We start from the raw sequence: 72089 nt of genomic DNA on the forward strand, positions 1-72089 counted from the left end.
ACTCTTGACTAGTTCACACGGTGCTGACAAAGGAAGCCAAGTACGCACATGCATAATCAACGTACCAACTCTCAGCTGTACACCAATGTAACTCACACTGGCAAAACTTTGTAGCGGAGACATGGCCACAGTCTACACAAGGCAGTGCTAATATGAGGCATACTGCCACTCTCAAAGTACATATGCACTGCTTTGCTTGATCACACCACGTGGGGCTTGCATGCCCCCCTCCATCATTCATACCACAATCACTGCTCTGGCCAGCTGCTCCAACTAACTCTTCCACCATTCCATACATCTCAGCGAAGCAAGGACTGAATACAGATTCCCAGCTCAGGGAGGCAGCTACCATTGTGTGGGTAATACCTTAACTCTAAATTGCCTGGTTTTCACAACTTTGCATTAAAATACCTTAACCCTTCTGCCTGGTTTTGAGAAGTCTAAGTTTCGCTGAACTCAGTGTTCTAGAAGGACACAATTGGTCACTGGTCTTTTCCCCACTATCCAGCCCGCACAGGTTCGTAGACCGACTCTTGAGCTGAAGAAAGTATGCATTTATTGTTGCTTCAGTTAGTGACCAGTCATGAAATAGAGCATAGCAGAGGGTTAAATGCAAGTGCATCCGTTCCAGTGCTTTTACATACATTTACAAGCTATTCATATAGATTTGGAACCACTTTCTTGCCTAACACTATGATTAGTTTGCTAACTCCTTTTTTTCCTGATGCGGGTGGTCACCTGATCAGGTTGCTAGCTCAGCTTTTCACCTGGTGTTCTCTTTACTTGCCAGACAAGTTGGTATCTTTTCACATGTTCCAACATCTAAATATACATGCTACATATTACATAGCCTACAACAATATACTTTGGGACAACCTTAACTATATGTTAACCAAGTTTTTTGTCAGTATAAATATGTAATATTTCAGCTAACAGCCTGCCTCCATGCAATATTATCAAAACTGAAGAAGTCCATGGAAGTCTAGACAGCTTTAGAGAGATTCACTTATGATTAACTTTATGCTCTCTGGACAAATACTAGGGGAACAAAGACTGGAGGGGCAACACATGATATACAAATAAAGGTTCAAGGGAGATCATTCCTAGTTTGATGTCAGGATCTTTGCTGGACCGTGACTAATCTAGTTTACCAAATGGAATTGGAAAGGCTGTTGGCTCTCATGCTCACTTCCACCATACAATATATAAAGTGTAGAACATGAAATACCAGTGAACTCCCTTCTAAAACCCAGAATAATTGCTACACTCTGTAATCAGGGCCAGCTCTAGCAATTTCGCAGCCCCATGCACGGCGGCATGCCGTGGGGGGCGCTCTGCCGCTCGCCGGCGCGGCTCTGGTGGACCTCCGCAGGCGTGCCTGCGGATGCTCCATCGAAGCAGTGGGACCAGCAGACCCTCCTCAGTAACCCTGGGAGGTCCACGGAGCCGCCTCCCCCCCTGGCAACCGGCAGAGCACCCTCCGCGACATGCCGCCCCAAGCACGCACTTGGCGCGCTGTGGTCTGGAGCCGGCCCTGTCTGTAACTGAGCCTTTGGGAGCAACAACTATTTCCTGGCATGTGCATCTCTTGCCTTCTTTTCCTTTCAGCATGGAAAAAGATGTCTGGAAGTGGGAAGCTGCCACCTGGCCCTGTTGCTTTTCCTATTACAGGAAATGCACTGAGCTGAATACGAAGAATTTGCCCCCATCAATGATAACTCTATCCTCTCGGACAAATACACAGGGAACAAGGCTGGAGGGGCAAACACACATGATATGCAAATAAACGATTCAAGGGAGATCATTCCTAGTTGATATCAGGTCGCTTTTGCTGGATAATGACCAACCTAGTTTACCAATCAAACTGTGAGGCTGTTGGCTTGCATGCTCTGTTCCACCACCATATATAAGTGTGGAATCTGAAATACTAGTGAACTCCCTGCTAATACCCAGAATAATTGCTACACTCTGTAATGGAGCCTCTGGGAGCAACAACTATTTTCCTGGCAGTGTGCATCTCTTGCCTTCTTTTCCTTTCAGCATGGAAAAGATGTCTGGAAGTGGGAAGCTGCCACCTGGCCTGTTGCTTTTCCCATCATCGGAAATGCACTGCAGCTGAATATGAAGAACTTGTCCCAATCAATGTGTGAGGTAAAAATATTTGTTCTCATCTATTGTTCATTGTAGTTGGAGGTTAAGCAGCCTAGCTCAAGCAGAACTCCGTGAAATGTCTGGTGTATACACAGTGCAATCCCATGTCACTCAATCTTCATTTCAATCTTGATTCTTCCCTCACAAAATAATCAATCTTGAATGCTAGATATAAACTGTTCTTGTTAACCTATGCCTTTTAATATAGGTGTCTAAGTCACAGGTAATCCAGAATATACTGCTCAGTTTCACAGCAAGATGTGCAGACAATCACATTGTGGGTGGACTGGTCTAGTGGGTTCTGTCGAGAACGGCCAGTCAGACCTGGTTTTTATTCCTACCTCTGCAACAGACTCTGATTCCGTCTACATTTGGAGCTTGGTCTGATTCCCAGCTCACATGGACAGACTTATGCCATCAAGCTAGTGTGCTAAAAATAGTAATAGCTGCGGAAGCACGGGCTAACCACCCTAAGCATAACCTACTTGTACCCTTGGGTATGTTCGGGGCAGCTAGCCATGCCACTCTCTGTGCTACTCGGGCTATGCTACGGTTCTTAGTGGGCTAGCTCAATGAAGCTGGCATGAGTAGGTCTGCTCAAGTTGGGAATCAAACCCGTAGCCCCAAGTGCAGATGTAGCCCATGGGTGCATCCAATAAGTCACCTAAGCGCTCTCTGCCTCAATTTCCCCATTTGTAAAATTGCTGTAATGATATTGCCTGTTTCTCAAGGGGATGGTAAGGTGTCAGCTGTAGGTCAGCTTTGAAAAAATGGCTTTGTTCTGCTCCATGCTATTGTTTCACTATAATTATCATCTCAATACCATCATCTCACATGCGAATGGCAATCCACAGCCTGGGATCTGACAGCCAAGTTGGTTTCTTTCCTTCTGGCTCATCATTGCAAATAATAACAGTTAAACAGGAGAAACTCTGCCCCCAGTTACATCTGTTCACCCTCATTCTTATCAAATCCGACCATAAAGAGTTACAGATATGTAACCCCATTGTGGTTGATTTGCACAGGTGTAATGGATTGGAAATTAGGCAGTAAGTCTATTGGTAATGTAAAAGGGGAAACAGACTCTCACTCCACTCTCTCTCTGGCTCTGCAGGGCTGACAGGAATAAGGAAAAACTGTCTTGTCATTAAAGTCAGCAGATGTTACTATGAATAAATGGAGGCAGGAGTTCTGTGGTGTTAGAAGTATCATTTGTACACAGTCATTTTTCAGAATAGAACTGAATCGTCATTAGTTAAATAGTGCAAATGCTAGAGCTCACAATGAAAGGACCTGCATTAATTCCAACTGCTGCAGGATGAGAAATTAAATAACACAGATAGAATGATCCTTCTTTCATACTCACTCTTTCCCTAGGAAAAACACAGCATTAACAGAACATCAAGATTAGAAACTGAAGCATAAGTCAGGCAGTTCCCAAGTCTGACTAGTATTATCTTAGCCACATATGAGCTCTTTCATTAATTTGTAATTTGATCTGCTCACATTCTTATTCTTAATTAAGTGGATTTATGTTAAAACATGCTGGTTTTGTGTTAACTTTGACAGCTCAGGGAAAAGTACGGCCCGATTTTCACAATATATTTGGGCTCAGAGCGAGTTGTGGTGCTGTATGGACAGGAGACTGTGAAGGAAGCGCTGATTGATCAAGGGGACGAGTTCAGTGACAGAGGACATATGCCAGTATTTGAAAGGATGCCACAAAAAAGGTAAATTTCCAGTAACATCAGCATATAGAGCTGATATTCTCTGTATGTGGGGAACACAACTGAGATAACAAAAGGGGAAGTAGCTGGAGTTTCATTTAGAACAGTAGCAAAGATTGGTTCCATTCCCTGTTACTCCACTAGCTCCGTGACATGAATGGTCGTAACATCTCACTACAGGTGAGTGAGAGGCAGTGACTAGGCCATTGCACAGTAGAAGGGCGAGAATACAGCCAGGAGACCAGAGCTAGAGAGGCCAATCCCTTCTTCCCCTGCTCAGTGGTGTAACAAGGCCCAGAGGGCCCTGGTCCAAGAATAGATTAGGAGGCCCCTTTTTCCAATCACAGGCCATAGCCCACAACTTTCCTCTCCGGCAACATCCCAGCCTACAACTCACCTCACCCCCCAAATCCCCTATTTCCACCCACACCTCTCACAACTCACCCCACTTGCCCTCAATCCCTCACCCTGACGCTCACTGTTGCTCCCCACTCACCCTATAACACCTCAACAACTGGCCCTCCAGCCCTTCACCTACTTCACCTTCACCTCATCAGATTTCTTTTGGCCCAATCCTCTAATTTGTCTAGGTCCCTCTGCATCCTATCCCTACCCTCCAGTGTATCTACCACTCCTCCCAGTTTAGTGTTATCTGCAAACTTGCTGAGGGTGCAGTCCATGCCATCCTCCAGATTATACAGCTGGGAACCCTGATGTGCACAGTTGCAACACTCACACAATAGGAACTTCTATATTTACAAATATTGTTTATTAATATATTTAGCCCTGTCACAAAAACCCAGCCAGTCAGTAAGGTAGATATAGATACTACAGAATGTACATCTGCACATCCATATACTCACACCATCCCTTGTAGAATAACCTGAAATGTTAGCTATCATCTTCCTCCTCACCATCACCTCCCTCATCATCACCGGTGACCATCATTCTGGCACCTCCCAAGGGCTACATCTCTCTCTCTCCTGCCCCTAGGCTGGGATGCCACTTTTATAATATGTTACGCTGATGCCGCTATGTTTGATGCATATTCAATAGGGGATTTCTTCCCTTTTCCTTATTTGTATTTGCTCACCTTACTAATGTTGGGGTGACTTTTTCGTATAGCTTGGTACATCAATGATCTCAACTTATTATCATATACGTCCATTCATTACAATGCCTCTTGTGGTTAGGTATCACATTTGTTGTTTTTGTCCTAACTGGTTATTTTGGTTCTTTCCAAGTTCAAGTTGTGGGTATCTCTAAGTTTAAAAGACTCTGGGCTAAGGAAAGCCCCTTTGCCAACCTGCTTTAATGCATCCTCTATGTTAAGGTAAAGCCATACATGGACCTTATGCTTTGGCTCATCCATCTATCTAGGTGAAGATCCCAAACATATTATGATAACTTTGCCTTAGCTCAACATACAGGATGTGGCCTGCAGGTCCCTTGTGTACAGCCAAAATATACTCTAATATAAACCTATTATAATAAAACAAATAATCAAACCCATATAAAATGAGAAATGTATAAGAAAAGATATATAGGCAAGCAAGCAGGCTAGCCTTAGATGTATCTCATGTACCTGTTATGTATGCAGGTTAATTGCCAGGACTTCTGTGGTTGAATTATTTACCTGAGGTCAGAACTTCCCTTTAAACTCTATTTTCAACTCCAAATACTTCGGGTTTTCTGTTGGGCCGTTTATCTGTGCAAAGTTCACAGGCCTCAAACCTTATGTTAACTTGCTGAAGCTAATGTCGTACAGGATACAGGCCTGTAGGTTTTGCATTACTTGCATTTCAGGAATGTCGGGTTCCGTTCCAGTCTCTAAGGGGCGTGTTCTCTAGTAGTTACAGACCCTTCTGCTTGTTCTTCCCAAGCTTGACCACTTTTGCCCTGTCCCTTCCAGTCTATATCCCTGTCCCCAGTCCTTTCTCATCCCATCCCTGTCTCCTCTTCCCAGTCCCATTCTCCTTGCCTTCCTTACTCAGATTTCTCAGCCCAGCCCCGTCTCCTTGCCCAGATAATCCATTTCTCCCCTCTGGGCTCCCTGTCCAAGGCCCAGTCTCCCCCCTGCCCTAATTCTAACTCTGCCTCTTTCTCCCTACCCCCAGAGCCCATCTCCTTGCCCAGTCAGTCCCAATGTCCCCCTCTGGCTTCTCATCATTTCATCCATCCAGGTTCCTTCTCCTAGTCTCCCCCTTCGCTGACTCTTTTCCCAGTTTCTTTGCCAAGCCAGTCCCAGTTCTCCCCTGCACCCTGCCTCCTTCTCAGATAGGTTGCCCATCTCCCCTTTTCCCTCACACTGATTCATGGTCCCAGTCTCCTTGCACAGCACCTGCTCATCCCCCAGTTCCTCATCTGATCTGAGTGATTCTCCTTCCATCCCTGCCAACTGGGTCCCAATCCCTCCTGTTTCCCTGGCCATTTCCAGTCCCAGTCACTCCTTCCAGATCTCTGTCCCAGTCTCCTGGTTCAATCAGACCCAGGCTCCTCTCCCTTCGCCCGCTCTTAGTTACAGTCTCCTTGACTCCCCCCCCCAGCTGCAATTAGAGGGACAGTCTGGCTTTCCCTCTAGTCCTGGAATAGAGCACTCAGTTGCTTTGTGAACATGGCGCATGCATAGAATGGTCAACACAAGGAGCTGAGAAGACAAAATGTTATGTTATTTTAGCCACTAAACCAGATTGAAAGTCTTGACAGGCCGGATCTGGCCTGCGGGTCCTAGTTTGACCTCCCCGCACTAAACCCTAAGTCTCACTGAGTATGTCCAAACCTTAATGTTCTTTTAACAGTTTTTGGTGTGCAATTCTCTCGGTTTTTAAAATAGCAAATTGAAAAACCAGAATTTCCTTCATGGCATCATATTGACACCTGCATGGGTCACCAGCAGGGCTGGAACCTTTAGATCCACTGCAAAGACCTCTGCCACTTGCAGAGTTAATGGAGTAACTGATAACAGCGGTAGATTGTCATATTTATATGCGGCCCAGCACTAGGAGCTGAGTGGTGCTGGTGTATGTGAAGTGATGACAGTATCTTTGGAGACTTTAGCCACTAAATTCTAAGTCTCCACTGATAATGTGTGAAATTTGGTTTTTCAAGGGCTTATAGCTTAGTGACATTTGGGTAGATTTTCATGGGAATGGCAAAGTCACACATTGACACACAGGCCAGCCTCTAGCCAAATTTCAAATCCCAGCTCTGACAAATGGGAGTGCTAGAGTTTCTCAAAGAAAAGGTCCCAGCATTTTTTATCATGGGCAGAAAACATATTTTTCCCTAACCTTGTTTGTGGAAATGGCTGAACACTTTGGCTGAAATATTCAAAAAACGTTCAACTTGAGGCACAAAGATGAAATTTTTTAGCCCAAATGGTTACAATTTGGCAAACTAATGTGTTTCCCAGTTTACTTCTAATTTGTAGTTTGTGCCAGTACATACTTTGCTCTAATTACTGTGACTGGCAAGAATTCTCATTGCTATGATGGGCCAAGCTCTGTTAGAGAGAAACTACAGGTATTGGACATGTTAACTGTGGCAGGGTGCTGGCTAAGAAACTCTGAGCCAGGTCTCTGTCATATCCACTCCAATCAAGAAAGGGGAATTGGAACGGCTGAGTAAGCCCAGGCCTGGCTGGCCTCATTAGCTAAGGGCTGCATAAAGGCTGGCAGGAAGGAAGCCAAAGGGAGAAGGAAAGGGTAGGAGCCAGAGAATAGAGAGAGGGAGAACTCATCGCTGCTGGCTGCAAGACTGAAGCTGTTTGTAGCTACAAGGTGGTGGGAAAGTAAACTGTAAATAAAGAGCACCCGTGATTACACCAATGCAGAGGTCTCTGGCTGGTTTGTGGGCACAGCAGGAGCAGAAGCTAGAGGGGCCCAGCTGCACCTCATTACAGTAATGAATTATTTTTCTTCCTCATAATTGCTCTGAAACTGCGATGAGTTTAATGTAGGATATTGTGGTAAATAAACATATCAAACAGATTAAGTACAGAGTGATGACCGTGTAACAGTCTCCCAAGCAGAACACAGATACAAATAAAATTTGAGAACAGGATTATACGACAGGGTTGACTGCTATAGCAGGGGACTGGACTCAGTCCCTCCCAATCTTATGTTCCTATAAAACTTTGAATAAACAACATGGGTGGGTTTGAAAGTCTGGCCCCTCCCTCCTTTCTTTCCCATTCTCTTCCCTTTTTCAGGTATGGCTATGGCAGTGGGGAGCCATGGAAGCAGCTCCGACGATTTGCACTCACCACCCTGAGGGATTTTGGGATGGGGAAGAGGAGCATTGAAGAGCGAATCCAGGAGGAAGCTCACTTTCTGGTGGAAAGGCTCAAAAACACTCACGGTGAGGATCAACTTTGTCTGTTGGAAATTACAACTGAAGAGTCAAAGTCTTTCTGTTTTCATGCTATTGAATATTGAGCAGTGGCTCAGACACTGATATTGGTTCAAACATCTTCTAACTAAAGCTTTAGCTGCACATAAAACTAACTGTGTTAATATAATATAAAAGTAGGTGGGCAAAGGTCTAAAGATGACCTTTTCAGGCTGTTGTTCCCTACCCACTGATATATGGCCAGTGAGCAAATGGAAAAGGTTTGTCTAGGTTGGCAGAAGCTAAGACAGCGAACCGGGTAAGAGTGGATCCATTTATCTTCAGTCTGCTGCGTTAATGAGACACCCAAGCTTAGAGTGCTTATTCTCATTTTCATCTCTGCTACACGTCTGATACAAATTTGGCACCTTCCATAATGATGGGCTCCCACAGGAATGATTGGAAACCACCGTGTAAATGGACAATGCTTCATAAGTGACCCACTAATTATTACTATTTATATTGCAGTAGTGAGTACAGATCCCAAGACTGGGGCTTTATTGTGTGTGTGCTATAGTAACAGATAGGAAGGACTGATCTGTGCAGCAAGCAGCATACATCTGAAATAGACATGAAAAATAAAAAGTGGAGGAAGGAAGTGTGATGGATCTGCTAAGCAGAGGACTATATGGATGCCATTCTGGCAGACATGCAGGAAACATCTTGCCTGGTGTATTTTGATGGCATCATCACTGGGGGCATTTGAGAAGCACCAGCAGAATTTGGGAGCTGTGCTGGAGAGGCTACTCCAAGCCAACTTAAAGGTGAATTCAGCAAAATGCAATTTTTGTGTGTGACAAAGTAAATTACCTGGGGCATATGATCTCAAGGGATGTTGATGGTGAAGCTGTCCAATCCTGATCAGTGCCGAGTCCTGTCACTAAGGAGCAGCGTTTCATTGGTCTGGTTTCATACTACTGGAGAGTCATTATTTGTTTTGCCATAACTGCACAGCCACTGTTCAAGCTGGCAGAGATGAGATGGATGTTTGAGTGGATTAGCCCTGCCAAGAAGCCTTTCTGGAACTAAAGTGGAGGCTCATGTCTGTAACAACAGGCCTACTGAGATCCCCAGCTACCATCCATTCTAGATACAGATGCCAGTGAAGCTGGTATTGGTGCTGTTTTGACTCAGCCATATGGAGACAAGGAAAGAGTAGTTGCATATGTCAGCAGGATGCTGAACAAAGCAGAGCAGACCTATTCCGTGGCTAATGCAGAGTTGCTGGCAGTGGTGATCTTCACAAAATATGTTTGCCACTTCCTGCTGTGGAAAGGATTCCTGTGAAGAACAGATCATGGTTCCCTCAGGGGCTTCATAATTTCCATGATGCCCAAGGACAATTGTGCTGGTGGTTGGGACAGCTGGCTCATTCCAGTACCAGACAAGACACCGTCCAGGGTAACAGTACATGGATGCTGATGCTCTGTCCAGGAGACTGCGCCTGGAGGGCATTGAGAGGCGGTGCCACCCTGAGATAAGAACAAAAGCCAAAAGCAGGCTCACACCCAACAAACCAACCAACCAACCAAAGGGGGCCACCTGCAAGAAGAGGGTGCTGCCCGAAAAAAGATTGTGATCACAGGCATATTGGCCAGAGAAAAGGGGGCACTCGTGAGAAAATGGGCACTCCTGACCCCATTACAGGGACATTTGGGGATGGAGAAGCTTAGCCAAAGGGTTTGAAGTTGATGCTACTGGCCTGGATGGTGCAGGTCACTTAGGGACCACGGCGTCTTCTTATACCTATGGGGACATAAGACAGATCATCCTACACCTAGAGTATCCCTGGTTACCACTCAGACAAGCCACCCTCTGCAAATGGTAGCTATGGTTATTCTGGAGAGTCAGTCAGTACACCCTTGTGAGAGCAGGCTACTTCTCTGAGTAGGTAGAGGCTCATCAACTGCCTGATCGAGAAGCACAAATGGTTGCTAACCTCACTCCTTGCATACCAACCAATGGTGAAAATTTTGAATCATGCTTATTCTAAGGGTATGTGACCTCCTTGAGATAAATAAGACCTACTACACCTTACTACCCATGGTGAGACAGGCTGTTGGTGTCAGGAATCAGGGGCTGCAGCAGAGTCGGTCTCTGGGAAACCTAACAAGGGCAGCTGGCCTGTGATAGGCTGCCTGATTAGCTACACCACCTGCCTGGTGGGAAGAGACAGCAGACCAGTTCTTAAGCCCAGCTGCAGCAACAGTTTGGCGGCTGCTCAAAGCATTTGCCCATGATTGTGATAGCTCCTGCTCCTGCCTTGCCTCATTCCAAGTAACCTGATTCTGACCTTTGGCTCCAATTCTTGACTTTTGACTTTGGCTCTGGCACCTGGCCTCTGGGTATGACCCTGGTCTCCTGCTACTAATCCTGGCTACCAACTCCTGCTCTGAGCAGTAGGCATGAGCCACACCCAGGTTTCTGCCAGGTGGAGCGTCTGAACTGTACATTTGCAGCTATGTTGTAGATGCCAGTCAACAGAAGTGGGACAGTTTTCTTCCCTAGGTCATGATGGCCTACAGGACTAATGTGCAGTCGTCCCTGGGGTACACATCATATAATGTGATGTTTGGGCATGTGACCACCCTCTAGCAGAATTGCTGGATGGGGTAGCCAAGACAGATGAGTATACTAGTCCCAGAGTACCTAGCACTTGACAGGCATCCTCAGCACTGCTGCCCAAGCAGTAAAGCCTCACCAGGGCCACCTAGAGACAGAAGGAGCCCTGAGATTTAAGGGGGAGTGCCCAGATATACCAGGAGGGTGAACTGGTTTGGGTCCACAGAAGGGAAAGGAGTTTGAGTGCTAAGTTGCAGCAAAAGTACAGGTGTTCATACAGGGTGGTCGACCAGGCATCAGAGGGTTTTGTGCACAATCCACTGTCCTCAATGGAAACATTTTGTCCTCCATTACAACAGGCTAAAACCTACTTGGGTCCTTACCCAGCTGAAGATATGATCAACTTCCCACAGCAGGGCCAATAATAATTGAGAACCACAGTCAGCTAAGAGGTTGACTCCCAGACCAGTAGAGAGGACCAGATCAGGGTGAACATTAGCATGTGTCTCATTGAGTATTGGCAATCCATCATATGGCATAGCCAGGCGTGGCCTTATCAGAAGGAACTGAAATGGATGACAAAGAGAACCACCAACAGTGGGACGTGAACCTATAACAGAGATGGTAGAACCAGTACCGGGGAAGGAATTCTGTAATCTGGGCTGAGGCGAGCCAATGAGTGAGCAAAACACAAATGACCCAGCGATATAGAAGGACCTGAGGCCACAGGAAGAGCACAGAGCCCTCTGCTGGCACCAAGACTGCCACATGGACTAGCAGTATGTGTGAGAATGCATCCTTCCTCAGAGAGGGCAGTATGATGAGTCTGTTAAGCAGGAACTACAAGTCCCATTGACCACTTCCCAACTGCACTTGATACTTCCCTTTCCCCTGGTCAGGTAGGGGGAAAGATCCTGAACCAGGATGTGGCCTGGCTATGATGGAAAGCAGCAGCCACAATGCAAGAAAGGAGCTGTGGAGAGGTTGTATGCAGAGAGGAACCCCCAGCAACTGTGGACAGAGTTCCATATGGAACAAGTTGCCAGACATTACAGTTGGGGGCAGGTCACTGGTAGGATTGCCAGGCGTCCAGTTTTCAACCGGAATTCCTAGTCGAAAAGGGACCCTGGCAGCTGGTGCTGACTGGACCATTAAAAGTAGGAGATGGGACTAGGGGCGAGGGTAGTGCAAGAGCCTCCCTGGCCACCCATGCACCTAGGGGCCACAAGGACCTGGTGGCCGCTTCCTGGGAGCCACAGTAAGCGCTGCCGGGACCCCGCACCCGAACCCCCTCCCACATCCCTGCCCCAGCCCTGAGCCCCATCCTGCAGCTCAAACTTCTCATCCGTAGCCCCACCCCAGAGCCCGCACCCCCAACCAGAGCCCTCATGCCCCTCCCACACCCAGCCTCCTGCCCCAGCCCAGTGAAAATGAGTAAGAGTGGGGAAGAGTGAGTGACGGGGGTGTGTGGGGAGTTGGAGCCAGCATGGGTGGGGCCTCAGGGCAGGGGTGTTCATTTTTTTGTATGATTAGCAAGTTGGCTACCCTAGTCGATGAGGGAGCAACAGCAGCTGGGCAGGGAGCCAATGCAGGGGCCCAAGGAGAGACACTAACGGAGCCTGGCCTGGAAACCTGAAAGCTCCTATTTGCTTGCACAGAGACTGCGCTAGAGGGTGTGCCAGGCATGAGCCCTGAAGGACTCTGACTCTCGCCTGTACTGCCCCAGGGCCAAATAGCAAGCACTAGGCCTCACTGGGATTTGTAACTGTTGAAGCCTCTGTGTATCTAGTGTACCTAGTGTATAGTGGTCTGACTACCAAAAGGAGGCTGCCAGACAGCTCTCCAACACCAAATTCTACAGGCCACTTCCCTCAGATCCCACTGAGGAATACACTAAGAAACTACAACATCTACTCAGGACACTCCCTACACTAACACCGGAAGAAATCAACATACCCTTAGAGCCCCGACCAGGGTTATTCTATCTACTACCCAAGATCCACAAACCCGGAAATCCTGGACGCCCATCATCTCAGGCATTAGCAGTCTCACTGAATGACTGTCTGGATATGTGGACTTTCTGCTCAGACCCTATGCCACCAGCACTCCCAGATATCTCCGTGACACCACTAATTTCCTGAGGAAACTACAATGCATTGGTGACCTTCCAGAAAACACCATCCTAGCCATCATGGATGTAGAGGCTGTTTACACGAACATCCCACACACAGATGGAATTCAAGCTGTCAGGAACAGTATCCCTGATGATGCTACAGCACAACTGGCTGCTGAGCTCTGTGCCTTTATCCTCACACACAACTATTTCAAATTTGATGACAATATATATCTCCAGATCAGTGGCACAGCTATGGGCACCTGCATGGCCCCACAATATGCCAATATTTTTATGGCCGACCTGGAACAACACTTCCTCAGCTCTCGTCCACTTATGCCCCTTCTCTACCTACGCTACATTGATGACATCTTCATCATCTGGACCCATGGGAAGGAGTCTCTGGAAAAATTCCACCACGATTTCAACAGCTTCCACCCCACCACCAACCTCAGCCTGGACCAATCTACACGGGAGGTCCACTTCCTAGACACCACAGTGCAAATAAGTGATGGTTACATTACCACCACCCTATACCGAAAACCTACCGACCACTATGCCTACCTTCATGCCTCCAGATTCCATCCCGGGCACATCACACGATCCATTGTCTACGGCCAAGCACTGAGGTACAACCGCATCTGCTCTAACCCCTCAGACAGAGACCAACACCTACAAAATCTCCACCAAGCATTCTCAAAACTACAATACCCGCATGAGGAAATAAGGAAACAGATCAATAGAGCCAGACGTGTACCAGAAGCCTCCTACTGCAAGACAAACCCAAGAAAGAAACCAACAGGACTCCACTGGCCATCACATACAGTCCCCAGCTAAAACCTCTCCAACGCATCATCAGGGACCTACAACCCATCCTGGACAATGATCCCACACTTTCACAGGTCTTGGGTGGCAGGCCAGTCCTCGCCCACAGGCAACCTGCCAGCCTGAAACATATTCTCACCAGTAACTGCACACCACACCATAGTAACTCTAACTCAGGAACCAATCCATGCAACAAACCTCGATGCCAACTCTGCCCACATATCTACACCAGCGACACCATCACAGGACCTAACCAGATCAGCCATACCATCACCGGTTCATTCACCTGCATGTCCACCACTGTAATATACGCCATCATATGTCAGCAATGCCCCTCTGCTATGTACATCGGCCAAACTGGACAGTCGCTATGGAAAAGGATAAACGGACACAAATCAGATATTAGGAATGGCAATATACAAAAACCTCTAGGAGAACACTTCAACCTCCCTGGCCACACTATAGCAGACCTTAAGGTGGCCATCCTGCAGCAAAAAAACTTCAGGACCAGACTTCAAAGAGAAACTGCTGAGCTTCAGTTCATCTGCAAATTTGACACCATCAGCTCAGGATTAAACAAAGACTGTGAATGGCTTGCCAATTACAAAACCAGTTTTCCTCCCTTGGTTTTCACACCTCCACTGCTAGAACAGGGCCTCATCCTCCCTGATTGAATTATCTCATTATCTCTAGCTTGCCTGATATATACCTGTCCCTGGAAATTTCCACTGCATGCATCTGACGAAGTGGGTATTCACCCACGAAAGCTCATGCTCCAAAAATCTGTTAGTCTATAAGGAGCCACAGGACTCTTTGCTGCTTTTACAGATCCAGACTAACACAGCTACCCCTCTGATACTTGTATCTGAACCCTTTGCTGCCACCTGACCCAATTCCCTTTCCCTGAGCCGTGTGTCTGAGTGGCTATCGAGCCCCACTAGGGCTAGCGCCTACAAGACCTAAAGTGCTTGCCTCCGAATCATAGTATGCTGGGGCACTATAAATACCTTGGGTCTTTGGTGTACTCCAGCTCCAAGGAGCCCAAATAATTACAGGATTGTTTCCCCTATTTAAGATATAGAAAGCTGAGACACAGAGATGAAGTGACTTGCTTGAGGTCACATCTGGGACGTCTGCAGCGGAGATGGGAATTGTTCCCAGATTTCCTGAGACCCAGCCTTAGCAGCAAACCATCCTGCCTCTTGCAATATTTAATGCAACAATAAGGGCTAAACTGAAGTTGGCTCTTCCCATCTGGTGAATTGTAAGTGGAAGAGGAGAATGCACTGAGACCTTTCCCCACCATTGGTACTACATTAGTGCTGCTGCTGCTGCTGCTGCTGCTGTGCTTGTGCACCCTGAGCCAATGGGCAGCTATTGCTGTTGGGAATGAGTCAAAGAGAATCGATGGGTGGGACACGAACAGGGGTCTGGTGCATGAAGAAAATGCTGCTTCTGGATGTTCCCCATGAGCACTGTGCTCTCAGGTTAGAGGAGTGAACTCTTGCCAATAATTCCCAGGAATGTTGTGCTGCTCCCTCTGATGCTGCAGCCCCAGGTTAGCTCTCAGTTACCAGCCCCATGTGTTCCTTGTGCTTATGGGGAAGGGAGAACCTGAAACGGAAGCTAAGATGTCACTGGTGAACCAGTGGGAAATTCAGCCTCTCCAGCTGCATTAGCTGAGCTGTGGGGCCTGCTTAGCGCACTCTGAAGGCGGAAAGCAGCCTATCCCCCTGCTGTTTGTGCTGTGAGCCTTTATTCCTTCCCTAGCACAACACTGTTATTTGCACTGTATGGCCCGGCTGGCAGTGCCAAGGGGAGATTGCTCTGCTCTGGGAGTTAGTGGTGATGCTACACAACACCAGTGGCTCAGGCAGAACCCTCTGAGCAGATCCTGTTGTGAAAGGCTTGGGATCTTTCCTGTGAAATGGGATCCAAGTCAGACAGGCGGTGTCAGTCAGAGAGGCACTGATGGCCTGGTCAGACCAGAGTGTGCCAGGCAGAGAGCAGCAGAGCAGACAGAGTTAAACTGATTGCCAAGAAAAAAAGTGGCAAGTGTTTAATTTAGCATGTGAGAGAAGAGGGAGGGATTGGGGCAGCCCTAACCCACCCTCCTCAGGGATATTGCTGTCAGCCCTACCTTGAGACTTTCCCTATGGATGGAGATCCACAACATCTCCATGCTGCCAGTGACTCTGATGCAGGGTGAAGACACTAAATTAAAACTGACTCTTTAGTTTTGTTTTGCTCCAGGGCGGCCCTTTGACCCCACCCTCTTCCTCAACCATGCCACCTCCAATGTCATCTGCTCGATCGTCTTTGGGGACCGGTTTGACTATGAAGATAAGAAGTTTGTAACTTTAATAAATCTCATAGATGAAATTAACAAGCTCCTGCGCTCTCCCAGGACAGTGGTATGATCAGGGTTTTATTCTATTCTTCTCCTTTCTATTGGGGGGGAACAGAAATTTATTTCTTTAACTATTAATTTTCCATAAACAAGTGTTATTTCAGATTCCCATAATGGTCTCCTTCTGGCTAGTGCAGCTACCAAACCCAGCCTCAAACTTGTTTCTAAGTATTGTTTAAATTCCCACAAAACACGTCATTAGCTTGAATTAAATTTGCTTAAAGATATTCACTATCAACATTATTGTAAAAATCAAGGAAGTTGCCAGTTAAAATGTTAATGTCCACACCAATCACATGTCACATGCCTTATCACATAAGCAACATGACAGTGAATGTGATCACATTTCTCACTTCCAAAATAAACTCTTTTTCAATCCAGCTCACAGCCACTTACCTCCATGCCCCCTTCCTGAAAACCTCACTAAATGTACCAAATGAAGGCCAAACTGTCTGCTGGCATAACTCATTCAAATCAATGGAGTTACATTGGCAAAGAATGTGAGTCTTTTAAATTCAACCTCAGCACGACTAAAGTAAATTTCCCTTTGAAAATCTATAATGTGCTACCACTTGCAAGAAAATCTGTGTTCAGAGGGTGATTTTTCAAAAACAAGATGTGTCTATTTTGAAAATAATGGAGAGCCTTTTACTAATGTAACTGAATGTCCTGAAGTTTTTGTGTGGATATATATATGCATTGGGTAATGGGAGTTGGTAAAGTTTTCAAAGTTCTTCAGAATCCATTTAGAAAATAAGATGTCACAGAAGAGTCTGTGCTGCTGTAGTTAAGTCATTTGAGTAAATACTATGAAGGAAGCTTCTCTGCCCAGGAAAACCAAGATGTGTTTTCTTTCAATCTTTACAGCTGTACAATTTTTTCCCAACTCTCATGCATTACATCCCTGGGCCTCACCAGAGAATCTTTAAACATTTTGAGGATTGAGAAAGTTTGTTCTGGAGAGAGTGGAGATGCACAGAGAGTCCCTGGAGCCCAGCTGCCCTCGAGACTTCATCGATGCTTTCCTCATCAAAGTAAAACATAGGTGCTAGCCGCAGCCCTTCCCCTTTACTGGGGTGGGTTATACATATCAGTGGTATTTATTTGTCAAGGAACAACAGAGTACGTGGCTTTTCAGAAGCCCTAAAGGGAGACAAGGAAATTGAAATATAAAGGGGAAGCCTTATTCCTCACTCATGTAAAAGCACATTAGTGAACAGAAATGGCCCAAAGCACTGCAATAATACTGCTGTAATCTCCAGTACTATGGCCCATTTCTGTCGGATTTGTATAACGATGCCAGGTGGGTCACATTTTGGGTAGAAAATGAGACTTTTTTGGCTTGTGACAATAGATCGAAGCTTTTACAATCAATTATCAACCATCTGTACCAAACCTTTTTGCAGGAGCAACATAACAGCCAGTCGGAATTTACCACTGAGAGCTTGTTAAACAGAACATTAGGCTTATTCTTTGCTGGAACAGTTCAACCAGTGACACCCTGAAATGTGGACTCAAGCTTCTTGAAATACCCAGAAATCGAAGGTAACAGTGACACACACACACAAAATGTTAAGTCTTCGGGAATGTGAGGAGAGCCTGGCTCTATTGATCAGTACATGTAGGCAGAGCCTCTTCGTTAAATCATCAGATCACATCTGGCCTGGGTTGGCAGTGACCTGCATGACCTGCATGACTGCATGCGTGGATGTTCTTTGGTTCATGTGAAGTGAGTTGAAGATTGTTGGGGGACTTTCTTACTCCAGTTCCCTGCAGGCAGAAATTCTCATCCAAAAAGCACCAGTACAGTGGGCATTACTTATCCCCATATTGGCCATCTGAGGAGAGGATCCAAAGGCTGAATGGGGCTGTTGTGATTGAATTCCTCTCCCAAACCCAGATCAGTGTTCAGGTTCTCTGATAAGGGAAGTACATGTGTATGTCTACACTACAATTAAACATCCGTGGCTGGCCCGGTCAACTGGGTCTGGCTCACAGGACTTGGGCTACAGGGCTGTTTAACTGCTGTGTAGATGTTTGCTTGGGCTGGAGCCCAGGCTCTGGGACCCTCCCTCTTTCTGGGTCCCTGAGCCTTGGCTCCAGCCTGAGCCCTAACTCTAAACAGCCCTGTAGCCTGAGTCAGCTGACATGGCCAGCCATGGGTGTTTAATTGCAGTGTTTGTAAAAGAGAAGCCTGCCCTGCCCAGGGCTGGCGCTTCCATTAGGCGACCTAGGCATCGCTAGGCACCAGATTTGGGGGGCGGCATTTTGCTGCCCTTGGCAATTCGGCAGCGGGGGTCCTTCCGTGCCCGGTCTTCGCGCAATTCTGCGGCGGTCCTTCACTCGCTCCAGGACCCGCCGCCGAAGTGCCCGAAGACCGGGAGCATGGAAGGACCCCTCCGCCACAGAATTGCCACCAACGACCGGGAGCGCAGGACCCCCCATCTAGGGTGCCAAACACCCTGGCCCCGTCCTGGCCCGCCACTGACCAGGGTGTGTCTGTTCTGTGCGTAACAGATGCTTTCACATTGCAGGGCTGTCAAACGGGCCCTTCCCCCTGAATGAAGGCAAAGTTGTTTTGCCTTTGGATTTAATGGGCTTGTAGAGGACAGGATCATGTAAGGGCTTAAATCAAGCTCTGTTAGTGCTAAAAAAATCTGTACAGTGCTAATTCCAACTTCATATTAGCAGGGCCGTCCCTAGCTATTTTGGTGCCCTATGCAGCCCCTCGGGAGGGGGGCTGGTGGGACCTCAGGACTCCGTGGGGGGGGGGCTGTGTGAGGCCCTTCCACAGACCTCCACGGGAGGAGTGGGTTGGCCCCAGGCCTCCATGGGGGACGGGAGAGAGGGGGGCTGGCCACTTCCTGCAGAAGTAGAGTGACCTGGTCCCAGCCTGCTCCCCTGGTTCCCAGGCTTGGAGGGAGGGGGGAACTGCCCCCAGAACTCGCCGGTGACACAGCTGGGAGCCAGAGGAGCAGAGCAGGTTGGGGCCGGGTCACTCCACTCACCGGTGTGAGTTGCAGGCCCCGCCATTTTTGGAGTCCTCGGGGAGTGCGGGCGGGGCTGGGGCAGGAAGAGATGGGGCGGAGCCGAGGCAGGGGCCCTGGAGAAGAGCCAGAGCAGGGGATGGAGCAGCACGCAGCTGCGCAGGGCACCAGGAAATTTGGTGCCCCAAATTTTCTGGTGCCCTACGCATCTGCATACTTTGTGTATGGTTAAGGAGAGCCCTGCACATTAGCAAATGGCCTTGTGGTGGGAGATGCTTTGGGACTCTTTTGCTTAGTAGATATTTAGATGCACTGGTGATAATTTTACATTGTGCTCTAGTTAGTAACAGAACCAGGTATAAACAATATCACTGCCCTGTGATTACATTGTTGGCCCTTTGTCATAGATACCTAGTACAGTAGTTTCTGTAACAGAAAATTTTACCTGTTTTGTTTATTCCCAATGTCCATCTGCTGAGACTTGTGTTTCGGGGCAGAGCAACAGACTGTTGGGCAAATCCATGGGAATCCTGTTCTTTTAGTCTTGGTGTTAAATGTCATTAATTGATGACAGAGAAGGTTCATGTAGAGATTGACCGTGTGATCGGCCGAAGCCGAAGCCCCTGCATGGCATATCGAAGCCAGATGCCCTACACAGATGCCGTTGTACATGAGATCCAGAGATTCATCTCTCTTGCCCCTCTTGGTGTCCACGTGCTGTGACTAAAGACACTCGTTTCAGACAATACATTATCCCCAAGGTCAGTTCTCGGTGAAAGAGCCAGTCCTGCGTTCGCGATAAAAAGAGTTTGGCCAGTTTTTATGTGGTGGGAGTTTTAAATAATTGCCAGGAATGTACCAATTATATTGAAACTTTCTAAGCCTCTGTTTGGAGCTGAACAGACTTTCATAGTATGCAGGTTAGGGTTTCCATCCAAAAGAAGGTTTGAGAGCCTAGTTGTGTAGCAGTAAGATATGGAATAGCGAATAACTTCAGCAGTGATGTGCATCTAAGATTTTGGTATAACATCAATGCGTGCAATCATTCCCTTCTTTTTGGGGCCAAAGGCGGGTGTTTCTGGGGAAACTTCTTGATACTGTTCGGTCAAATCAAACAAAATAGTGCATGCAAATGAGTAATGAATGAACAGGTTTAAAAAGGATCAGAGCTCCCCGCACATTTGCCCATTTCTGGAATTGAATGCAAACCAGTACAGATAAATACACACCACAAAACAAACCACGTTTCAAGGCTGAGGTTTCTGTAAAATTGAGTCGGGTTCTTACTGTTAGTCCGATGATGCCAGTTACTGAGCTCAGTTCAGCCAGCAAGCCAAAAAAATCAGAAAAAATATTCGTTTAGCTTCTGAAAATATTTGCAATTTGTCAGCAAGTTGGAAAAATCTGGTCTACTTCAGAAATCTTGGTGTGGGTTTTATTCCCCTTCTTTAATGCTTTAGCCCAGTGGATTGGGCATTTCCTGGGATGTGGGAGACCTAGATTTGTACCTCCACTCTGGAGCTAGGACTTGAACTCAGATTTCTCCAGTGAGTAACCTAAGCACCAGGCTATAGACTATGCGAGGGTGAGTCCTCAATCTCTCTTGCAGAAGCTATTCTGTTTCATGTCAATACTTAAATATTCAGTGAAGCAGGGACTCAAGCGCAGTTCTTCCCCCTGAGTGCCCTAATCACCAGCATTTAGGTTATTCTGTTCTCAAGTTCTCCTGGTCAAGCTGTTCCACTTTGTATTTTCATTAGGCCAAAAATCTGGGATTTAAGAAATGTGGATTAAATTCTTCCCTCTGCTTGATTCAGAGGAGGGATTTGAATCCACCTCTCCTGCCTCCCAGGTGAGTGCCTTTCTCATTCTTGCTGGCTCAGTGGATATTTAAATATTAATGAAAAGTGGAACAGCTTCATAAGGACAGATTGAAAGGAGCCTATCCTGGAATATCTGAGAGCTTGGAGGTTAGAATCCTCATTTTGGATGGGGGGATGATCTGAGTTCAAATTGTTGCTCCAAATTGGGGATTCAAACTTGCATCTCTCACATCCCAAGTACCTTAGCCTCTGGCCTAAAAGTTATAGAAAGACACACACCCCTCCTCCTATGTGTTTTCTGAACTTTTTCCCAGACAAAACTGATTGGATCAAATTTGCAGATAGTTTCGGATCAGCTGAAACTGCATTTCTGCTGGATAAACTGTATTTGTCTGATAAGATTTACCCAGTTTTCATCTCCACCAAACTCTGAACATGTTGAGCTGTTAAAATGCACCAGAACTCACCATACTCAGGGGTGGGGTTGCTGACTGTGAGTTTGACTATAAAATTGCATGGGCTCTTAGTTTAATTATGAATTATAGGGAAACTGTTGGTGTGATGAATACAGTATCTTGACCAGGAACGTCAAATGCTTCAGAGCATCAGCTCAGAGGTGCAAGTGAAACTTCTGGATCTTAGCCAAACTCTCCCCAAACTATGTTGAATTCAGGATAATGATCAGATAGGAACAACCTCTCTGAAGAGGATTTCCCTGTGGATGGGATTTCAGTGGGATTAGCTCTTCTCATGGAATTTTAATATTGCTACTTCTGGTTGAAAACATGAAGTTCAGGAACTGCAAGGAAATGAAGAAAAATCAAGATGGGACCCACTGTCCAGCTCTGAATTTTGAAGGTTTCTCTGCTTTGGATAGTATCCACTTTAACTCTGTTTATATGTTACTAATTTAGGGCACCACTATATTCCCTGTGCTGCAGTCAGTCCTATATGACAGCAAGGAATTTCCAAACCCAGAGCAATTTAACCCAGGGCATTTCTTGGATGAAAATGGTGCCTTCAAGAAGAGTGACTTCTTCATGCCTTTTTCTATAGGTAAAGATATCCATGTTTATTTTCAGATCTCAGATCTTCTAGCTTTGCCTCAGTGATTCAGCTGGCTCACACTGTCTGCAGAGGGTTTTCAGGTGGTCCATGAAGCAGAGTTTCTCACGCTAGTAAAACATCTATCAGTCTTTAAACCATGTTACTTCCCACTAGCTGTCTGAAGTGACTTTTCGGATGCACTCGACATACTCCTCTCTTTGCTCTGCTTGGCATCTTCATGCTTTTCTGGTGTCTGTCTGGCGTAAATGAATACATGATCAATTATTCTTTCATCCACCTATTCATGATCCTGCCTGCACCTCCTTACTTGTTACCCAATAACCACCACATTACTCTCCCTTTAACACTTATTAGCCAACTTGGGAAGCGCATAAGCTATTCCTCAAATCCCACATCTTCCCAAACCTCTCCCCAAACTGGATTTAAAAAGACCGCTTTATATATGGAACTCAACCTTAAAACAATCTTTGAATGGCTTCTTAAGCTCAAAATGCTTTCCTACCATCCTGAACTCAGAGTGACTTCCATCATCCTCCATCCATAGAAACAGCATGTAAGTGCAGCAAAGAAAGATCTCCAATATCTCTTCAATATTCCTTTTTCATTGCAGGGAAACGGAGTTGCTTGGGAGAGGCTCTGGCTCGGATGGAACTATTTTTGCTACTGACAACGATTTTGCAAAACTTTATCTTGAAGTCTCCCATTGACCCCAAAGATATTGATATAACTCCAATGAGTTTCACCTCAAATATCCCAGTGTCCTACCAGCTCATTGTTATTCCTCGGTAAATATCTTGAAAAGTCACCTCCATTTCCTGAGGTGATTAATTTGATGGTCTGTGATCTTGAACTCCTTAATACAGTGACAGAAATTAACTAATTGCCGTGAAATGCACAGACAAATTAGTCAACTTTTTAAGTAAATAGGATTTAACAAAATTAAGTGTTATACCATAAAATAACTGTATGACAGGTACAATAATCCTGCAGTGTTCTCAAATGGGCTCAGGTGTGAATTTATTCTCAACATATGCTGGGTATGTTTTCAGTTCATTTGTGGGTGTAGTTGACAAACGTGAAAGTTTCTTTGACATCTGTAAAGGCTGCTCTGTTCACAAGGAGCTAGTAACAATGTCCAGCATTTTAGGTCTGTTCAACCAATGATAGTGAATTATGACGATGACGTTCTGCTTCGATGGGGAGAGTTTCTGTGGTAGGGGACTGAACTGGCATTCCCACTCCTCACTTTATCCAATCTGGTTTAGATAATTTCAGTAGGATTAATCTTTTACTCTTCATACAGATTCTTTCTATAATTTTTGTAACTCATCTCTGGCATCTTAATCTATAAAATAAGGTTCCAGGAATGTCCATCTGTGTGTCACTCAGTGGGAAGGGAGGGAAGTGACAACAAGCCTGGTTGAGCTCCTTTTGTTCAAAATATCACCCGGTGGAATAATCATTAGGTTTTATGGTTTGTTACCATCCAGTTTTTAAGTTCTCAACCATTTTGAATTGATGAATTACTCCCACAGGTACAGTAAGGCATGTATTTAGGCCCTGCCCAGAATCCTAGACCATTGTAATATCCGGGAAACTCAACCAGTCGCCACCCTTTTTTCTACAGCTAACTTGCATGCAACAAATTCATTGGTTGTATGAGGAAGACTGCATAGAGGGTGGATTACTTGGACCAGCTGCCACACCCGAAGGTCCAGATGCCCCCTGTGCAAATCCACACAGCTCTCCCAACACAACACAACCACACATAAATCAACACAGCAACACAACCAGCATACACAATAACCGCAAACATCACATTCAAGCCCAGAATGCCTGTAGAGTCAGTGTGAAGTGAAGGAAACAGCTACAAGCATGGCTGAGAGTTCTTGATGATTAGAGTATCTCTACTTTCAGTCATCATTTGGATGTGCAGCCTGATACAGTGCAGTTTTTAAGTTCTCAGACTTGTTTGGCTTTTTTGTACACATGACATTAGGAATTACACCTGTGCGACAGCACAGACTTTCAGCTACTAGTATTTATTTAATGTCACTATTTAATCCAGTTTTACAACATATAGAACTCAAATGGAGAGAGATAAGGGGCATCGTATGCAATTGGAAGATACCAGTAAGATTAAAAAAGAAGGTCTATAAAACTGCTTCATCAACTTTTACTGCACAGCTGTGAGTGTTGGGCAACAAAGAAGAAACATGAGCTAATGATCCAGTCCAGAGAAATGTCAATGTTGAGCTGGATGAGTAGTCTAAGTGAGAAAGACCACTCGAGGAATGTGTATGTTAGACATGCTCAAAATAACATCCATGAATGAAAAATGAGGGAGTTCAGGCTCAGATGGGTTGGTCCTGACAACTACATGGGTAAGAAAGTCCAAGAGATCAAGATTGAAAGGAAAAGAGAGGAAGCTGATCCATGAAGAAGTCATGGGATGTCCTAAAGGAAGGTATGTTAGCATGTGGTGTAATAGAGGATATGGCACTGAACAGATCACTTTGGAGGGAGATGATTCATAAAGTGGACCCCTTTTCACGGGATTAATGCAAGGAAAGAATCCCACTTACATTACACACAGAGAGTATGGGAAGATGGGACTAATATCAGGACAGTCCCAATGAAATCAGGATGTCTGGTAACCCTACTCAGAGCAGCTGTGGTAGGGGGAAAAAAAACAGCTGAGCAGCACAGAAGTATGGTGCTGCCACCCTCAGAAATTGGTGCCCAGGGCAACCACTTTATTCACCTGCCCTAAAACTGGCCCAGGGAAGACTGGAGGTGAGTGGGGTCTGGTGGAGTCTCCCCAATTGTTCTGCTTCCTGTTAGTCTCCCCCAATCAACCCCTATAGCCTGGGCCTGCCCCCTCCAGCACCTCAACCCTCTAAATTCAGTTCCTGGCCCAAGCCTAACCCCACATTTCAACTTCTGCTTTCCCAAGAGTCCCTCCTGCCCCCATTAACCCCTCATTCTCTCCCCAAGAGCCCCTGCTGCCCCCACTCAACATCTTATGCCCCTCAGCTTGTGCCTGCTCCTCCCAGTACAGGGGGCGCTGACACCGACACGCCCGCCTTGTGTAAACTGACCTCTGAGTAGGTTTCTTGTTCTAGTTTGAAATACATCCAAAGGGCACCCTATCCCCAAACCTTTGACCAAGATTTAGTAATGGTCCATCACAGAGGTGGTATAATTTACTCAGCAGGAGAGAACTGGGAAGAGGGGGTTACATTGTGATAAAAGGTTGTTTAATGGTAGGCAAGATAGTAGAACTGGTTGTAAAAAAAGAATAATATAACAGGGATTCTATTAAAACCGGAACAAAGAGAACTGGATTCCACCTACCTAGAATAACATTTTAACCCTTCTGCCAGGTGGAGCCAGCAGTAACCAGGGCCATGTTCAATATCTAGGGGTTCCTTTTCAACAATACAACACAAAATTGGTTCGAGTCCCCACCCAGTAACCTAGGAAAATTACACATCATCCCTGGTGCCTCTGAGAGGCAATACTTCCCCACTCATAAGCACAGAGTCTGGGTGTAGAAAAGAAACTTAATGAAAGGAGAGAAGTCACCCAACATTATTGGGGAAAGTGCCACAAGCAGGATTCATTAACCATAGAAGTGTGAGCAGGATACTCACCCCAGAGTGTGTGGGGCAGTACCTTCCGCCTCACGTTCTTGAATCCTACAACCAAAAGTTTCTTTACTGTACCCATTTCTGCTCCCTCACCAGACCCCACTCACAGTGAGTTGTCCTTGGTCAGTGAGGACCCAGGGTTCAGAGGTACATCTCTGTGAGTTCACTTCCCACCCAGGGAAGAAGACACCTTGCTTGCTCTGGTATCTGAGTGTTTGCCCTGGCTGCCAGCTTGTCACTTCCACTGGCCAGGGTCCTGCTGGCTCACTGCTCCCATTGGCTGCTCCTGCTGCTCCCACTGACTTGTCAGTCACCTTCTTCTTGGCTGACCTTTGCAGGTCAGTCTGTTCATGATTTTTAGCTCTTAGCCGGCTGGACAGAAACATAGTCCCACCACAGCAGATTTCAACTCTAATTGAGCATTTAAAATAACAAAGTGGCTCCTAAATGTAAACCTATTTAGCTCTGTCTTTGAGAATTGAGGAGAAACATGTTATACCTAGACCACCAACCCTTGGGGAGTGTCCACATTCACTCACTGGAGCACCTATCCCCACCCTTTTACTTGAGCCCCAGGCTTATCGAGGTTCTTTCAGTTGAGGGTGACCCACTCATTTGGGACAGGTTAAATACAATTCGGCTCCCCTTTATTCATACAATAATAACAACATTTGTAACAGCATTTCACTTCCATTGCATTCAGTACCAAAGTAGTTTGTAACCCAACACCAGCCAAAGTTGATTACTTTGAGCAACACCACTCTATCTACTGGATATCTAAGCAGAGCAGATATGTTCATGTAAATACAGTTTGCTCCTGAAGACTCTCCCCCTTCCCGTGAGCTGTCAGAGAAGAATTCATTCAGACCCTGCTTACACATTAAATATATGAAGAATATATATACTAAAAAAAAAAAAATTCAAACACACACACTATAACTTACTACTAACTATACTTAACTGAATATAACCCTCTAAATAAAAAAACATCTCTCTATCTATCTCTGTATGCACAGGCTTTTATCTGATAGGTTATTGATTCTCAAACAGAGGTCCATGGCCCTCTAGGGGGCCACGAGCAGGCTTCAGGGGGGCCGCCAAGCAGGGCCAGTGTTAGACTTACTGGACCCAGGGCAGAAATCTGAAGTCCTGCCATCTGGGGCTGAAGCCAAAACCTGAGCAACTTACCTTTGCGGGGACCTCATTGCTTCTTGTCCTATCCTCAGAGGTTAAGAGAACAATTTTTCTCCCTCCTCCTTGTAACAACTTTTTATGTACTTGAAAAACTATTATCAGGTCCCTCCTTAGTCTTCTCTTCTCCAGACTAAATAAACCCAATTTTTTCAGTCTTCCCTCATAAGTCATGTTTTCTAGAACTTTAATCATTTTTGTTGCTCTGCTCTGGACCATCTCTGGACTTACTTCAGTTTGTCCACAACTTTCCTGAAATGTGGCACCCAGAACTGGACACAACACTCCAGTTGTGGCCTAATCCGTGTGGAGTAGAGCGGAAGAATTACTTCTCATGTCTTGCTTACAACACTCCTGCTAATACATCCCAGAATGTTGTTTGCTTTTTTTGCACCAGCATTACACTGTTGGCTCATATTTAGCTTGTGATCCACTATGATCCTCAGATCCTTTTCCGCAGTACTCCTTCCTAGGCAGTAATTTCCCATTTTGTATGTGTGCAGATTGTTCCTTCCTAAGTGGAGTACTTTGCATTTGTCCTAATTGAATTTCATCATGTTTGCTTCAGACCATTTCACCAGTTTGTTCAGGTGTCACGGAGTGTGGGGGAGACCAGGCCTTGCACCCCTGGCTTCCTGAGATTCACTGTGACTCTCAGCCAGCCAGTAAAGCAGAAGTTTTATTAGATGACAGGAACACGGTCCCAAGCAGGGCTTGAAGGTACAACCAGGACCCCTCAGCCAGGTACCTCTGGGGCAGGGAGCTTAGACCCCAGATGTAGAGTTCCCTGCTTCTTCTCAGCCAGCCTAAACTGAAAACAAAACTCCTTCCAGCCAATTCACTAGCCTCCCCCCGGCTCCTCCTCTCCCTTTGTCGACTTTCCCGGGCCAAGGTGTCACCTGGCCCCACCATCCTTTTGGCTCAGGTTACAGGCTCAGGTAGTGTCTCTCACTTAAAGTCATCCCCTGCTCTCCCATCCCCCATGCAGACAGTTCCAGTAAAACTAAACAACATTCCCAGGTCAATCCGCCCCGCTCCCTACTGCGTCACACCAGGTCATTTTGAATTATAATCCTATCCTCCAAAGCACTCGCAACCCCTCCCAGCTTGGTATCATCAACAAACTTTATAAGTGTATTCTCTATGCCATTATCTAAATCATTGATGAGGATATTGAACAGAACTGGACCCCACTGCCTATGCCCTTTCAGCTTGACTTTGAACCACTGATAACTAAGGCTCAGATTTTGTCACAGATATTTTTAATAAAAATCATGGACAGGTCATGGGCAATCAACAAAAATTCACAGAAGTCCATAACCTGTCCGTGATTTTTACTAAAAATATCCTTGACAGAAAGGGGAGGGAGGAGGGTCCAGCACCCACAGCAGCTAGGCTGCTGTGGGATGCCCCGTCCTCCCCCACCACCCACTGTGACATGGCTGCTGCAGGAGGTCCCCCTGCCACCTGCCATGGCTGGGCTGCTGGGCAGGATCACTAGCTGTGGCTCGGTTATTGCAGGGGGATCCCCCTGCCCTCCCCCACTACCTGCTATGGCTGGGCTGTTGGTGGAGGGCTCCTGCCACATGCCATGGTTGGGCTGCTGTGGGGGGGGTCCCTCTGTCCCCCCTGCCATGCCTGGGCTGCTGCAGGGTCCTTTGCCACCCACTGTGGCTGGGCTGCTGTGGGGGGGTCCCTCTGCCCTCCCATGCTGCCTGCCATGGCTGGGCTGCTATGTGTGTGTGGGAGGGGGGTCCCTTTGCAACCCAGTGAGATTGAGACTTAGCTACCTACAAAATTTTGCTGACATAGCTATGTTGGCCAGACATGAAAAAATCACATGCCCTAGTTGGCACAGTGATGCCAGCGAAACTTCCAGTGCAGATGCAACTATGCTGCTTTAGCAGCAAAGAGTTCTGTGGCACCATATAGACTAACAGACGTTTTGGAGCAAGAGCTTTCGTGGGTGAATACCCACTTCGCCAGATGCATGTAGTGGAAATTTCCAGGGGCAGGTATATATGTGCAGGCAATCAGGGAGGATGAGGCCCTGTTCTAGCAGCTCAGGATTAAACAAAGACTGTGAATGGCTTACCAATTACAGAACCAGTTTCTCCTCCCTTGGTTTTCACACCTCCACTGCTAGAACAGGGCCTCATCCTCCCTGATTGAACTATCTCATTATCTCTAGCTTGCCTGCATATATATACCTGCCCCTGGAAATTTCCACTACATGCATCTGACGAAGTGGGTATTCACCCACGAAAGCTCTTGCTCCAAAACGTCTGTTAGTCTATAAGGTGCCACAGGACTCTTTGCTGCTTTTACAGATCCAGAATAACACGGCTACCCCTCTGATACTATGCTGGTTTAGCTAATCTCGTGCAGCATAGATACAACTCTGGCGGCAGAAGAATTCCTTCGGTCAGTATACACTGTGTCTGCATCAGCAACTCTGCTAGTATAGTTGTGCCCACATTGACTCTATAGTGTAGACATTCAGATTGTAAATTCTTCTCAGCCAGGTGCTTCTCTTTTTATATGATTGTACAGCACCTAGCACAATGGGGCCCTGACCCAGGACAGGTGCCTAGGTACTACCAGAATAAGAAGAACTGACCTTGGGGATAACGTATTGTCTGAACTGGATGTTTCTCACTGCAGCACGTGGAATGTCCAGGGGGGCAACAGAGATGAACCTCAATCTCATGTACCGTGGTGTCCATGCAGGGTATTTGGCTTTGCTTTGCTATGCAGGGTATTTGCATTTGGCCAATCACACGGTCAACCTCTTAATGAATTTTTTCTGTCATTAAATGAATGACATTTAAGACAATTTGTAAAGAACATGCTTCCAAGCAAATTGCCCAAATTTTTGCCACTTTCTCTGCAAAATATCTGCTTGGGCAGATTAAGACAGGCAATAATACAAACCTGGCTAATTTTATGTTATAGAAACTACTATCTATGATACCTAGAACAAAGTGCCAATAATGCAATTACAGGGCAGTGACATGACTCATGCCTGGTTATATTACAGAATAGAGCACAATGTGATGTCATTGCCTGTGCACATAAACTGCAAAGCAAAAGAGTCGTAAAGCCCCTTCCTCAAAGCCAAACATCAACTTGAGATTGAAGGAAGCCCATGAGGTGAGAATTTGCTGCAATTTGAATAGCCTCCAGCTTGCGCAGAGCTTTGATTCAGACCCTTTCATGACCCTGACACCTACAAGCTGATTAAATCCAAAGATGAAAGGACTTTGCCTTTATTTGAGGTGAAAGTGCCCATCTGCCAGGCCTACAATGTGAAGATACCTGTTATCTACAGAACAGGAACAGCTCAGGTAGGGCCACTGCAAGCTTCTCTTGCACGAGCACACACATCCTCTCCCCTTGAACACTGCTCTGGAGATGATCTCTTGCGCCATGCAATACCCACATCTCCACAACACTCACAGTTAGGTGTGGGTGCCAGACTGCGTGTGTATGTGTGTGTGTTAACCTTCAGTCCCTGGGTATTTCAGGAGGATGAGGAGTCCATATTTCAGGGTGGGGCTGGTTGTCCCCGTTCCCATGAGGAATAAGTCTAATGTGCTTCTCACCAAGTCATCGACATAAAACACCAGCTGGCTGTTCTGTGGAAATGCATGGGACAGCCTTGTGATTGTTGGCTTTAAACTCAGGTTCGGCTCTTGGTTTTTTGCCGTTGCTGAAGCAAAGATGCAGCCCCAAAGGCCAGAATGCCACCCCTTGAAAAGTGCTGCTCAAAGCACATGCTTGGGCCACTGGTGCCTAGAGCTGGCCCTGTTTAAACCTACAGGAATTTAATCCCATGAGCAAAAAAAAAGTCTTATTTTCTCAGCAATATGTAGCCCACTTCAACAGGCTGACTTGTCCCTTGCAGGCTAGAGGCCTGGGGCCAGTGAAGCCTGATTACTAAGGAAGCACATCTGAGCAGAGGTCCCCTGAGTCCCCTACAAAGAGCAGCAGGAAGGGGTGGGTGGTTGTTGAGGGGGATCAGAGGCTACTAATAGTGAGTAGGCTCCAGCAGAGGGTCCTGGGGCTGAGACTGCAGGGAATTCCTGTAGAGAGCAGACTGGGGGGAGATGAGAAGCCTGGCAACTGAGTTTTTTGTTTTCTGCCATTAAATTAGACCCTGGGAGAAGGACATTAACAGAGGAAAAAAGCCTGTGTGGAGTTTATCTCAGGAGCTCCTTGACGGGGAGATGGACCTGGGTTGCAGGGCTGCCTTGTGTTCACTCAGGGGTGCCATGGCATGGCAACTTGTTCAAACCCACCTAAATCTGGCGGTTACATGAGTATTTCTGCAGGGCTTTGGAGCACTCCTCAGTGTTGCCATCTTTTTTTAAAAAAACAGGTGAGAATTGGAAAATGACTGTGAACAGTTTAGTTTACCTATTGTGCTGAAGTTGTTGATGCTAATATTGCAGGGAATTAGCAGGCCGGGCTTCCCTTGAAGAAGGTGGTCATTGTTTGACCTGTGGGTTTGGGCACAGGCCACAATTTTTGGTGCCTGTTTTGTGAGGTCTGTCCTTTTAGAGCTATGGTCTGTGCAGCTTATTCACTAGAGTAGAGCCACTGTCACTGTTCACAAGAATGAGGCCAAGGGGCCTGGCCATTGTATTGTAAATTCCTTGGGGCAAGAACAGTGTCTTCCTTTCGGTTTTATATACAATACTGCATGATCCTATTCTGTTGTTCTGTTTCTTGGGAGTTAAAGCATTTGAATTTCCCTGGGTGTGGATGTGAATGTTGCAACAGGTAAGTTCCTTGATTTTTACCAGTTGCATTGATAAAGAATGCCTCTGATTAAACTAACTCTGAGCTAAGTGTTTTGTGGAGCAGTATAAATCATCCCGAGGTGATGTACATGAAAAAAATAACTTTGGTTTTTATTCTATTGGTTACAGTGCCCAACCAGTGACATATAAAAAAGTAGAGATAAGGCAGGCGAGGTAATATCGTTTACTGTCTCATTATCTTTTGCCTTCTATTATTTATTTACCTCACCCACCTTGTGTCTCTAATATCCTGGGACCAACACAGTGACAACACTGCTAAGAAAGATAGTGTGGGATGATGTCAAGTTACTTACAAGGATTAAGATGTGGGAGGATATCTGCTGGTTCCTGCCTAGGACATGATCTCATTAAAGTAGATGATAGCAATGCCATCTGGTGGCAAACTTTTGGAAGGTAAAGTGGTCAGTCTCCTGCTGGGACCTATTGCATTTAAGTTTTGCATTTAAGATGTTCTGAGTATTTTATTTTTATAAACAGTCGGCAGGGAAACACCTGGGTCAGATAAATGACTCTATGAAAAGGACATCATGTTCTCATAGAGTAGAACCTCAGAGTTTCAAACACCAGCATTATGAACTGACCACATATCTCATTTGGAACCAAAAGTATGTAATCAGGCAGCAGCAGAGACCCTCCTCCCACCCCAAATGAAGCAACTACAGTACAGTGCTGTGTTAAATGTAAACTGCTAAATAAAAGGAAAGAACAAGGAAAGAACAACCATAAAGTTCTGTTCAGAGTTACGAATGTTTCAGAGTTACCAACAACCTCCATTCCCATGGTGTTTGTAACTTTGAGGTTCTGCTGTATTTTCTAAAGACCTTTAAGAACCTGAGGGCCCCAAGTGAAATAATATTAAAAATAACCCTTTGTTCATTGTGGGTTCTGCTTAGTCTAGTGAGGACCATGAGAGGGAATTGTGGGTATTTTCGGCAGCATATACTTAGAATAAGTGTCAAGTATCAGAGGGGTAGCCGTGTTATTCTGGATCTGTAAAAGCAGTGAAGGGTCCTGTGGCACCTTCTAGACTAACAGACGTATTGGAGCATGAGGTTTCGTGGGTGAATATCCACTTCGTGTCATGCATCTGACGAAGTGGGTATTCATCCAAGAAAGCTCATGCTCCAATACGTCTGTTAGTCTATAAAGTGCCACAGGACTCTTTGCTGCTTTTAGAATAAATGATGGGGCTGCGGCTAGCAATTAAATATATACAGAATCCAGAAACATATCTTCAGTAGCCCTCCAAAAAATATGTCTGACATGCACCTAAACCAATTTCAGATCTCCCAAACAAAATCAACCAACCAGCCAGTTTGAAGTGGTTCCGCACCCCACAGTAGCTCCTCTCTCTGTCCATGTGTAACCCTTCTGCCTCTCTGAGTTGGCAGCAGCAAGGGCCGGGTTCAGTATCCAGGGGTTCTGTTTCAATAACGCAATGCAAAACCTGCTCTAGCCCCCACCCAGTGACCTAGGACAATTACACTCCACCCCCCCCCAGGCACCTCTAGGAGGCAATACTTCCCCTCTCGCAAGCACAGAGTCTGAGTGCAGCAAAATCCTGTTAATAAAGGAGGGAAACAATGTGGCATCATATTGAGGAAACACCACAAACAAGATTCATAACGTAAACCATGAGCAAAAGACCCACCAAGTAAGTTTTGGCAGTGTCCTTTTCCCCTTAGGGTCTTAAGTCCAATCACCCCAAAGTCCAACAACCCAAAAATCTCTGTCCCCGGTCAGTGCCACCCCAGAGTTCAAAAGTTTATCTGCAGAGTTTTACCGCCCCGCCAACCTGGGCGGAAATGGTGAGGGGGACACAGGGTGTTAAGGGGCACCTTTCGTGGTCTGAGGCCAACTGCTCTGCCTCTCCGTGGAGTTCTGCTGCAGCCTTCACAATGAACGGCTCCACTCCACCAGCCGCTCTGCTCCTCCAGCCAACCTGTGAGCCGCTCCAACCGTACCCGCAAACCGCTCTGCTCCCCTTGCCCTTCCGTGGGCTGCTCCAGCCATCCCACAATCTGCTCAGCTCCGCTCCACTCACTGTTCTGTGGGCTGCTCCAACCATCCTGCAAACTGCTCAGCTCCACTCCGCTCAGCTCGATTCCCTGTTCCATGGGCCACTCCCACCATCCTGCAAACTGCTCCGCTCTGCCAGTCGCTTAGTGGTATATCTTCAGGCTCCCTCCCTAGTTAACACAGCACTCAGCTCAGTAAATTTAGTTCTTTTAGTGATTTCAGCTTGTAGTAGGGGAGCCCCAGTACTGGTGCACCATTCAAGCACATAAATAAGAGACCTGATTTACAAAAGGACTGAACACCAGAAGGCTCTCAGTTACACTGACTGGAGTTGCTGACACAGGTCAAGCCATAAGTCTTGAGTTGGAAGGTCTGCGGAGCTCAGTATGGACACGTTAGCGTGGCTGAGAGACCTGAGTCTAGTGGTGGAAGCCCAGGTTTACATTCAATGTGGACACTCAAGTGTGGGTGTAGAAACACCAGGTCCACATGCCTGGGTCCCACAGACCCAGGTTTACAAAGCAATTAAGACATACCCAGAGTCTCTGCTACAGCAAGTTAGCTGCAGTTGTAGGGCCTGTAGTGTAGATGTACCCTAAATGACAGTCTGTTCCAAATAACATTATGAGCAAGATTTGTCTACTGAGCTACACGGAGTGACTTGTGCTTTTCATGGACAGCTCTTGGGCTGCACAAGGCACAACTAGAAGAAGGAGGAATTCGTACAGGTGTTGCTGAGGACCCACTAGGGTTGGCAGAACTGTTACTATTGTTATTGATGTAGGAGCTAGGAAGTGCAGTGTTCCTTGCTGTGAAGAAAAGACAAGGCTCAAGTGTAATAAGACTCACAGACTTTAAGGCCAGAAGGGACCATTATGATCATCTAGTTTGACCTCCTGCACATTGCAGGCCACAGAACCTCACCCACCTACTGCTGTAATAGACCCCGGCCTCTGGCTGAGTTACTGAAGGCCTCATATCATGGCTTAAAGACTTCGAGTTACAGAGAATCCACCATTTACACTAGTTTAAACCTGCAAGTGACCACTGTCCCACACTGCAGACGAAGGCAAAAAAAAACCAGGGTCTCTGCCAGTCTCACCAGGGGGAAAATTCCTTCCTTACTCCAAATATGATGGATCATTAAACCCTAAGCATGTAGGCAAGACTCACCAGCCGGGGAAAGAATTCTCTGTAATGCTTCAGAGCCCTCCCCATTGGAGATATTTGCTGCTAGCAGTCACAGATTGGCTACATGCCACTGTAGCAGTCCAATTGTACAATCTCCTCCATAAACTTATCAAGCTCAGCCTTGAAGCCAGTTAGGTTTGTTTTTTCTTGCCCCCACTGGTCCCCTTGGGAGGCTGTTCCAGAACTTCACTCCTCTGATGGCTAGTAACTTTCATCTAATTTCAAGCCTAAACCTGTTGATGGCTAATAAACACAAAAGGGATTCTTTACTGAGGACTGCTAGGTGCACACAGACATTAGGTACCTGACTCACTACTAAGAGTGCTTCACAGTCTTCTGGCAATGCAAAGGGTTCATACTGCCTTTATAGCCCCCTTGATGCTATCCCAGCGGGTGTAAAGCAGCTTGAATGCAACCGGGAATTGGGCCCAGGCCCTCCATAGATCTCTACCTTCCAGGTTTTACACCAGCTTAAATCAGTTTCAAAAGAAAAGTCCACTTCTAGGTAAATCAGTGTAACTTTCGTATGTAGATAAGGTCTTAGACTCTGGAGCAAAGCTGAGAGGGTGTATTCTGGGCTAACTGTGAATAAAATATAAAATATCAGGGGGGTAGCCATGTTAGTAACTCCCTTCTCTTCATGTGCCAGTGTATTTATGCCTGTATCTGTAATTTTCACGCCATGCATCTGAAGATGTAGGTTTTTTACCCATGAAAGCTTATGCCCAAATAAATCTGTTAGTCTTTAAGATGCCACCGGACTCCTCGTTTGTTTTTGTAATACAAATATTATATTAGCATTAACAGTTTATTTAGTCAAGATGAAGGATGTTTGTGAAAACCGTTTTGTTTTTTTTAAAGCCTGAAATACGATGAGTTGGACTATCTGGGATTGCCACTGTGCGAACACTGGAAATGTCTCACTTCTACTTGCATCAGACTTAATTTTATGCCCACCTATGACTAAATAGCTAAGAAGGACTCTTATGGCTTATCTTCTCTATACTTTGGGGGCAAGTTCTTAGTAGTCAGGTGCAGCGGGTTCCCTAGGATGAGAAGAGTGACACGGCCTGGTGGTAGCTTCCCATTTCCAAACATCTTTCTCCATGCTGAAAAGAAAAGAAGGCAGAGAGACAAACCACCAGGAAAAAACAGTTTATGTTAGAACCCAGAGGTTATATTCTGGGTTCTAGCACAGAATTTATTTTGTGGTTCAGAATCCAGAATACAGTGCAAAAAAGGGGGACAGGCAAATGGCAAATAGCAGTTCTCAGTTCATCGAGATAAACAAGATTAACTCCTGAGTAGCAAAGGTTACCTGACATTATCAAACTAGGAATGAACTCCTGTGAACCTTCATTTGTATATTTACCGTGTTTGCCTTTCCTGTCTTTATTTCTTTATGTATTCCCTTTCCAAACCAGCCCCACACGTGTATCAAAAGGATATTACATCAGTGCTTCAGAATCTGGGCTAAATGGAAATCAAGGTGCTGGTTTTGCTCGTCAAAGCCCTGGATGGTTTGAGGCCTAGTTATCTGGGAGCCACGCTTCCCAGTTGAGATCAGTGGAGGCTCTTGAGCTGAAAAACTTTCTGATTTGTCCACATCCTTCTTAAAATGTGGCACCCAGAACTGGACCCAGTGTTCCAGTACTCTGCATGAATGAGAGAGTCCAGAGAAGAGCTGCAAAAATGGTTTTGAAACCTGACCTGTGAGGACAGGTTAGGAAAACTGGGCATGTATATGTAAGGGGACTGTTGCCCCCTTACTAACATTCGGTAGGGGTGTTTTGGTTGCTAGCTCCCAGCACTAAAAGGGGAGGGCCGATGGGAAATCAGGGGCCTGAGAGTAACAGCCCCCAGGAACAATGCGGAGAGGCCAGTGCTCCAGATCAGCCTGATTGACAGGGCAGGCAGGCTAATAAAGGAGTCAGGAGGCCAGGGGGTCCCGTCCTCCATGTGAGCCGGAATTGCCTGAGTCAGACACAGTGGGGCCGAGCTAAGGAGAGAGCAGGGGCCCAAGCTGAGCTGCTGGAAGCAGAGCTGCAGCAACCAGTCAGAGGGACCAGACAAGCAGCCCAAGAAGCAGGTCAGAGCTGGGAGCAGAGTCACAGAAGCAGCCTGCAAAGCAGACCTGCCCTAGGAGCAGAGCTGAAGCAACCAGAGCCAGAGAAGCAACCCAGGGAGCTAAAGGCAGAGCAGCAGCAGCAGCCTTGCTGAGGCAGTGTGGAGCTGGAGCTGGAGCTGGAGCAGTTCAGAGCCAGGTATGCTGGGAAGAATGGCTCTGCCACCTAGAGCCTGAGAACCTGTGGCCACCGCCAGAGCAAGTGTCCAACCTGTAGCATCCCTGCAGCACAGCCAGAGCCTGAGAAGGAGGCCTGGGACCTACAAGGAACAGACTGTGAATGGCCCTGACATTCCAGAAAACTGTTTGTGATGTTCCCTGCCACAGAGCAGGGTGATGTTTTCCTTTAACCTTTCCCATTTTTCCTTATTCTTTTTTAAAATTAATTATTAATTAAACAACTTGTATTTGCTTTAAATTGTATGAAATGATCAGTGGGTCAGGGAGGTGCCCAGTGCAGAGAGAGTATCCTGGAGTGGGGACACACTAGCCCCTGTCCTGGGTGACCACAACAAGGTTGGGGGTTGAGCCCCCCAGCAATCCTGGGCCCAGCCTTGTCTGCCAGATGGGAAAGTGAAAGGGGAGTCCTCAAGGGCAGGGAGGCCTCTGGGTAAAGGAAGTGGAAGCGAGGAATCAGATCCTTTCACTAGCTCACTTCATCGGGGTAGTGCAGAAGCCAGGAAAGTTCCCCACAATAGCGGGACCATTCCCACGCTTACATATAGCTTTGGAGACTAACTAGGGATCTGACAACTGTCTTCAAATATGTTAAGGACTGTTATAAAGTGGACAGGAACCAATTGTTCCTATGTCCGCTGAAGGTAGGACAAGAAGTAATGGGCTAAATATGCAGCAAGGGAGATTTAGCTTAGGTATTAGGAAAATCTTTGTAACTACAAGTATAGTTAAGATCTGGAATTGGCTTCTGAGGGAGGCTGTGGAATCCCCATCCCCACAGTATTTTAAGAATGAATTAGACAAACACCTAGATCATCCCTGACAGGTCACCTGACCTGCCTCAGTGCACGGGGCTGGACTTGAAGACCCCTCCACGGCCCTTCCAGCCTTGCATTTCTGTGATTCTATGGGACAGTGTGGCTGGCATCTCTGAGGTCCCATTAGCCCTGGGATTTGGACACCCCTCCCCCCAGAGCCTTTCTTTAACTTTCAAGACATGCTGCAAGGGCCAGTTTTTCTAGCAGGAATTTGAGGAGAAGTCTGTTTGGGGATGGTGGAAAGGAGTAATTTGTATCATTTTTTTCAGAGTTCTATTGGGAACATCATGGGGTGATAAGCTACAATTACATTTATATTAGATTGGGACAACAGATGTAAGAGCATCCAGAGTGGAGGATGAGCCCTTGCAGAGCGACTGCCTGCCTTTATAAATCAATATACGTAAAAAACAGAAAACTGTCTGATTCCACTCAGCTTAATTTGTATAACTTTAGAACTAGGTGACTTGTTTAGATAGCTCTTATTAATCATGTGACTGTTGTGTTTAGTTCACTAAAGTCTGTTCTCTGTTTTCAGTCATTATCTCTTTTTAATCACTGTGTATTTGTTTCCTGCAAACCTTTGGTTGAGGACTCTCCCTCCTGGTGTTTATCAGTTCATGCTGGTTCACCACAGGTCTAGCTAGTTCTGGCAGTGTTTAGCTGTTCAGATGGCTCTGGCTAATAGCTGCTGGATAGGCCTCAGACACTCCTAGTTGATCATTGCAAAGTCCCCTTTTCCTAAACAGAAAGGCCACTTACAGGCATCTCTGCCCTGTCACCCCATGCTACACCGCCCACACAAACCTCTTGCTCTATCTTGGGGCTCACTGTTACCTTTCTGCAGCTTCCTCTTCCTTCCAAATGTTGCCGCTTTTTACAGTTTTATCTGTGTCTTAGATCATTTAAATATATATTTTAATTGAATACAAAGTAACCATCTAGATTTGGGAAATGTGATAGGTACATAACTGCACACTTACTGCCTTGGGGGTGACTGGGAGAAAACGTATGCGGTTAAAAGGTTTTGGGGTCACAGTGCATGCCCTCCCCAAAGACTGAAGACAATACTTCGGAGCTTGAAGACAACTTGTACTGACCTGACATACTGGGATTCTTGTGTAACTCCTTTGGGGTTTAGAGAGCATGGCCCCTTTAAATCTTTTTCCCGGGGGGAGGGGGAGAGTAAGAAAAAAGGAGGAAAACTCCAGGGGGTGGGTCTGGAGCTCCAGGGAGGCAGAGAGGCAGTCTGCAGGCCCTAGGAGAAGGAAGCAGGGAGAACCTGCCTGAGGCCTGAGGAGAACAGGCCCGATCAGGGACAGCCCAGGAGAGGAGCCAGGAAGAGCACCGTGCCAGGGGGGAATCGCTCGAGAAGGACAGGCTGGAGCTGGACCCAGTATCACGGCTGCCCAGAGCTGCATGGGGCTTTGAGTACTGGTGCATGTAACTCTGCACTGGGAACAAGGAGGGAGGTTGCTAGATAGTTAAGTGGGGAGGTGGTTGCTCTGTGTGGTTTTGCAGACAGCGGCAGAAGAGGGCACCGGAGGGGTTTGCTGGGGAGAGTTCACTGGCGCCGAAGACGACCAGGAGCACCCAAGACTCACCACCAGACTGGAACTTTGCTCAGGCCTCCTGAACTCTGTGTGCAGACACATTTCTCAGGCCATGGCTACACTGGAGAGTTGCAGCGCTGGTGATGGGGTTACAGCACTGCAACTCACTCTGTGTCCACACTTGCAAAGCACGGCCAGCGCTGCAACTCCCTGGTTGCAGCACTGGCTGTACACCTGGTCTGCCTGGGGTGTAGCGATTCCAGCGCTGGTGATGCAGCGCTGGTCATCAAGTGTGGACACCAAAAGCGCTTTTATTGGCCTCCAGGGTATTAGGAGGTATCCCAGCATAACTTTTCAGCCACTCTGCTCATCGTTTCACACTCCACTGCCCTGGGCTCAGGTGACCCGCCCTTTAAATGCCCTGGGAATTTTAAAAATCCCCTTCCTGTTTGCTCAGCCAGGTGTGGAGTGCAATCAATCAATCAATCACTGACCATGCTCCATGCCCCAAACGAGCCCCAGCATGGAACACTTCCGAGCTGCAGGACCTCATCACTGTTTGGGGTGAGGAAGCTGTGCAATCACAGCTGCGCTCCAGCCGTAGAAATTATGATACCTATGGGCAGATATCAAAGTCCTTGCTGCTAAGGGGCCTTGAACGGTACGTGTTTCAGTGCAGGGTAAAAGTAAAGGAGCTGCGCAGTGCCTATTGCAAAGCCTGTGAGGGAAACCGCCGCTCAGGTGCTGCCCCCACGACCTGCCATTTTTACAAGGAGCTGGATGCCTTACTTGGGTGTGACCCCACTGCCAATCCAAGGAGCACGATGGAGAGTTCAGAGCAGGGAGAAGTGGGGGAAGATGTAGAGGAAGTCGAGAGTGAGGCTACTGGGGTGGAGGGAGACACCCTGGAGTCCCAGGAGGCATGCAGCCAGGAGCTCTTCTCAAGCCAGGAGGAGGCTAGCCAGTCACAGCTGCTGGAACTTGTTGGTGAAGAAGAAGCAGAGGAGCGTGTTCCCGGTAAGCAGATTTTATTTTTAAGATGGAAATGGTTTGTGAGAGGAGGGTGGGTGTTATGGCTGCCTGCATGCATGCCTAAATGTGGAATAGCCCATTGATTTGGTCTATCACGTCTCTGTAATCGGCCTCGGTAATCTCTTCAAAAGTTGCAACCAAAGCGTGGGCAATGTGCTTGCGCAAGTTTATAGGGAGAGCCACCGTGGTCCTTGTCTCGGTCAGGCTAACTCGTCTGCGCCACTGTGCCGCGAGGGGTGGGGGACCATTGCTGCACACAGGCAAGCTGCATAGGGGACAGGGCGGAATCCACATTGCTGTAGAAGACCCTCCCTCTCTTCCCAGGTAATACGCAGCAGTGATTTATCTGGCAGTAGAAAATCCTGGTGAAAATGTAGTGATGACTGTTCAGTGCAGGTCCCCAAGTAGCTGCCCTCTGCTTTCCCCAGTGCAGGTCCCCAAGTACCTGCTCTCTGCTTTCCCCAATGCACAGAAACCCCAGCCCTCAGGCAGTTACCCTTCTCAGGCTGAAGTCGTGGCAGAAACACTCACCCCATTGCTCGCCATGCCTTCGCTGCCGTGTCCTCTCTGTGCTATGTTTGGTATGTGGAAATGATGCTACAAAAAGTCTACAAACTCCTTCACTGTTATAATAAACAATGTAGCCTCTGTATTAAATGTTTCTATTTTCTGTTATTTTAAGTGTCCTTGAATACTCCAGCCCTATCACTGCCTGCGCGAAGACTACAGAACTTGAGGAAAAATCCTAGAAAATCAAAAGAAGATTTGATCAAAGCAGTTATGAATCAGTACGCCAGAGACAGTAAGAGGCTGCATGACTGGAGAGAGAAAATGCATGAATGGAGGCAAACACAGAGCAGGAGAAAGGAATTGGCTACCAAGAAAAGCACAAAGCAGCTGATAAGCCTCCTGGCTTGCCAAACGGACTGTATGCAGTCCCTCGTAGCCATGCAGGCAGATCAGTACCGTGGTAACCCCCACCCCTCCCAAAGCTCTCTCCCTTGTTCCCCAGTGTTTGCACAAAACACCTTTCTCCAGCAGCCTGCTTCTTACCACCACCAGCTGCCCCCAACACCTGTACGTTCACCTACCAGCCCTGAGAACTACAACCCTTACCCTATGCACTCAACCCCCATCACGATGCAACATATTAATCCTGAAGTGCAGCAGGCATTGAACAGCAATCCAAGCAGGACATACTCAAACCTCTGAATGTACAGTCCACCACCCTCCCCCCCTGTCCTTTTATGTACTGTATTTTGAATAAATGATTTCTTGGCTTTTAAAACATTTTTTATTATTGCAGAAAGTGAGAAATACTGTATCCCAAGGGAAAAACGGGCACAGCAAAGGCACTAAACATTACTGTTGGCTTTCAGCCTCAAATTGCTCCCTTAAGGCATCCCTAATCCTTGAAGCCCTTTGCTGGGCCTCTCTAGTAGCCCTGCTCTCTGGCTGTGCAAATTCAGCCTCTAGGCGTCGAACCTCGGAGGTCCATTCCTCACTGAATCTTTCACCCTTCCCTTCACAAATATTATGGAGGGTACAGCACGTGGATATAACAGCGGAGATGCTGCTTTCCCCCTGTCATAAATAGATAGCTAAGGGTTAATGTCTCTTTCACCTGGAAAGAAGTAACCTGAAACACCTGACCAGAGGACCAAACAGGAAACAAGACTTTCAAATCTGGGTGGAGGGAAGTTTGTGTCTGAGTCCTTTGTTCTGGTCTTCTGCCTGTCTCTCTCTCGGCTATGAGAGGATTTCTGTTTCCTGCTTTCTAATCTTCTGTTTCCAAGTTGTGAGTACAAAGATCAGATAGTGATTTATATGTTTTTTTTTGTATTTACAGGTGTGTAATTGCTGGAGTGTTTTGAATTGTATTCTTTTTTAATAAGGCTGTTTATTCATATTTCTTTTAAGCAATTGACCCTGTATTTGTCACCTTAATATAGAGAGACCATTTTTATGTATTTTTTCTTTCTTTTTATATAAAGCTTTCTTTTAAGACCTGTTGGAGTTTTTCTTTGGTGGGGAACTCCAGGAAATTGAGTCTGCAGCTCACCAGGGAATTGGTGGGAGGAAGAAGTCAGGGGGAAATCTGTGTGTGTTAGATTTAATAGCCTGACTTTGCATACCCTCTGGGTGAAGAGGGAAGTACTTCTGTTTCCAGAACTGGAAATAGAGAGGGTGGAATCCCTCTGTTTAGATTCACGGAGCTTGCTTCTGTGTCTCTCTCCAGGAACCCAGGGAGGAAACACCTGGAGGGGGGGAAGGGAAATGGTTTATTTCCCTTTGTTGTGAGACTCAAGGGATTTGGGCCTTGGGGTCCCCAGGGAAGGTTTTTGGGGGGATCAGAGTGCCCCAAGACACTCTAATTTTTTGGGTGGTGGCAGCTTTACCAGGTCCAAGCTGGTAACTAAGCTTGGAGGTTTTCATGCTAACCCCCATATTTTGGACGCTAAGGTCCAAATCTGGGAATAGGTTATGATACCCCCAAATCTAGCTTCCCGTAGAGACACCTCCAGCGCGCTTTTAAACGGCCAAAAGCACACTCCACAATCATTCTGCACCGGCTCAGCCTGTAGTTGAACCAGTCCTTGCTCCTGTCAAGCTTCCCTATATACGGTTTCATGAGCCATGGCATTAAGAGGTAAGCGGGGTCTCCAAGGATCACAATGGGCATTTCGACATCCCCTACTGTGATCTTGCGGTCTGGGAAAAAAGTCCCGGCCAGCAGCTTCCTGAACAGGGCACTGTTCCGAAAGATGCGTGCATCGTGCACCTTTCCAGGCCATCCTGAGTAAATGTCAGTGAAACGCCCACGGTGATCCACAAGCGCTTGGAGAACCACAGAGAAATACCCCTTGTGATTAATGTACTCGGATGCCAGGTGGGGTGGTGCCAGAATAGGAATATGCGTCCCATCTATTGCCCCTCCACAGTTAGGGAAACCCATTTGTGCAAAGCCATCCACAATGTCCTGCACGTTCCCCAGAGTCATGGTTCTTCTTAGCAGGGTGCGATTAATGGCCATGCAAATTTGCATCAACACTATTCCAACGGTCGACTTTCCCACTCCAAACTGGTTCGCCACTGATCGGTAGCTGTCTGGAGTTGCCAGCTTCCAGATTGCAATAGCCACCCGCTTCTCCACTGGCAGGGCAGCTCTCAATCTCATGTCCCTGCGCCGCAGGGTAGGGGCGAGCTCAGCACACAGTCCCATGAAAGTGGCTTTTCTCATCCGAAAGTTCTGCAGCCACTGCTCGTCATCCCAGGCTTGCAGGACGATGTGATCCTACCACTCAGTGCTCATTTCCCGAGCCCAGAGGTGGCATTCCACGGTGCTGAGCACGTCCATTACTGCAACAAACAATTTAGTGTCTTGCGCGTCAGGCGAATCAATATCATAGTCTGACTCCTCACTGTCACTTTGGAGCTGAAGGAATAGCTCAACTGCCATGCATGATGTGCTGGCAACATTCATCAGCAAGGTCCTCAGCAGCTCGGGCTCCATTTGTAACAGAAATTGCGCTGCAGACTCACAATGGTGCCAAACTGCTTGGAATGTGTAGCAAAGCACCACGGGGCGTTGGAACAGGAAGCGGAAAGACCTGCACCCTTCCGTTCCCTTCCCACAACCCACAGCGCCAAAATGGGATGAAGTGCTCTGTGGGATAGCTGCCCACAATGCACCACTCCCAACTGCGCTGCAAATGCTGCAAATGTGGCCACACTGCAGCACTGGTAGCTGTCAGTGTGGCCACACTGCAGCGCTGGCCCTACACAGCTGTACGAACACAGCTGTAACTCCCAGCGCTGCACAAATGTAAGTGTAGCCATACCCTCAGTGTCTGCCCTTCCAGACTGTGCTACCACATGGGCCTGTGGGGCCTTGGTTTGGATGCAACCCTGTTCTACTGCTCTCCTTATATTTCCTCTTGTTGTATTTCTTCTCTCATCCCTCTGTAAATAAATATCTCCCTTTGTTATATCCATTATACTTTTCCTGTGGGTGGTTGTGTTCACTCTGGGAGGGGTTGGAACAGGTGCCTCTGAGGTGGAAGGGATTTTTCCTGCTGCATTCCTGGGCGCGCCTTTTCTTGGCCAGAGCTGCCTGCAGAGCAGACTCCATCTTGGCCACTAGGGCGCTAAAGTTACACTTGTGACTTTCCAGGAAAGCGGGGCCAGTGGTTGGGGTACTAGTCTAGCTTAGGTTCAGTTCTATTCTGCCACAGACTTCTGTGACGATCAGGAAATCACTTGGACTCGCTCTCTGCCTCAGTTTTCCATCTGTAAAATTAGGATAATCCCTATATCACAGGGGTGGTGATGAGAACACATATGTTAAAGGCTGGGAGATGCTCAGTAATAGGGCCCATATAAACTGCTTTAGATTTAGACATTTATTTATTTCTCCCCTTTCTGTCTTATATTTCTTGATAGTTTTTTCTTATTGACAATAAATTTAGATTACTCTTCAGAGAAGTTATATGGCTCCAAATTGTTTCCATAGCGTTAGTGTGCAGTATAAAGTTATGTCTACACTGCAATAAAATGCCCATGGGCCTGGGCCTGAATGTTTACAGTGCAGTTTGATAGCCATGTAGTCTGAGCCCCACAAGCTCAAGTCAGCTGACCCCGGCAAGCCTGGGTCACATCGCAAGAACTTCCCCTGTTCCTGGCAGGAATCAGGAGAATGATGTCACAGGCTATATTGCTTAGAGCCGTCTAAATCCTGTCTCAAGCTTTTAACCTGTTCTCTTTCTAGGGGCACACTACCTATGATTCACTGAAGTCATAAAGCCTGACAAGGAACATACAATTTGTGTTCATTGGGTTAATTTTTTTAAATGGCTACCATGGTTTTTGGTGAAGGCCTGTCCAACTTGTTTGACAGTAGCAATAAAAAGCAAAATAGAATGTATCCATTTATCATTAGCTGTGGTGAATCATGGGCCTGGGAAGATCTGTGTACAATTATTGGTTCTGCCACAAAGCAACCTGCATGTCTTGGAATGCCACTTTATTGCTCTGTGCCTATTCTGTGAAACATATTTCCTATCTTATAGAGCTGGAAGGAACCCTAAAGGATTACTAAGTCCAGTCCCCTGCCTTCACTAGCAGGACCAAGTACTGATTTTGCCCTAGATCCCTAAGTGACCTCCTCAAGGAGTGAGCTCACAACCCTGGGTTTAGCAGGCCAATGCTCAAACCCCTGAGCTATTTCCTTGTCTGTCTTATTTGTTAGAGTGTGCCTGCCCTAAAGAACTTAGTCTCTTACTTGGTCTCTGTACAGTGCCTAGCATGTCTCAGTGGGGGCTTTTAGGGCCTACTGCAGTACAAATGATTATCTTATCATGATTTTTATTCCATAGATTCCCAATGCACTTCATATACTGGGATCCTAGTATTTACTGCTCCACTCCCCCATTTGGAAGTCTTGGAAGTTCATGATTTATAGATCTTGCTAATGCACGATGAGTAAAGGTTGTGTGGCGTTTTTTGTTTGTTTTTTTGCAGCCCCTATTCTGGGTCATCCAAGTTGTTTTCTGGGTCATCTCTATCCATTTAGTTCAATTCCACCAAGTCACTGGCACTGGCAAATGGAGTTTCTATCTTGCCAAGCTTTTGGCCTTGCAGTATGTTTGTATTAGAGTCCTGTCACTAAGCCTCTCTGTTTCTTGCTGATGATAGTGTTATCTGAAATATTGAATGCTGAGATGTCTATTGAACTGCATTACCTTGCACCTGAGTACTGCTGGAAGCTGGGGAAAGGGTTTGTTCATTGTTGTCTTCCTATATGTGAGTGAGTAGGGTCCCTCCTGAAGGACGGTGCTGAATATCTGTGAGGCTTTAGGTGGCAGAGTCTCTGAAGCCAAGGTAGAACTGGATGACGTTTTTCAAATCTTGCTTCTTTTTTTTAATTAAAATTTATCAAAATTTCAAACTTTCTCTCAAAAATTAGAAAAAAATCAACAGATTGCATGAAATTCTCGCTTCTCCCTGAAGACCACACCCAGTAGTTCAACTACCTCTAGGACAAGGATTGGGGGGACTTGCCACAGTTACCAATGCTACCAAATTTCTAGGCCCCACTGCTCACGTAGGGTCAGGTCTGTGCAAGACAAAGTTGTGGCATGAATGGGGAGCAAGGAGTTCTTGGTGGTGTCCTCAGTCCAGAGGAGCAGTTGCCTGGTATGTATGAAGGAAGCAGAGCAGGGGGCTCTTGCAGAAAGGGCTTTGGCAAGTCACCGGCAGGCATTGTCCCCAGAGTGGAATAGCTGTCAGAAGAGGGCAAAGAGTGTGTCTGGCTATCAGCACCCTGGAATCAGGAGATGGAGACAACAGACCTTTCACATCCCCAGTGCCAGGGGGAGATAGGAGTCCCACTGTCTCCCCTTATCTGAAGCAGACCTGCCATGGCAGGTAAGAAATGGAAGAAGTAAACTGGTAAGAGGCTGTAGGAGAAGCATCTTTAGATTTTCTCCCTTCCAGGAGCCTTGGGGGAAAGGGTGCTGCATCATCACGCAAGCACTGTCCAAAGCTTAAAGTGCCCAGTTCAAGGGATGAACTAAATTCCGGCTGGGAATGGGGTGTAGTGGTGGTTCTCGTTTAACCCAACCTGATTCATTTATCTTTCTCCTACAGGGAGAGATCAAATACCATTTATGTTCCCACTGAGATACAAGTAACTATCAGTCCTTTTCTTGTTGGATTCCAGTATGGTGGAATCTGTCAGCCACCTGGAGCAGAGAATTCCAAAGGCAAATTACCTTCTAGGAGGAAAAGTTCTTGAGAAATTTTGTCAAAAAAAAATTAATTCCAGGATATGACTCTGCCTACCCAGGAGCCAGCTCAAATCAAAGGCACAGGCCCATTCACCTGTCAAAATAGAACAAAGGGGCGATGTTATCACATTACATGTACATGGCATTTGCCCTAAATGCTTGAAAACTAGTGAAAAGCTAATGGTGGTGCTATTGTCTGTAACTTATTGATTCTGTATGTATTATGTATGCCCTATGATTAGATAACCCTAGATCAAAAGCCGTGCTAGCATTTGGATGAGAATTTGTTTAATATATACAATCATCTGAATGGCCGGCAATTGCATTATGTAAATCACTGTAACTGAATTACTTATGTATGCATAGGAAGTAGAATGTTAACTTCAAAGCAAGGGTCATCAAGTGATCAACATTGTGAAGTCTACGGAGCCATGCTGTGCCAAAAACACTTGTCAGACTGTTTTCAACGATAAGAAGGAATCTTGGAAGAAGTTCTGCATCTCTGATCTATCTGGATGTGGTCAGGGAGCATACTAAACACAATCCCCAGAGCCAATTTGGAAAGTCCTGAGAGACTTATGGAAAACTAACAAATTACTACATCTTTGCCATTATATTGGATTTACAAACTCTGATTCATCTGTAATGTATTTTACATACTTTAATAACTCTCTTTTCTTATCTAATAAATCTTTAGTTTAGTTTACTAAAGCATTGACTGCAGCATTCTTTTCGGTGAGATCTGAAATATACCTTGACCTGGGATAAGTGACTGGCTGGTACAATGTGATATTTGGTTTCTGTGACCAATATCATTAAGTCCAGTTTGTCTGGGTGGCAAGCTTGGCTGGGGTCCCCTAAGATGACTGTCTGTGGCTCCATGGTGAGACTAATATAGTAGTCCAGGAGCACACATTTGTTACTGACTTGGTGAAATCTAACACTAGAACATAGTACCAGACTGGGGTGTGTGCCCTGTTTTCTCATAGTCTGACCCGAGATTGGCATGCTTAGTTGTGAGACACTCCAGACATGGTGACACTGAAGCTACCATATTTTCTTCTGTCTCAAATGTTCTTTTCCCTTCCCAAGGATGCCAGGTGACTGGGGTCTTTCATCCTTTGTCCAAGGACCCAGGCCACTTGTGCAGGACACAAACACAAGAGCTTTAATGGAGAAAGGATGCATCAATGACTCTGACACCTGTGCAATGATGGCTCCCAAAGCAAAGAGGCAATATAGGCCCCTTGGACCAGAAAATTTAAATTATCTATTACTTTGTATTTGGTAGCACTTAGGAGCCCCAGTCATGGACCAGAACTCCCTTGCCCTAGGCACTGTACAAGCACAGAACAAAAAGACAGTCCCTGCCCCAAAGAGGTTACAGTCTCGATATAAGACAAGAGCCAACTGAGTAAGCATAAGGCAACAGTGAGGCAACACTGGTCAGCAGTTGCGGGACACTCGCTGCCTAATGACTGTCAAGTGTTTTGTAGGCATCTCGGCGGACAATGACCTTTAAACTAGCCTTAGGGGATAGGGATCCATTTTTTTAAATGTTTCAAGCACCCAAGTTAGGTTTTAATCAGGCTTGGAAGGATTCCATTTTATTTTCTGTCACTTGTGAGGGATAACACCAATGCTTCTTTCCAAATGGTTTTCTTTATCTTTATCTCCTGTGGTTTAGATTCCTTTGTGTGCGCGACTGTGAGTAAGTACAAAAAGTTTAAAAACAAAACCCAGTTCAAATACTAACCTGCGACTTTCCCCAAAGTGTTTGAGTTTGATAATTAAAGAGGCAACTGCAGGGGTGGAATGAGGGAAGTGAATCTCACAAAGTTTCTGGATGCAATAGCGGACAATGACCCAGCAAGGGACAATGACCGGGTTAAAGCTTTATTGGCAGCATGAAATGTAGGCCCCAGGAGGGTTCTTTCCCCCAGGTATAATCTACTTGATCTCAGTGATGAGGAAACACTAATCATGAATCTTATGTGGACTTGGACTCAGTTCAATTAACACAGCGTTTACAGACAGATGTGACAATCAGCCACTGCCAGTAATATACAGAGATTAACAAATGGCTTCATGCTCTCAGCTCTTTGTGTTAAATCTTACTGTCTTATGAAGATTTTCTACCAGGCTCAGCTACTGGCTTTTTCCCCTGCTACACCAATAGTTATCCCCAGGAGGCTTTGGCTGCACACATTCTGCCCCACTGTGGCCAGAGTTTCTTGTCCATCGAGGTACCTTTACACCACTGCAGTTGCCTAAAAGGGCTCTTCCCCCCAGGAGAAATGGCCTCCCAGGAACTCTTCCTGCATAAGAGTGTTTCCTGGGGGGGGAGGGGAGGGTGTAAAGCAGCAACAAAGCTCTACACCACCTCTGGTGTAACGCAGAGCAGCCTCAAGGTTGCTCTAGCTTACATGCAGCTGCAATAACCCCCCCCCCCCAATGGAATAGACACTAGCTGAGAATGGCCAGAGTGCAGTGCACTTGCTTATGTCCCATACTCCATTGCCCTGGTAGCTGTGAGAGTTGGCCTAGGGCCACCCTTCACCCTCCTCCTTTTCTGCAACAAACACGGCTCCGGAGGAATGGGGAATCTGGCCTCTGAACTGCAAATCAGTGCCCATCACAGTTCTTTGCCTCTTCCTAGCATGGAACTGACTATGATTCAAGCCTTCTAGTGCAGATTCTGGTCATCCTCATCTGTGGTCTCCACAGCTCTAGCTGCCCTAGGAGGGCCCACTGTCACCTCCCACAGCTTGCCAGCCACCCTCTTGCTTTGTGTTTCCTTCTCAGCCACAATAGCTGCCTAGTATCTCTTCCCAGCCCACAGTCAGCCAGCTAAACCAGGGGAGGCTGGAGGAAACTGTGAGGAGGCCAAGAATATAAAAAGTGTTTGGCTTTAAGGGCTTTGCCTTGGGAAATTTTGGAAAAAATGGTTTAAATTTCCTACATCTTAGAAAATTAAGCCTGTTGAAAAAATATATGTCAAATATGCCACCCCAGTGTGTGTTTGTATCTGAACTACTTGCCACTGGGCCAAATTTTGTTCCGTTAAATTGCTAACAATCGTGCACCGGAACCTCGAGGCACTCGGCATACTCACGCTTACCTCTCAGGTTATGTTTGCACAACAAAGAAAAACCGATGGCTGGCCAGTGCTCGGGCTGCAGGGCTGTTTCATTGCTGTGTAGATGTCTAGGCTTGGGCTGGAGCCCTGGCTCTAGGACACTGTGAGGTGGGAGGGTCTAAGAGCCTCGGCTCCAGCCCAAGCCCTAAAGTCTAAACAGCAATGAAACAGCCCTGCAGCTCGAGCCCTAATCGCCTGAGTCAGCTGGCACAGGCCAGCTGTGGGTTTCTAGCTGTTGGGTAGACATACCCTCAGTCTGCCAATGTCCAGCCATGGGGCACCATGTGTAACATGAGCTCAAAGGTGGGACACATAAATGGTTCCATACAAAAAAGCTTCACTAAAAGACCATTTAGGTTGGGGAAAGTCAAGCCTCTACAGTTAAGAAATGCTAATTTACAGTCGCCCATGCAATTGAATTTGGCTTTCTTGTGAGTCCATCCTTTGTACTAATGGAGCCAAGCATCTGGTGGAAGAAATAGTATGTGATCATATAAATAAAGACTATCATAATGCACGTGCTCTAGTGGGCTAAATTAAGGTTGCACAGGCAACTAAATCTGGCATTTCCGGATAATGTTCATTTTATGTAGCTGTCTTCTATGTAATCAGTTTGTGTGTGCTTGACTCTGCAACCTATATAATGTTTTAAACCTAGTTTTTATATGTTATAAATTGTAATGTACTGTGTCTTTAATTCTGCACTTTATCAGTTATCCATGTTTTTTCTTCTCTTCTCTCGCTGTATGTCTGTGCTTGTTTCTCTTCTAATTAATGTTTCTGCCCTTCTGTTTCTCATCCCCTCTTCCAGACTCTCTCTTCCACTCTTCCTCACCTTGTTGATTCTCTCTACTGAAAATCTCCCCTTCTGGGTCTCATCCCTCCCACTTGGAGTATTTGTTTATTTTTTAAACAGTGGTGCAAGTAGAATTCAGTTCATACCGGTATGCTGCACCAGCTAAAGGGGGGGCATGGGACCCCCCCCATGACCATGCCCCCATCCCGGGATCCAGCATGGATTCACCAAGGGTGAGTCATGCCTGACTAACCTAATTGCCTTCTATGAGGAGATAACTGGGTCTGTGGATGAGGGGAAAGCAGTGGACGTGTTATTCCTTGACTAGCAAAGCTTTTGATACGGTCTCCCACAGTATTCGTGCCAGCAAGTTAAAGAAGTATGGGCTGAATGAATGGACTATAAGGTGGATAGAAAGCTGGCTAGATTGTCAGGCTCAACGGGTAGTGATCAATGGCTCCATGTCTAGCTGGCAGACGGTTTCAAGCGGAGTGCCCCAAGAGTCGGTCCTGGGGCCGGTTTTGTTCTATATCTTCATTAACGATCTGGAGGATGGCGTGGACTGCACTCTCAGCAAGTTTGCAGATGACACTAAACTTGGAGGAGTGGTAGATACACTGGAGAGTAGGGATAGCATACAGAGGGACCTAGACAAATTAGAGGACTGGGCCAAAAGAAACCTGATGAGGTTCAACAAGGACAAGTGCAGAGTCCTGCACTTAGGACAGAAGAATCCCATTCACTGTTACAGACTAGGGACCGAATGGCTAGGAAGCAGTTCTACAGAAAAGGACCTGGGGGTTACAGTGGATGAGAAGCTGGATATGAATCAACAGTGTGCCCTTGCTACCAAGAAGGCTAACAGCATTTTGGGCTGTATAAGTAGGGGCATTGCCAGCAGATCGAGGGACGTGATCATTCCCCTCTATTCAACATTGGTGAGGCCTCATCTGGAATGCTGTGTCCAGTTTTGGGCCCCACACTACAAGAAGGATGTGGAAAAATTGGGAAGAGTCCAGTGGAGGGCAACAAAAATGATTAGGGCCCTGGAGCACATGACTTATGAGGAGAAGCTGAGGGAACTGGGATTGTTTAGTCTGCAGAAGAGAAGAATGAGGGGGCATTTGATAGCTGCTTTCAACAAGGAAACTGAGACACAGATAGAGGAAGTGACTTGAAAAAGGATCACACAGTGACAGAGGTAAGAGTTAAACTCAAGTCTTCTGGTTCCCATCCCCTTGCCAACTCAACTATACCATGGGCATATTGACCTTAGGTGCCTGCAACTGGGAGGTGTAAGGACTTGATATGTTCATGTGGACAATCACTGGCTCTGTAATCTCTGTCCTCTTCTGAGGGAACCAGCACTGTGGAAGTTTGACAGCTTTGTCCAGATTTTGAGAGTTCTGTTCTCGCCTCCCACTTCTGTGAACACAGTGAAGCCAGCTGAACTGATATTACAAAGCAGGACCCTTTTGTAGTGGCAGGTCCTGACAGTGCTAGCAATGCCTTTCAAGATTCCTACCATATTGGACAGCGTGAGCTGATTCCTCTTCTTCTGCAGGAAGGCCAAGGGCAGTTTCCCATCTTCCAGCATGCGAAAGGGAGACCTGTACAGCAGTGGGACTTCTGCAGGCTCACACAGCTCCACTGTTCTGGTTACCTCTTGAAAGCTGTTGCAGTCCCTGTTGGCAGAGCTAGCCTACAGGATGTCGGTTTGGGTTTGTAGATCAGCACATCACCAGAAGGAGCCATTTCCCCAGACGATCATACTTTTGGAGTTTGCCTGCAAATGTATCTTAATGGTTAGATCTGGGGACGTGACCTTTAACTGCCTCCATGAGTCTGGATCATCCGGGACCAACTTGTCTCCCAGCTGGTTAACACTGATACATGTGCCATGGGTGCTGAAAAGCAGAGGTGCCATGCAACTCCTAGCCTCACTTAGCAGGTGGTAGAACAGCTTTTGGAAGAACTGATGTAGGACAGTCATCACCAAACGCTCCTTTCCTTTTGTGCCAGCACTTGCACAGCATTTCCCTGGGCTTGGGAGAAGCCCCAGATATGCTGCTTCTCGGCTAGAATGTTCTCATGTTAACATAGCTCCTTTTATCCCAAAGGATCCCAGTGCATTTCACAAACTGCAGGAACCACTTTGGACACCACGTCAGGGCACGGTGACTGTTTATCAGAGCACAGTAACATTATACAATGATTTGAGACTCCAGCAAAGAATCACAGAAATGTGGAGCTGGAAGAGACCTCAAGAAGTCAACAGTTCTGTTAGGTAAATAAAGCAAGTCCTCACTCACCTCTCCAGCACCCGAGTTCGTGCGGAGTTGGTATGGGGCACACAATTCTGTCAGAGACCAGACACCAATGCGTTGATCAACGGGCTCACACTATCCTTAGCTCTAAAAGCTTTAGATTAAGTGTGGCCCCTTTATTAGGGGTGAGCATCAATATTTATACACAGAAGTAAACAAAGTGATTAACAAAAGATAATGGTCATGCATAATCAATCAAGATTTTACAGGAAAAGCAAGTTAACAAGTAAATGCATAGAGATAAAGGCTAATGGCTACTTGAGAAAGGGGGTGTCATGAGTAGTTTGCAGGTCAGTGTTTTGTTCAAAAGGGTTCAGGAAGGATTATCCAGAGACAGCCAGTGTGGGTGTGTTTTGGCTCCCCAAAGTTCACCAAAAGTTTAGACCCAACAGTTCCAGCCCGCTGCACAAGTAAACCTAGATGATGGTATCCCACTGAAACTGCAGCAGTGTTTAAACAAGCTGAATGGAGCTATCCAAAAATGATGCTGGCCAAGTCTTCAGAACTAACAGCCACATCCTTGCAGAAAAGGGCCAGGGCAGCCTTAATGGCCATGACTGATCATTGCTCAGGGTGGCAAGCCCATGCACAAACCTACCCATACCCAGTGGATATGTACTTGGGGCAGCTAGCCCGTGCCACCACTCACTGCTGCTCATGTTACTGCAGCTCCACCATTTTTAGCATGCTAGCTCGATGAGCGCTACTGTGAGAGTGTCTACGTGAGCTGTGAATCACACCCCTAACTCCAAGTGTAGTCGTCAGTGCCGGTGCAAGCACTGGGCAAACTAGGCAGCTGCCAAAGGTGCGGAGATTTGGGGGGCACCGAAAAGCGGTGCCTAAAAATAGGACCAGATAGCAATCAAGACACAGGCTGCAGATCGCAGACTGTAGGGAGGATGTAGATAAGAACCACACTCTCAATAAATTGCTCTCCTGCCATTTAGATAGCCAGCAATTAGGGAAGTCCTTTGGTTAAAGTGCAGACTATAGGGAGGTGGTAAGAATCACGCTCCCAATTAATTGCTCTCCCACTCCTGCCATTTAGAAAGCCAGTGAAGTCCTTTGATTGTGAATTGATAATTATACAGATTGCTGTGTTGGTAGGTACATTGTTATAGTACTAGCTCCTCTGTCTTGTAGATTGCACAGCAGCAGCCAGAAGGAGAGTGGAGCAGCTTGCGGTGGGAAGTTTAAGACCCAGCCACTGCAGCTGAGATATGCTGTCAGTGTGGTGCAAGCGGGGCTGGCTTGCACATGGCATGCTCGGAGAGCGGGCTGCAGGATTTCCAGGGCAGAGGCTCTGCTCCCTGGGGAGAGAAGGGAAGGAGGCTGCACCTGGCAGCTCTGCGGGCTCTCTTGCGTGGAGGGGCGGCTAAGCCGCTTTAACCCACCTCCCTGCACCCCAGCTTTCTACCCTGCTGTGGCGTGAGGGCCGCGCACTTTCTGCCTTCACAATCCTGCCGGCCCCCCATGCTCCCCTGCTGGAGCAAGAGCAGGACAGACTTGTGAAGGCAAAGCAGGCCACACGCTCCCATTACCCCATTGCAAGTGCACTTGGCCCACTGCTGCTACATGCCAGGAACTGGAGAGGATAGTGCCCATTTCACTTTACAGCTCTTTGAATCCTACCCTGCCCACTGACCCCTCCACACCCAAACCCGGTCAGCTTCCCTTCCCCTCCCCAGCCAAACCCGATCCTCCCAGAGACCGAACCCGGTCTGTTCCCATTGCACTCCCCAGCCAAACCTGAACCCCCACTGACCGAACGCTGTCTGCTTCCCTTCCCCATGGAAAAATACATTCTAAATTATAACGTGTTACTCTGTGACAGTGTATTGTGTATAACAATGTCAGCACTGTCAGGTTATTCATTTATTTTCATTAAATATTTAGACTAAATAATTAAATTAATCAACTTTCAAGCCGAACATGTATCAATTGTAATGAACAAACCCAGGGGAGGTGGAACCTCTAGAGTAAACCAGTCGCTGGTTGCTTGGTTTGTTACCCATCTTCTCAGTAATAACCAGAATAAAGATATGCCTGATCACCCGGCATATTCTGAGTAGCTGCTTCTGGATCGGATGGAACTACAGGACTCTCTCTGCTCCAGTGTCCTAAGAAACCTTTCCAGGTGCTTCAGCTCTGTCTCCATGAAATCAGGCCAGGTTTGGGGTTTTTTGGCAGCAATGCAGATTGAGGTTGTGATTGGCTGGTAGGCCTAGAAGCACAGATGCTCATAAGTTCTGTCCTCCAAGAGGACCTTGTACTTTGTAAAGTCCAGGCCCCTCAGCTGAGTCTTAGCCTCATGTCATTTGTTCTGGAGACGTGAATGAAGGTTGTCATCAGGATCCAACAGTAGATTTGCTCCAGGTTAGATGTGAACTAGTTATTTTGGATGAGAATTCTCACTCTCTGCTCAAAGCCTTCCAAGCCCAAAGGCAGACTGGAGAAGTCAGAATGTTCTTGATGGTCATGGTCAGCCCCCAGCTGACAGGCTGTCTGGCCAGGTCACTACCATCTTCACAGTGGCTTGCAGTTATGTATGAGCATAAATGCTTCATGGGATTAGGACCTCAGTAATGTCTCGATCCAGTTATTTCATTGTATAGGTCACAAGAGAGCACTGCCAACTCACCATGGGACCTGAAAGCCCAGCTGGTTTACTTCTCCTCTTGCTGTATCACCACACAAAGAGCTGGCTGTTTGAAATTAGTGAACCGTTCTAATGCTGAGCTAGAATTCAGTCCAGCTCCTGCTCCCATAGCTGTATTGGCTCCACAGGGCTAACAGGAGTGCAGATATAGGGTGTGAAGATATCCAGAACCAGTAAAAATGGCACCATTTGCTAAATGATAGTCACACTGTAGCACAGATCTTGGTGTGTTTTGTGTTTCAAACCTGTGAAATCTGGATGTGACACCAAAGTCTGGGGAGTTCTGGTTTGAGCCCCCCTTCTGTGAACTTTAGTTTCCAAGGTACATTTCTGCTAGAGAAAAGGGTACTGTGGCACTTCCCTCCTGTCCTCAATCTGTCTGAGCTCCTGATAGGGGTTGCAAAACAAATGTGATGTACAGATATATTATTTGAGACACTAAGCTCATCTCTAGACTCTGAAGTGCTGGGTATATATTGTGATGGACCCATATAGTATATCGGAAGAACTTACAGTCTCTGTCTGTGTTGAAAGCAGAGGATAAAGTAGACTGCAAAGAGAAAACAGAAAGTCAGGATTATTGAACTCTTCACCAGCATACCTCTGACAATAAATCAAAGGAAGCTCTCCTTCGTGAGATCTAAGATAACGTGCTGTAGAATGAACAATGAGTGTTTAGTATCATGTACTCTGCATATTTGGGATTTACCAAGGGTGAGTGTGTACTGAAGTCTGCGTGGCACTGCATGTACATCAAGCTGCAGCCAGAGGGGTACAGTTGCAGGATCTCAGCTTTAGTTTGCAAGCTCTTTGGGGAGCAGGGTCCATTTTGTAAGGTGGCTAGCACACTTCTGGGTGCTGTAAAATACTATTAATTCCCAAGATTTATTTGAATATCCCCAAACTCTTAGCATTTTCCAAGAGGTAACTTAGCACACACCCCTACCCCCATAATTGCATGATCACTCCTGCACCAGTGACAGGTAATAGCCTCTTGGATGAGACCTTTATACCATTGGCAAGGAAAGATTCAGGGTAAAATAAGCTTTGCAGGTCCTTCTGAGCATCTGTGAAAGTTTCTTAGAATTCTCCTGGGCTTATGTATTGTTTGTATTATGGAGGGCCTAGCACAGGACTCCACCATATTATGTGCTGTATAAACACAACAAAAATATGGTCCCTGCCCCATGGGTCTTACAATTTAGTATAAAATGACATACAACAGATGGATACAGACCAACCACCAAGGGAGTACAAGGGAACAACACAACAATATTGACCAGCATGACAGGCTTTAAGGAGAGATCTAAAGGAAGATAATGTAGTTTTGTGGCTGTTCCTAGTGGAAGGCACTTCCCAAGCACGAAGAAAGGACAAAGGTACTTGTCTGGAAATTTAACAAGTGGGCGATGGAGTCTGCCATCGTGGGCCCCTTAGTGGTGAGCTTGGTCTTTGCAGATTGATATGAGAGTAACTGGGATAATCTTCATTGGTTTGCATATGGCTTGTATAACAGTATCCCCACCAGTGAAATTCCTGCAACCATAGTAACAAAGGTAGCCATCCTTCTCAAGGATTTCCACAATCTTTTTTTGTGAATGAAGTTGTCTACCTCAACCTGCTTCTTGTTTTATGGTGCAGTGGATTATGGGCTGGAGAGGGCATAGCAATAGAGCTTATGAAAAATGTTGTCACTTGAAATGATATGCAGTTAATAATATACAAACAGCATGCTCAGTTTACTTGGGACCGCCAGTTCCATAGGGACATCTCCCAGCAGGGAATCAATTTAACATAAAAGAGAATGACAAATACTGCTACATAAATAGCATCGGTTCTTCTTAATGGAGATGAATTTGGGCAGTGCCAAGAGGTTAAGTGGTGTTTAAACAGGTGTTAAATAGAAGTGAAATCCTGAGCTTTTAATGCATGAATGAAAAGAAAAGAAATATATTAACAAATAAAATTATGGATTATATTCTGTCAATATTGCTTTCAGTTCTTGCATTATTACTTCATATTGCACTACGCTTTAGTTCAATCAAAGGGACACCGTTTGGAACAAAAATTAAGATTTGTAAACTTAAGTGTTCTCCTTTGTTCCCATCTTTTGTAAAAGATTGCATAGGCTCAAAGGTCTCATCAAACTGAGCCAAAATGAGAGGGGAGGGTTCTGGTGATGCTGAGCTTCACTCCTGAGCTTCATGGAGTTGCTCAGAAGGGTAAATAGAAAGACTCCCACTGACTCAAGTGGGTTTTGGATCAGGCTCAAGGCACACTGAATGCTGCCTTCTCTGTCAAACCTAAGCTGTGAGCATTTGTTGTAAAGAGGAGCCCAAAGCCCTGGATCTGAACACCTCAAACTTTGAAAGGGCTCAAATCTGGATTCAAAGTAAAGTTTTCAAAGATGCTGAAGTGATTTAGGAGCCTACCTCCCATTGACTTTCAGCTCCTAAGTTCCTTTTGAAAATAGGACTTAGATGCTTTTGAACATTTTCCTCTCCAGGCTATGAGGCTCAGACCATCCATTGTTGGCCTGAAGGTGTCTACTGCTTTTCTCTTATCAGGCAAGGCACAACACTTGCCAGAACTGTCCCCTTCCCCCACCTTTCTCTGAGCTACACCAGGCTTGAGGGACTGAGCCTGGTGGGGAGTATCAGCCCTTTGGCTAGGGGGACTAAGGAGTGCTGCAAATCTTGATAATTATGCTGAAGACTTGGTTTCCTGTTGCCTGGTGCAGCCCACCTCTCCCCATGCAGCATCACAGTACAGAGTGGTTTGGAGAGTCCCTTACCACACTTCCTTCCCACATCCTGGCTGCAGGCCTCCAGCTCACTGGCGTCACCCACCCTTCCCTGTCTGCTTATACGGTTCCAGTGCAAACATAAGTGATAGTAGCATGAGCATGTTTTCCCTCCCCTACCCTTGTTCTCTCCCTTTTCTTGCAGAGGTCTCAGTCTTCCAGTGTGGATCTGGATTACAGTCAGACTGGGGGTTTAGAGTTCAATGGCTGGACCTAGCTAGGGTTCAAAAGGGAACAAAGACAGGTTGAGGGAAAGAGGTAGACAGCGAGTTCAGGGGTTGGCCACGTAGAAGTCTCATGAGAACAGCCTGTGAGATTTTAGACTCCAGTGGCAGAAAACTCACCAGCACAGATGATCAGGGGAGATTCCTGCCAGCTGCAGACTATTACCCTTTCCATAGAGTTCCTCTTTAAGTCCTGGGGCAGATGGACCCAGGTGAGGCCCTTGTGTTTTCACTGTGAAGGCGTATTTCTAGAGAGCCAGGTGCAGGGTCCCAGAACCAGTGCAAAAGCATAGAGCTTTCACATGGATGGTGCTGACATCTCCTGCAGATCCCCCAGAATTCAATAGTACCTCATTCTTAGGGCCCTACCAATTTCACAGCTGTGAAAAACATGTCACAGACTGTGAAAAAAGCCCTTCCATGTGAAATCTTATCTCCTCTGTGCTGCTGGGAGTGCCCCAGCCAGGGGCTCCCAGCTCTGAGTCCCGGCTGGGCTGGGGAAGGACAGGACTTGTCCTTCCCCTGCATGGCTGCTCTGGGAGGCGGGGGAATGAGCCCCAGAGCTTCTTGCAGCAGGGTGAGGTACACGGAGGTTGGTATGATTCTCCCCACCCCCACAAGATCAGCTGTGCAGAGGAAGAGCAAGTCCTGTCCCTCCCCAGCCCAGACAGGACTAGCAGCTAGGAGTCCCTGGCTGGGGTGCTCCCAGCAACACAGGAGAGATCAGACCTACCTCCACCTCTGGGAACCTCCTGCAGCTACAGGAAGCTCTGAAGGCAGCACAGAAATGATGGTGGCAACCCTATAACCCCTCTACAATAGGTTTCCAAACCCCCCACTCCCACAAATCCCTTTTGGTTTGGGACCGCCACGGTTACACCACCATGAAATTTCAGATTTAAACATCTGAAAACATGAAATTCACCAATTTTCAAATCCTATGGCCATGAAATTGACCAGAATGGACTGTGAATTTGGTAGGCCCCTACTCATTGGGCAGGAGGAACACCCCACTCCTTAGAATGATTTTGGGGAAACTCTGCTAGGATATCCTCAGAGAGTTTTCTTGCCCTGCTGGTATTTGCACTGAAAAGGATGCTCTGAACCATTCTTCCTATTTACATCTGAAGTCTGGGTTTCTTTTCTTTGTGGAAATACATCACGACATGCAACATAGGACAAGTAGTATTACTTCATTGTTGTAGCAGTGCTCACTCAGTCTGACTTCAGACACCCTATTGCCTCAGTTTTCTTTCTTCCCCAGTTAGGGTGTTTTCGTAATAACCCTCCCCTTCCAGAGGCTTGGTTTAGTAACAAAGTTCAAATACAGCTCTTCCACCCTGCCTTCTCCTGGGACACAACAAGGGCTTAGCAGGAAGTAGTTTTCCCAGTCAGGAAGAATTTTTGACATTTCAAAAAAAATCCCCCTTCTCAAACTGTGACAAAAAGTCTAAAAATGCACAAACCAAAACTCTAAAAAAATTCAAGTGGGAGTCAAACATTTCATTTAATTTTTGACTCAAAATTCACATTTTCAAGTTAAACAGTATGAAAATGAGACTTTCAATAATCTCCAAACATTTTTACCAATATTTTTCAGGTCAGATGTTCCCATCAACCCCCTACACTGTTCACAGAGAGTCTCAGTTTCAATACAATCTTACAATCAAATATTTCCAGTGACGGAGAATGCACCACAGCCCTTGGTAAGTGATTCCAATATTAATAACCTTCACTGATAAAAGTTTGCACATTATTTCTAGTCTGAATTTCTAATCTGAAAGTCTATCTGCAACTTTATGTTCCTTATGCAAGTGTAACCCTTCTGCCCCTCTGAGTTGGCAGCAACAAGGGCTGGGTTCAGTATCCAGAGGTTCCGTTTCAGTAACACAATGCATAACCGGTTCGAGCCCCCACCCAGTGTCCTCACATACCACACCCCCCTGGGCGCCTCTAGGAGGCAATACTTCCCCTCTCGCAAGCACGGAGTCTGAGTGCAGCAAAATCTTTTTAATAAAGGAAGGAATCAATGCGGCATCCCATTGGAGAAACACCACAAACAGGGTTATAACACAAACCATAAACAAAAACCCACCTCCAAGTACGTTTGGCACTGTCCTTTTTCCCCTTAGGGTTTTAAGTCCAATCACCCCAAAGTCCAACAACCCAAAAGTCTCTGGTCAATGCCACCCCAGAGTTCAAGAGTTATCTGTACAGGTCCCTCCCCCCAGCCTGGGTAGAAAGGGGCACCTTACGTGGTCCGGGGCCAACTGCCCTGCCTCTCCGTGGGTTCTGCTTCCGCCTTCTCCACGAACTGCTCCGCTTTACCAGCTGCTCCACTCTGCTCCTTCAGCCGTCCTCAGGAACTGCTCCGCTCCATCAGCTGCTCTGCTCCATGAGCCGCTCTGCAAAACTGCTCAGCTCCGCTCGCTCTGTGGGCCGCTCCACTCGTCCCACAGCTACTCCCCTCTGCCAGCCGCTCTGCTGCCACCAGCTGTCCCGTGATCCGCGCCAGCCGTCCCCGCAACTGCTCCACTCCGCCAGCTGCTCTGTTCCACAGTATATCTTCAGGCTCCCCCACTAGTTAGCACAGTACTCAGTGCTCTCAGCTCAGTCATTTCAGCTCTTTCGTGATTTCAACTCTTAGTGATCTCCAGTCTTAGTGGGGGAGCCCCAGTGCTAGTGCACCATTAGCCCAAAGTGCGTTCAGCTCAGTAACCTGTATTTAGATTCTTCAGGGAATAAAAAAAATCAACTCTGACATCCCACAGTGGAGAGGGTGCAGCTGGTGCTTCTAGCTCCACAAGGAGCCTGCACCACCAGGCACAGATACCTGTCCCCAGCCTCTCTCAGTTCACTGGGTTTTGGAACCCATATCCCTTGTCTAGCAAGTACCACCCAACTGAGGGTGAGTCATTTGTCACCAAGCAGTCCCACCACTCAGCAGTCTGGGATAGGGTAGGCGTGCTTATGCAAATACACTCTCTGACATTCTTTCCACCAGATGTCAGGGTAGAGCTTATCCTGACTCTGCTTACACAAGTACATAAAGATTGTGATTGAGTCACCGTCTCTTTGTTAAGCCTAGATAGAGCTCCTTGAGTCTATCACTATTAGGCAGGTTTGCTAAGCCTTTAAACATTTTCGTGGCTCTTCTCTGAATGCCAATTAGTTAAAATCTTTCTTGAATTGTGGGCACCAGAGCTGGACACAGGATTCCAGCAACAGTCACCAGGGGCGACTCCAAGCAGCAGCACGCCAAGTGCGTGCTTGGGGCAGCAAGCCGCGGGGGGCGCTCTGCTGGTCGCCACGAGGGCGGCAGGCAGGTTGCCTTCGGTGGCATGCCTGCGGAGGGTCCACTGGTCCTGTGGCTTTGGCAGAACTCCCACAGGCATGCTGCTGAATCTGTGGGACCAGGGACCTCCTGCAGGCAAGCTGCCGAAGGCAGCCTGCCTGCCATGCTTGGGTTGGCAAAATACCTAGAACTGCCCCTGCAGTCCCCCCATGCCAAATACAGAGGTAAAATATCATCTCTATTCCTACTCAAGTCTCTCCTGTTTATTCATCCCAGGATTGCATTAGCTCTTTTGCCATCACATTACACTGGGAGCTCATGTTCAGCTGATTATTCACTATAACCCTGAAATCTTTTCCCGAGTCGCTGCTTCCCAGGAGAGTCTCCCATCCTGTAAGTTTGGCCCCACATTCTTTGTCACTAGGTGTATACACACTTACATTCACCTATATTAAAACTTTTGATACTGTTTAACTTGAAAGTTTGATTTTTTTTTTGAGGCAAAATAACATTTTGTCAAAATGACTGATGGTATTTCGCTAAAGAGCCAGGCACTGGGCCCCTGAACCAATGCAAATGAAACTGAAACTGTTTGTGAACAGTCAACAGATCGGCACCTTTCTGCAAAGAAGCCCACTCAGTGATGGGCAAGGATAGGGCTATGAACTTTATACTCCACTGTCAAGAATTTTTGATCTGTTAACCTATTGCTTCTTTGAGCTGGCAAACAAGTCATAGTGGGCCAGATTCATCTCTGGTTTAGCGTCATTGACTTCAGTGGAGTTACTGCAAGTATGGATTTGGTCCATTAAGTATAGATGTTATTGATGTTTTCATATGACTGTTGGGTATTTATGAGTTGGAAGCTCAGTAACTGAATTAGAGTTAGGCCCTAACCACCAAATTCAGACTCTGATCTGGATTTTAAACACATCACAATGATGGCAGGCGTGTGGAGTGGTTTGGACGCACAGTTTTGGTTCTGCTCACTAGACAGGCCTATTTGGATCTGGATCCAGATTTCAGATACACCCAAAGTTCAGGGGTTAGTAGTGGGGCATTTGGTTCAAGCCCAGCACTGGTAAGAATGCTTACCTGAACTGTAATTCTTAGGTTAATCTTCCTGCTAATAAGCCAGGGTGGCATTCACAAAGGTCAGAACAGGAAAACAGCCACAGGAATGAAAGACAAAGTTATCTGGTTAGTAACATAGGAACTTGTATACAGACTTCTGTACTGTTTGCTTCTTCTCTGACACTGAGCTCTCTCTCATCTCTGGTTGGCTAGGAGGCTGCATTCTATGTTGACACATGAGAATCGGGCCTTGGTTATGTCTGCCTTCATCACCTCTCAGCCGCACTACTGCTGCAATCCCTCAGAATTTGAGGATGATTGTCTTCCATAAAATGATTAACAGTTATCGCTGGTAGATCCAGAGGTGGTTAATGAGACTGATCCAGGACTCACAGATCCTGTCACAATTGGGGCAGACATTCCCAGTGAGATGGGTGAATCTGGATTGTTCAGTCGGTTGTGGCACATTCTTTCCCTGTTTCCCATTTCCCGGTGTTTGCTGGATCTCAAAATACTGGGATCCTCGCCACAAGGTCCTTTTCCATTTTGGTCAGTTGTGGGCTTGGGATTCCCATGCGTTTGGTAATATTGCACTTCTTCCTTTTGGCTTTGTGGGTATCTTTGAAGCATTTTTCTTGCCTGCCCCTCCTCTGTTAGCCCTCGCTCAGTTGTGAGAACTATAGCTGTAAGCAGGGTCTGAATGAGCTCTGCCCTGACAGCATGTGATACACTAGGGGAAAAGATTTCAGGAGCAGACCACGTTTGCATAGACATGCCGACCCTGCCAAGGTGCTAAGCAGGATGGAGCCGCTTTGCCAAAATGATCTAAATCACTCTAGTATTCGAATGCAGGAGTAATGAAATGTAATGATCTTTATTTTATGAGTAAAGGGCAGCAGAACTGTGCTTAGCCTGCCCTGACTGAGGGGTGACCTTAACCTGAACCTCACTTGCTAAGCATGGAGTGGGGATGCCAAATCCTAGCAAAGATGAGTGGGTGGAGTGGGTAGCTGTGTTGAGTAGTGTGGACTTTGCCCAAAAAGTCTCAGAGATCAATTGTGCTGCTCCTCTCCAGCGTTTAATGGCAGAGATGATTAAATTGAGAGTCCTTGTTTCTGATTGGTGATTTGTAGAGTTGACATTAATGCTGAGCAGGTCTAGGAGCTAAGTCTTAGACCTTGTGAAAGAAAACACAGAGATTGCACTGGTAGTGAGATCCCCTACTCCCTGCTGAAATCACTAAGAGCTGGGTGAAGTGAGGCAACCTCAGAATGTGATGCTGGGGGAGCAGCAGGCAGTGGTGGTTAGTGGCAGCAGAGCAGCAGCGGCTGGTGGTGTGAGAAGGGCAGTAGCAGAGAAACAGCAGCTGCTGTGAACCACTTGCAGAGGTATTGTTTGATTGCCCTCCACCCCAGGGTGGGAGGTGAACCCTGTGAATGCACATCTGAACTCTGCATCTTCACTAACCATGAGCCACCAACTCTGAGTGTGGTGTGGGGGGGGGAGTTTTGTTTGTCAGACTTTTCCCACTGCAAGATGGGAAACTGAGGCAAAGGCTGCTGCCCAATGTACTGTGGGGTCAGGTTTGCTTATGGTCACATGGTTTTGAGCGTGGTTGTGTTTTTCCAAATGGATGCTGCTTTCCCTTTCCCTTTTAAGAAAAGGTTTCTTTTGTTATACACAGACTCAGTGCTTGCAAATGGGGAATTACTGCCTCTGCTAGGTGCCCGAGGTGGTGGTTAGTTTTTCCCAGATTACTAGGTGGGGGCTTGAGCCAGTTCTGTCTTGTAGTGTTAAGAGGTACCCCTTGATATTGAACCAGGCCCTTGTTGCTGCTGACTCCACGTGGTGGAAGCGTTACACAGCAGGGTGATAGACCTGGGCATGAAGCCTTCAGCTGAGAACTAGTCTAGGATGCTGCAGCACATCTGTTAGATGCACAGGCTACCATGAGCACATCACACCTCTCTGCTCCTCACACTGGCCTCCCTTATTGCCATGTCAAGTCACTGACTCACCCCTTCTTTCTCAATGATGAAGGCAGGGTATTGGAGTCTGTGACTGGCCTCCTTCATGCCAGCTTTATTTGCGATGGAGCTACTAGCTCTCCTCTTAGCCCTTCTCCTTACCAAACCCATAGTCCTGCCCCACAATCCGTCCTCTGCCCACCTGCTAATTATAGCAACTAGAGAGGTGACTGAGTCAGGCCTAGTCCCAAACAACCTGCACTTTCAAGGAGAGGATGAAAAATGGTGCCAGCTTCTGGCCCTGACTCTTTTTCCATGAGAGAGGAGCTTGTGGACACAGTATTTTAGTGCACTATTCAAGGGAGCCAATGAAGGGTGGATGTCCTCAAATGATTTGGCTTGGGAAGGCTTTTTTTTCCTAACAAAAATGTTCCCAAAGTTAACCACAAAATTAGACATGGGAAATTCAGAGTTTCTTCAAATCTGATATTAATTTTCTTACTTGGGCCCAACTCTCATTTAAGTGTGGGCCCTATGGAACATACTACAGCTGCTCTCAGATCTGTGGGACGGTGCAGAGCAGTTAGTATTAAATAGACAAACCTAAATTTACTTTTCTTTGTAATTTAAAACACAAGCTTATTGTTTTGGCCCAAGCCTATGTTATGGACAAACCCCAAGCTCCTGCTGAACACAGGATCTGGCCTGATGTGATTGTTTAAGTCCTGGGTTTTATTCCAGGGCTTTCCAAATCAGGATGCTGCTCTTCTTCCAGGGGCTCCGATCCCTGCTCTGGCGCTTCCCCAGAAAGAGTAAATACAAAAACAAAGAAGATTCTCTTTGGGATGACATGATGGGACATGGCCCCATCCCACTGCTAGCAAGCCTAACCAGCGTCCCGCACCCAGGTAGAGCCAATTAGGCACACTTGTAGGGCATGCTCTGCTTGGAGAAGGGGACCTTAAACAGGTGAGGCTGGCCTCAGACTGGGGGCAAGTTTGCCCAAGAAGAGAGGCTGGTGGGAGCCCAGCCCAAGGCAGTGACTAGCCTCCCCCCACCTTGTTTAGGGCATACAGACTCTGCAGCCCTGAGAGGGGACCTGGATGTCTGCTCTCCACAGGATTTAAATTTTCATAATTTCCTGGAGCCCATTACACCACCAGGACCCCCGATTCTCCATGGGGCTCACAGAGGCTTGGGTCTTCAGACAAGTGGGCCCCCCGAAATTGGCTTGCAGCCTCCCCCAGAGGGCTGTGGACCCCCAGCTGAGAACTGCAACAGCATCAGGCTGGAGTCAACATTTGAAAATATTTACCAGAGCACTGCTCCAGCTGAATTTAATCCCCAGCTCTGTTGGTGCCTGTAGCTTGGCCTGAGGCGCAGGTAATTAGACTCAGAAAGGCCCCTGGGAGTGAGCTTAACTCCCATAGGGAACAGTGAGCATTCCCAGGAGTGCAAGTTTAGGAGGGAACCCAGGAGCAAGTAACTTAAAGAAACGAAGACTGAGCCTGGGCTAAGAGCTGGCCGGTTACAATGAGGATTTGCAAAAAGCAAAACCCAGCTCCTCTCTATGGGGTTCTCATTGGCATGGTTCAAATGGAAAAGACCTTTAAAAAAAGGCCAATGAGCACTGATGTCCCTGTCTACATAACTGAAATATACAGCACAGTCTAAGGGACACATATACTCCAGGAAGAACCTTCTTGCCCAGCACCTTCTACTAAAACATTGTTGCTTTCAGGAGAGACCAGAGTACAAGTAGGTTGCCAACTTTCTAATAGCACAAAACTGAACATTCCTGCCCCGCCCTTTCCCTGAGGCCCCGCCCTTCCCCTTCTCCAAGACCCCACTCCCGCTCGCTCAAGACCCCCTCCCTCCATCGCTCGCTGTCCCCCACCCTCACTCACTTTCACCAGGCTGGGGCAAGGGGTTGGGGTACTTGAGGGGGGTGAGGGCTCTGGGTGGAAGTGCGAGCTCCGGAGTGGAGCCAGGGATGAGGAGTTTGGGGTGCAGGAATGGGCTCCAGACTGCGGCAGAGGGTTGGGGTACAGGGTTGTCATAGTATCTTTCCCAATTCTGAACCTTAGCGTCCAAAATATGGGTACTAGCATGAATTCCCCTAAGCTTAATTACCTGCTTAGATCTGATAAGCTGCCACCAATCAGGAATTCGAGTGACTGATACTCTCTGATCCCCCCAAAACCTTCCCTGGGACCCCCAAGACCCAGACCCCCTGGATCTTAACACAAGGAAAGTAAACCCCTTTCCTCACAGTTGCCTTTGTCAGTCTTCCCCTCCCTGGGTTACCCTGGAAGATTACTGTGATCCAAACCCCTTGAATCACAACACAGAGAAATTAGGTCTCCTGGAGAGAGAGACAGATTCACGCTCTGTGAATCTAAAACAAAGGGATTCCACCCTTCCCCTCCTTCTCTTTCCCTGTTAAGTATAGACTTAATTCCCTTGAGCCTCAACAAGGGGGAAAAAATCAGACAGGTCTTAAGAGCAAAACTTTTAATAAAAAGAAAGAAAAAAGTAAAAGGTCTATCTCTGCAATTTAGATGATAAAAAGTTACAGGGTCTGTCAGCTTAAGAAATTGGAGAAATAGCCTCCTCTAATAGAAATACAATTTAAAATACTTCCAACCAAATAAACATTTGCACATAAAGGAAAACAAATAAAAAGACTATACCGCCTTTCTACCTTTATACTTACAACATTGGAATAGAAGATTAGAGAGCCTGTAGGTACGTTTGGTCACTCTCAGAGCCCAGAGAGAACAAAGCAAAACCCAAAAAACACAAACAAAGGCTTCTCTCCACCGAGATTTGAAAGTATCTTGTTTCCTGATTGGTGTTGCAGGTCAGGTGTTGCAGGTCGCTGTTTGTTAAGCCTTTACAGGTAAAAGAGACATTAACCCTTAACTATCTGTTTATGACACGCCCCCCAAATCGCAGACAGTGGGGAACCTCACTGGCAGTGATTTCCTCCTAGAACTTTAGAATAAACAGATTGATACAACACATTCACCTTTACACATACTACGAAAGTATGTAAGCTACAAGACTTTTTACATTTCAAGGACAAATTTTAACCAGTGGATTCTGGGAAACTTCCATGAGAGTGCATCAGCTACTTTGTTAGAAGCTCCTGAAATGTGTTGAATTTCAAAATCAAAATCTTGGAGAGCTAAACTCCATCGAAGCAGTTTTTTGTTGTTTCCCTTGGCAGTATGAAGCCACATTAGCGCAGCATGGTCAGTTTGTAGCTGGAACCACCGTCCCCAAACGTATGGGCGTAGCTTTTCCAGGGCGTATACAATGGCATAGCATTCCTTTTCACTGATTGACCAGTGACTTTCCCTCTCAGACAGTTTCTTGCTAAGAAACACGACAGGATGGAAGTTGTGATCCGGTCCTTCCTGCATGAGAACTGCTCCTATACCACGTGCAGATGCATCGGTAGTTACTAGGAATGGTTTGTCAAAGTCCGGGGCCCTTAGCACAGGGTCCGACATGAGTGCCACCTTAAGCTGGATAAAGGCCTTCTGACACTCATTAGTCCACTTAATTGCATTCTGCTGGGTCTTTTCGGTCAGGTTGGTCAGTGGGGCAGCGATTTGGCTGTAGTGTGGTACAAATCGCCTGTAATACCCGGCCAAGCCTAAGAAGGATTGGACCTGTTTCTTGGACTTTGGGACAGGCCACTTTTGGATAGCATCCACCTTGGCCTGTAGGGGGTTTATGGTTCCTCGACCCACCTGGTGTCCCAGGTAAGTTACTCTGTTTTGGCCTATTTGACACTTTTTGGCCTTAACAGTTAGTCCCGCCTGCCTGATGCACTCAAAGACCTTTTCCAGGTGTTCTAGGTGTTCAGGCCAGGAGTCAGAAAAAATGGCCACATCATCAAGATAGGCAACTGCATATTCACCCAGTCATGCCAGTAGACCATCTACCAGCCTCTGGAAGGTGGCGGGTACATTTCGCAGCTCGAAAGGAAGCATATTAAATTCATACACCCCCGCATGGGTGATGAATGCTGACCTTTCCTTGGCAGGTTTGTCTAGCAGTACTTGCCAGTACCCCTTGGTTAAGTCTATTGTAGATATAAATTGGGCATGTCCCAACTTCTTCGATAGCTCATCTGTGCATGGCATTGGATAGTTGTCTGGACGAGTTACCGCAATTAGCTTACGGTAGTCCATGCAAAAGCGTATTTCCCCATCTGGTTTGGGTACGAGAACCACTGGAGATGCCCATGCACTGGTAGATGAGCGGATTATACCCATCTGCAGCATGTTCTGGATTTCCCGTTCTATAGCAGCTTGGGCATGAGGAGACACCCGGTAGGGTGGTGTTCTAATTGGGTGAGCATTACCTGTGTCAATGGAGTGGTAGGCCCATTCAGTCCGTCCTGGGGTGGCTGTGAACAATGGGCGAAGCTAGTGTACAGCTCCTTGATTTGTAGCCGCTGCAGACATTCCAGGGTGGTGAAGAGGTTCACCTCTTCCATGCCACCGTCAGTTGTTCCTTCATACTAGACACCTTCAGGCCACTCAGCGTCATCTCCTCCCTGGGCTGTAAACTGGCAAACCTGTAAGTCTCTGGAATAAAAGGGCTTGAGAGAATTAACATGGTAAACTCTGGGTTTTAGGGAGGAATTGGGAAATGCTATGAGGTAGTTAACAGCTCCCAGGCGCTCTTGGACTGTGAATGGCCCTTCCCATGATGCTTCCATCTTATGGGCCTGTTGCGCCTTCAAGACCATAACCTGGTCTCCTACCTTGAAGGAACATTCTCTGGTATGTCTGTCATACCAGGCCTTTTGCTCTTCCTGAGCATCCTTTAGGTTTTCTTTAGCAAGGGCTAAAGAGTGTCGGAGGGTGTTTTGTAGGTTGCTTACAAAGTCTAGAATGTTAGTTCCTGGAGAAGGCGTAAATCCCTCCCATTGCTGCTTCACCAACTGTAATGGCCCCTTAACCTCGTGGCCATACACAAGTTCAAATGGTGAAAACCCTAAAGTGGGATGTGGTACAGCCCTGTAGGCAAAAAGCAACTGCTGCAACACTAGGTCCCAATTATCGGAGTGTTCATTGATGAATTTACATATCATGGCCCCCAAAGTTCCATTGAACCTTTCCACCAGGCCATTCGTTTGATGGTGGTAAGGGGTGGCAACCAAGTGATTCACCCGATGAGTTTCCCACAGTTCTTTCATGGTTCCTGACAGGAAATTAGATCCTGAATCTGTAAGGATGTCGGAGGGCCAACCTACCCTGGCAAAAATGTCTGCTAGGGCCTGGCACACAGCGTTAGCCCTGATGTTGCCTAGAGCTACTGCTTCCAGCCATCGGGTAGCAAAGTCCACGACAGTCAGTATGTACTGCTTTCCTCTGGGTGTCTTTTTTGGGAAAGGACCCAGACTATCCACAGCTACTCACTGAAATGGGACCTCAATTATGAGGAGTGGCTGGAGAGGGGCCTTGACCTGGTCTTGGGATTTTCCCACTCTTTGGCACACCTCACAAGACCGGACATACTTGGCAACATCCTTGCCCATCCCCTCCCAGTGGAAGGACTTCCCCAACCGGTCTTTGGTTCTGTTCACCCCAGCATGGCCACTGGGATGATCATGGGCTAAGCTTAAGAGTTTTTCCCGGTACTTAGCTGGAACCACTGACTGTTTCTGTGGATGCCAGTCTTCCTGGTATCCACCAGAAAAAGTCTCCTTGTATAAAAGTCCTTGTTCTACCACAAACCGGGATCGATTAGAAGAGCTGAGAGGCGGTGGGGTGCTCCGTGCCACTGCCCAAGCTTTCTGAAGGCTGTCATCTGCTTCCTGCTCAGTCTGGAACTGTTTCCTTGAAGGTGGAGACACCAGTTCTTCCTTAGACTGTGGACTTGGGCTTGGTCCCTCTGGAAGCGATGTAGGTGATGGGGTTGTATTCGTTGCTGGTGAACTGCTCTCCGCTGGTGCACCAGGGGGTATTTCAGGCTCTGGCTGAGCCTCTTGGGTGTGGTTGTCTGCTACTTCAGCTGGTTTAGGCTCGCTGGTGCCCTCTGGCATTGGGGTTGAAGATGGGTTTGCAAGCGCTGGTGTCAGTGCTGGCAACGGTTCTGGTGCTGGTTGCTTTTACAGTTCCTGGTCTTGGACTGGAGGAACTGTGGCTGTTTCAGTTGTTGGTAGGGGATTCGGGTCCACTACCTCGGTCTGGGTCTCTGGTAACACAGACAGGGTCCCTGTGGATGGCTCAGGAACAGGGATGGGTCGGGAAGCTTGCCTGGTTTGGCTGCGTGCAACCATTCCCACCCTCTTGGCCCACTTTACCTGGTTGGCCAAATCTTCCCCCACTAGCATGGGGATGGAATAATTGTCA

At 46.8% G+C, this 72089-nt stretch overlaps 1 pseudogene; it reads left to right on the forward strand.

The window, feature by feature from the left end:
• The first annotated feature begins 1973 nt into the window (after positions 1–1973).
• Positions 1974–22844, forward strand: LOC115654626 (annotated as a pseudogene).
• The last annotated feature ends 49245 nt before the right edge of the window (positions 22845–72089 follow it).

Source organism: Gopherus evgoodei, chromosome 7 (genome assembly GCF_007399415.2).
Source record: "Gopherus evgoodei ecotype Sinaloan lineage chromosome 7, rGopEvg1_v1.p, whole genome shotgun sequence".
Classification (NCBI taxonomy): domain Eukaryota; kingdom Metazoa; phylum Chordata; order Testudines; family Testudinidae; genus Gopherus; species Gopherus evgoodei.